The following is a 72,089-nucleotide window of genomic DNA, read 5'->3' as shown; positions in this document are numbered from 1 at the left end:
TCTGCCTGCGACACTGTAGGACCGCGAGCGACGGTTAGAAAATACAGCCTGTGGTAAGCCTCGTGGCGTAACAGAAGACTTATTCGCATCGTGCCATTTCAAATCTTAAAAATTTGTCGCACTCTTGATGAAGTAGATTGCCAGTGCGAAAATTTTGTTCAGTTTGAATCCACTTGTTTATAGCTCGTAAAAGTACCGCAGGAAGTTCGTGCATTTTGATTCGCTGTGTTAAATGAGACCAATTGCAAAATCCGTCTGCCCCCAATGAAATATCAATAGTGGAAAATAATTTACAAGCGAAACAGTAAACCTTATCTTTAGATTTAGAATAACCATAATAAGAATAATTACCCATCTTCATGTTGTCCTTTGTCCATTCGTCAGTATTCTTGTAAAATATGTAGCAGAAAAGCTCCTGTTATTTTCGTTCTTAGGGAAGTCAAATTGAGTAACTTGTACAGAACTATGCCGAACTACTAAATATACTGTTTGTTGTGTTCTGTCAATTGGCCACGTGCTAGGATCTTCAATGTCGAAATTTCTGTTTTCTTCTTTTTGTTCTTCAATTTCCATAATTTCAATTTTCTTGATGAGTTTCACAATCGCTCTTTTTTCTATTGTTTCCATTTTTGTCCAATTCAGTTTTGTTGGTATCTTCTTCATTTTCCTTCACGGGTGTATTCAACTCTTGAAGACTGGTTCGGGATGCGATGGAGAACGGACGTGTTGGCGGGTCGCTCCCGCTAGGCAGGTGTTTGAAAATGTACGATGATGTATGCGTGTGAGAATGCAAGCAAAATTGCTATGGGGTACGGTGAATCACAAGGGGGTGTGAGTGGAATAGTATTGAGTTGATATTGGACTGTATGTATATGAAGGCAATGAGGATTATGATCGTTTGAGTGCAATTAAAGTGAGAGAAACATGATGTGTGGCAGTCAATAGTGGCATGATGAGTCCTAGGTGAATAACTGTTAAATTAACTTAAGTACAGCAGTTTAGGGCAAAAATGTTTGAAAAAGTAACGACTCATTAGTAATTGTGTTTATGATGGAAAGCGGTGAATAAGTAAGAAGAAGAGTAATATTGTAGTATCGTCGAAATTAAGATATAAATTTTTTCCCGATTACTTACAATTTATTAATAGTGAATTAAATATACAAATATAAATTGGACAGAAAACGATGTTTCTTTAACTGAAACTAAATGCGATACTCGTATCTATATCTTTACAGTTATAACTTTAACTTGTAAGTATAACTTTACAGTTATTTGGCAACTCTCCTCACAACGAATCTAACTCTCTCTCTCTCTCTCTCTCCCTCTCTCTCTCTCTCTCTCTCTCTCTCTCTCTCTCTCTCTCTCTGACAACTCGATCAACTCTGACTCTCGCAACACAGTCACTTTTCGACTCCCATACTCTGACCTCTCGGTCGTCCCTCCTTGAAACACGAAACCGTCCGTCTGCTCTAACGTTGTTTGTTCTTTTTCTCATATCTCTGTAAGAACTAGGTGACTTTAGTCACATAGGCGCCCTTAAATGTAAACGAACAACAGAAAGACGACGTACACAGTTTTTTTCTAATTTCAACCGATCTCTAATTCAAATTACTTTAAGATATTACAATACTGATACTGATCCCTTCAGTGGATTCTGCTACCGCTTCCAGCAGCGGTTCTAAGCACAGGTTGAATAATAAAGGTGATAAAGGGTCGCCTTTCTTAACTCCCCTGAGGATTTCAATCTCGATCCCAGTTCCATTTTTAGCTTTTATTTTAGTCTTGGAACACTTGTACATATTTAAAATAAGATTGATATCAGGGGTCGAGATTCCATTCCTAGCCAGACACGGTTTAATCGCTGAGTAGGGCACCGTGTCGAATGCTTTGGAGATGTCAACTATGGCGTAGACATCTCCTTGATCTCGTTTGCTTTGTTTCAGAGCTGCATTGAACGATTCCACGTTTATTTTATATCCATTTTCAGATGTAAAGCCCTTTTGCCTTAAATTCTGCACGATGCCCCTTCTTAATCTCCTTCGAGAGTTGAAGAGAAAATTCTTGCTAGAATAGGACCTACTCCGGGTAATGAGAGGTATAACAAAGAATATTAAACAGCAAAGCTAGCACATTAGGCAGACCCGGAATTAACAAATGTTTCTTTTCCAAACCATCCAGACCTGCAGCTGTTTTATTTCTTACCTTCCTTATTCTCTCATTAACTTCCTCAGCGATTATCGAAGGAAAATAGACCTCCATAAGACCTCCTGAAGTACATCCCTGTGGTACAAGGGTGTGGCGGATGAAAAGAGAGTTTTGCATTTCGTCCCGGGACTACCGGTGGACTCGTCAGTAAGGCTATGCCCGGTAGTCCCTGCCTTAGACGTAGAGGGAGTCTCGCTAGGTGCGGTATTTGTATCAATCGTCCGTATATTCGACCGCTAGCGAGATAGACAGACTCGTTGTCGTCGTAGCCCTCTAGTGTTGGCGGTTGGTACCCGCGGATCGCCCGGGAGGTGTTGCGCAGCGTTGATGCCTCGACCTGTCGGCGTCCTATTGATGCCGATCCGCCACAAGGGGATCTGATGGGCCCATTTTACCCCATAAATCTTTACATAGCGTCTCTATCTCCCTTGCTTCAGGATGTTGTCTGGCAGGAGCTAAATAAGCCAAATCATCGGTAACTACTATGTCACCTAACTTCCTAGGACATTGCTTGAACATGTCCTGGCAACGTGCGTATAGATAGCGCCGCCTCTGATTCCTCTCTATTTTCTTATTTTTATTTTGTCATTTTTCAATTCTATCGCACGTTTTACGATTAGGGATCCTGTTTTCCTCATTCTTGTTCCTTTTTAATAGCGCTCTTTACAGACACGTGCCGACATATTCATCTATTTTGGCCGCTAAAATCGTATGATTTTCATTGAAATCGTCCCACAACTTTTTCAACTCTTTGTAGACCTTTTGTGTTGAAGGTGGGACTTCGGAAGCCTTCTCTATTTCTGCTTTCAGACAACGCCGCCATTCGCTAATTGAGTCCCTTTCTAGCTCCTCAATAACACTCCATGCTGGCGCATTGGCCGAATCAAGGGGATCGCGCCCTCCCTCTGTCTCTTGAATAACCTTCTTAGAGCTTGCTTCCTCACCACTCATTTTAACCGTTTGCCTCTTTTCTTGATTTGTTCCTCAATCTTACTGATTTCAACATTAGGAAATCTATGATTCTTATACAATTCGTTGAGCTCTTTCAGGAGATTGACCTCTTCTGCCGTCCAAATTCTTGTACTAGGGGGGTCCGCTCCCCTTCTTTTTTCGTTTCTGACAGCAGAGTGAGCATATCGTTCATAAGTGGGTAACCCTCTTTGGATGCCGAAGCTCATGGGGCAAGTTTCACATTTATATGATCCTTCATTTATCGAGCTGATGCCTTTACACTTTGGCACATGACACCTTGCCTCATGAAGCTTCATAAAACACCGTTGGCAATTGACGCATTCCCATTGTATTCGGGCATCTACATGATGAAAGCTAAGGTGTCCGTCCAGGTCTGCTCGTGTCATAAGAAGAGGTGAACTTCCTTCTTCTCGCAGACCGGACACGCAACCCTGTCTGCCATCAGCGGCACCATAATTTTCAAAGTCATGTCCGTGAATATAGCCGGGTTTTCAGCCATGGTCCCCTCCGAAGCGGATAAATCCGCCACAGCGCTTCCGCGACCGATAAACACTGCATCCGGGGGACTATTCCCCACGCTGATGCGGCGGGCATGTTACCGGCGATACCACTGGGAGGTAGGAGTGCGACTTGGGTACCCCTGAGTACCCATGACCCGCCAAGGCCCCGCAACACACCGTTTAATATCGGCATTCTGCTTATGAACTTATGGACTACTCCTATGAAACTCCAATGGGGTCCCATACTTCCGAAGTACCCCCTCGTAAGGATTAAAATTTTAGGTTAACTTTAAAATTGACGTAGTCAATAGTAAAGCCACCATTAATAAATAAATAAATAATTATTTCATTTTAAATTTATATGTACAATTAGAAAATAAATAAATAAATTAAATTAAATAAATAAATAAAAGTAAATAAATAAATAAATTAATTAAATTAAATAAATAATGAATGCTTTTATTCATCTAAAAATATGTTGCACATCTCCACGGAGCTTCTCAGTACGTTTAAAATCATTGTTTTTATATCCTTATTTGGAATCCCCATCATTTTCAAGTTATTTATAGTTTCAAACGTTACAGCTCCTCTGTTACGAAGCACCACCGGCAGAACGGCTCCTTCATCGACGCCATATCTTTTCTTTAATTCTTTAAGACAAAACGAGTACTTGTCGACCTTTTCTTTGGCTGCCTTTTGGAGATAATCTCTATTCTCGTAGCGGACGTTCCTCGTTTTTCACCACGAGATCCGGTTTAAATAGATTCTCCCTAATTTTAATAGTAGGCTCAACAAATACTTCGTTCTTGTCCTGAAGCTTTTTGACGAGGAGAGTTTTTACCTCGTCATGCCTTTTAATTCTTAAGCCCTTTGTATACTGGCATAGCCGCAAAATGTGCCCTAGGGTCTCGGGCTGGGCATGACACCTCCTGCACACTATGTTGATCTTTTTGTCAGCTCTTGCTAGAGCTACTCTAGTGCCAAAGGTATTTGTTCTCAACCTAATAGCGTCGATAAAGCGAGACGGCTTCAACAGGTGGTACTCTTTGAACCACACGTTGCCAAGTTTTTCCCTTGCGAAGTCAGCCACCCCGTAGCCTTGACTCCGCAAGTCGGCCCATTGTTTTATATGCTCGTTTTTCAGTCTCCTCTTGGCCTTTTCGATGTCCGCAAAAGTGGCGGGCCAATTAATCCTCAGGGAGTTGGCGATTGTTTATTCGACCATTACGCGGGGAGACGTAATCGCGAGGAGAGACGTCAACGGGAGTCGTAAATTCCCGTTACGATTATAACAATCGACACCACGAATTGATCGATCCCCTGATTTCCGTTGAGATAATAGGGGTGATTGAGTTTGTATAACACTGTGATTCACAGAATTATAAATAATATATTTCCAACACTTAGATTACACTGTTGAGCATAGATAAATAGATAATCACTTATCGCACGAAGATAAGATAGATATGTACGTTAGAGCAGGGCTTAGACTGCCATGTTAGGCGTTAGCTTTAGACTTAGTAGTTGACTTTTCCAGCGATGTAGAAGAAGAGAAGTTGAGTGACGATGCTGTGTCGGAGGAAAGCTAGTGATGGGTGTGTCTAGCGCACGGGACCATCGGATTTGTTCATGCCATTTTAGGTCAGGAAGTGAGGGCAGTATACATTGCCTCGGATTGGACAAACGAAGGTTGGTGGACTAGGAAGGGTCTTAACCGCCCTCGATAGAAGTTGCTAGTAGGAAGCATCGTACGTGAGAAAAACTAACTTTCCCGTGTCAAGCCGTAGTAAACAATAGTCTTTAGAAACTGATTTAAAAAGGGCATTTGTTGGGTCTGAAGGACCTTAGCAGGCAAGTTACTCGGACTATGACGGGTGCTTAAGGCTATTGAGGGTACGCCGTACGGAAAAGCGGACATCTGTGTCCGTCTGGCCCGCGGTGTGTGACCTGGGCCAGGCAGAGAGTCGCCCAGTGTAACAGCGATCTTTTTGAGTTTTAATTCTGTGCTCTCGTTAATTAAACTAGATGCTGCTGGATCTAGTGAATTTTTCATATTTATTCCATTCTTAAGGGTACCGCGTTTCGCAAGATGTTCGAACCTCGGTAACCCTAGTCCACCATTATTTTTGGGCGTGTAAAAGAACCCAACCTCCGTAGAAGGTGTTAAATGTAAAATTGCTTTGGCCTCCTGCCTGACTTCATTGTCCAAAATTTTAAAACTCCCTCGCTAGGTAGATTAATCAATAAGTTATATATGTAGCGAGGGAATATATATTTAAGCAGAAGCTCCATTTTCTGGCCTGGTTTTAACAATTGTTTTCTCACTCTTTTGATAGTACATAATATTTCTGGTATAATAATGCCGCACTGTAGGCCTCTCCATGGTCCAATTTTTGCGCCGAGATACCTGAAGGCTTCCTCGGGTGCGGGTATCCTTTTATTATTAATTTCTATCTCTGGATCCCTCACATTCCAGGTGTCCTTCATTGAGACCACCTGGAATGTTTGGCTTTTTTCTCCAGAGATACCATAGTCATCCCAAGGCCCTCCAGGTATTCCTGGAACATTGATAGTTGTTTCTGAGCATCTTTACTATTTTTGCCCAATAGGGCAATGTCATCAGCAAAGGCCAAAATGGGGATCTTATTATTCTAGCTTATATTGATCCTATCGGTGGATTCTTCTACCGCTTCCAGCAGCGGTTCTATGCACAGATTAAACAATATAGGAGACAAGGGGTCGCCTTGTTTAATACCTCTGAGGATTTTAATATCGACCATGTTGCCATTTCTGGCTTTTATTCTTGTATAGGTACCTTTGTATATATTTTGGATAAGATTGATTATAGGCATCGAAATTCCTTTCCTAGCCAGACACGGTTTAATCGCTGAGTGGGACACCGAGGGGGTTACTCTTTTCGTCGATGAGATCGCGAGAGAGAATGACTTTCCCGTCCCGATGATGCCACAGAGGAAAACTATAATGGGGTGTGTCTAAAGACACGAGATCATCGGATTCGTCGAGAAAAGCCTTCGTTCAGAAAGTAAGGGAAATTGGCGTTGCTGCTAATTGCTCTATCTCCATATCGGAGATTAGAAAAAGATGCTAGCAGCCCTCGAGGGAAAGTCAGTTCCTAGTGGGAGACGTCATTCGTTGAAAAATAGCTCTCCTCTATCTTCTCGTAGTTGGGACAAAGACTGTTTGTTTAGAGGACTTCAGTTAGCTAAATCTTAAGATTTATAACGGACTCTCAGGCTAACTGAACATGTACTGCGGAGACACATCGACATCTGGCAATAATCTTGCTCGAAGAATAGAGTCTGCGTGTGGCGAGCCACGGGACAGAAACCGTTGGGATGTTTACTGTCGCGTGCCACCACAAACATTTCTTTTAAGAAGAGCTACAGAATTACTCCATACCTTTGTCAGACAAAGCGTTCATCCCGTGACCGCGGCTACGTTCGGCGACTGGCTGTCGCCTCGAGCCCAAGCTCATTAACACAAATCTCAAACAAATACAATCGGATCGAATGACGAGAATTGTTTAATTACGCCTAAGATGGAATCTAGATTACGGTGTTAGGGGATTTTCCCGAAGTTCCAAAACGAAGGCTCATCTCCGACATACTTATATATGGAACTGCCCCTGACTAGCGACTGAACAAACGAGGGGAGGAAGGTCGATCCCAGGGCTACATCTCGCTCGGGTAAAGCGACCGGCGATCAATCACATTCAGCGAATTTTGAAATTCATCCAAGACTCTGCCTCAGTTTACTTTGGAAGATATAGTGAAAAAAGCTTCATCTGCTTCAGAAGCTGCTCGGAAAAAATTCAATGATTACAGGGCAGTTTTATCGGAAACCCAAGAAAAAGTGTTAGTAAATTACATACTAATCTCAGAAGAAACATTATTTGGCGTCACTTTGACGGATCGACAACTCTTAGCTCCTCAAATATCAGAAAAAATAACATTTCGCATAACTTTAATACAGAGAAGAGGAAGCAAAACTGGACGTACGCTTCCCTTTAGAAGCATATAACATTATCATTAAAAGCATCCTAGAAGACATTCGTTAGTCGTGCAATTGGCTTCAACGCATTGTTGCAGGGCAGCTCTTACATACATTACACATTCAATTTTAAGATTAATACTTAAAAACAGTTTTATTATTCCGAAGCTTATTATTATTATACTACGGACTTTTACATAAGTATCTGTTGGAACTTGAGCTCATTTAGGTAGTACAGGCCATGTGCAAGCAGGAAACGAGGAAAATGGACTATGAGAGAATGTGATCAATTCCGACAAGTCTGCGAAAAACATGCAACCAGCTCGACTTATATGTAATAGTTTCAATTTACTAAATATATTATATGTATTATATTATATATTATATATGTATAAATTATATTATATATGTCGGGTTTCACGCTGAAACGAGCGTGCATTACATTTGGCGTGTAAAATGGAGTAAAATGAGCGCCTAAACGTCGAAATATCTCAAAAGGGAGGGAAATGACGGTTAGTTTTCGTGAAAATCGACGAAATCATCGCGATTTGCGAGCTGCTCGGCTTGTTTCGACGCTGAAACGGGCGAGCATTACAGTTGGCGTGTAAAACGCAGTGAAATGAGCGCTTAGACGTCGAAATATCTCAAACGGGAAGGAAATGACGTCTAGTTCTCGTCAAAATAGACGAAATCATCGCGACTTGCGAGCTGTTCGGCTTGTTTCGACGCTGAAACGGGCGTGCATTACAGTTGGCGTGTAAGACGGAGTGAAAAGGGCGCTTAAACGTCGAAATATCTCCAGCGGGATAGAAATGACGGCTAATTTTCGTCAAAATCGAAGTAATCATCGCGATTTGCAAGTTGTTGGGCTTGTTTCGTCGCTGAAACTGGTGAGCATTACATTTGGCGTGTAAGACGGAGTGAAAAGAGCGCTTAAACGTCGTAATATCTCCAGCCGGATAGAAATAACGGCTATTTTTCGTTAAAATCGACGAAATCATCGCGATTTGCAAGTTGTTGGGCCTGCTTCGTCGCTGATACTGGTGTGCATTACATTTGCACTGTACGAGGGAGTGAAAAGAGAGCTTAAACGTCGAAATATCTCCAGAGGGATGGAAATAACGGCTATTTTTCGTCAAAATCGACGAAATCATCGCGATTTGCGAGCTGTTGCGATTGTTTCGACGCTGAAACTGTTGTGCCTTGTATTTGGCGTGTAAGACGGAGTGAAAAGAGCGCTTAAACGTCGAAATATCTCCAGCGGGATGGAAATGACGGCTATTTTTCGTCAAAATTGACGAAATCATCGCGATTTGCGAGCTGTTGCGATTGTTTCGACGCTGATACGGTCGTGCCTTGCATTTGGCGTGTAAGAGGGAGTGAAAAGAGCGCTTAAACGTCGAAATATCTCCAGCGGGAAGGAATTGACGGCTATTTTTCGTCAAAATCGACGAAATCATCGCGATTTGCGAGCTGTTGGGATTGTTTCGACTGTGACGACCCGCGCTCCGCATGCGCCGTGACAAGAACAAGAAAACCACTCTATACAAAACGCGCGAATAAGGATTTGAATGCACAAACGAACACACGGCACTACGAAACGAAAGGAAGGATTAACAAAACGAGGGCGACTAATGGATCCAACCAATAAACAAAATACATATACACACAATTCTAAATAAACCAGCAAATAAGAATAACTACAACAAGGGGAAATAATTGAAACGCCAGGAATACATGTATATATAAATATATTTTAATCAATCATCTTGGAGAGTTACATATAAGTATAAACATATATGCCAAACATGTAATAACCTAGTAAATATTAGAGACAGTACTTCCAATACTATGCAACAAATACAATATTATCAATTTATGAAATATAAGTATATATGAAGTCAAAAACTAATAGTCTAACGAATACATAAAACATACAATATTGTATTATTAAAGAAATAAAGGTTACATTGTCAGAAACATATATATATGTGTGCGCATTCTATCAAACAGTAATCTAAGATACCTACTTAAAACTAGCCTACATTCCGGTAAAGAGTTATAAAATAAGAACTACAGTACGAAACATGCATGTCTATATATAAACATATATAAATTATATTCTAAACTAAACTACTATTAATGTGTGCGCATTCTACATTACTAAATCAAATTAGTAATCTAAGCTAGCCTACATTCCGGTAAAGAATTATAAAATAAGAACTACATTACGAAACATGCATGTCTCTATACAAACATATAAAAAAAATCTATATTCTAAACTACTACTAATATATGCGCATTCTACATTATTAATTCAAATCAATAATTTAAGATACATACTTAAAACTAGCCTACATTTCCGGTAAAGAGTTATAAAATAAGAACTACATTACGAAACATGCATGTCTCTATACAAACATATAATCTATATTCTAATGTATGTGCATTCTACAATCTAAGATACATACTTAAAACTAGCCTACATGCCGGTAAAGCATTATAAAATAAGAATTACATTATGAAACATGCATGTCTCTATATAAACATATAAATAATCTATTTTTCTAAACCAGAACTACTATTAATAATCTACAAAAGAAATAGAACACACAACGCAACACTTGGGACTAAGCGACAACCTGTCGATAGCCCAAACGCTCAAAACAATTAACACCGCAACAACTTGAGGAATTGCATACAGAAATTCTATCATCAAACACAAATATGTAAACACACATTAAACGCACAATAATCTAGAAACAAAACCTTCAATACTATGTTGTCACAATACAAGATATATATGTATATATGAAATCAAATGATTGACACATAACCTCAAATACACAACACTATATCACTAAAGAATCTGAATGAAAATCACTTTGCCAGAAATATATACATATATACGTGTGCGTGTGCGTGTTCTATCTTATTAAGAGAAATTAATATAAAATAAATAATTAACATTTCATTTCGTATGAACACTATATGGGCAAGAGAGTTATGCATATAAATACGTATATATATATATATATATATATATATATATATATATATATATATATATATGTGTGTGTGTGTGTGTGAGTGCATATGTTTTATATTATCGAATACTCTATAAAATAAACTACTCGAAACAATAAATAACGCAATCGAAGAATCACAAAACATTAGCCATACTGAAGTGACACACAACATAAACATGTATATATATACGTATATTCACACGAGTTATACTATTGTCACTTTAAAACAATATTAATAAATAAATGTTCTAATTGCGGTAGAATAAGGAAAAACGAGCGACAGACGAAAAATTACTTCGATATCAAACAAAACTAAAGACCCGTCACTAGAAACTTTACTGATTACATTTATGAGCGGCCATGTTGGATTTACACGCGTCATGGCGACAGGAATATTAGGGATTAATGGTAGTCAGGCGCGAGAAACAAATCAAGAAAACACATTGTTAACACTTTTCTTTAATAAATTTTATGCGCAACTACAAATGTAAAAATATATATATATATAATTAATTAAAAAGGGGGCAATATAAAATTAAAAAAAAATAATAACAAACGTAAAATAGATAACCTAACACTATCACATTTAAAATATATATATATGTCGGAGATGAAAGGAAAGCCGAAGCCCTTCCTTGGAAATTTTGGGAACATCCTCTAGTACCTTAGCCTAGATTTTATTATAGTTGTAATTGTTTAAGATTTGTAATAAGCGAGATTGGGTTCGAGGTGACAATCGGTCGCTGAACGTAGCCACGGTCACGGGATGGATGTTTTATCTAACGGAGGTCTGGAGTGGTTGTATGTGTTTTCCGAGAAGTGTGGTTGTGGCGGCATGCGGCCTCGAGAGCGGGCCGAGCCACGTGTGATGTTGCCTCGGAGGTGCCGATGCAATGGGACATACATTGTATTTAGTAACCAAAACTCCAGGCAGAAACTGCCTAGCAACGGCGTTTGGAACTCTCTCGATGCTTCCAACGAGTGTGCCTAGCAACGGCGTTTGGAACCTTCTCGATGCTTCCAAACGGGGATAGAAAACAAAATGCAATCGTACAGGGAGAAAAATCTCCACGAGGCTGGCATTCTTGCGATTGCCTTGGAGAGTGATACATCGAGCGTTTTCGACGATCGCATTTGCGTCTAAGTTAGTTTCGCTTAGTAAGGAGTTATCCCGGTGACCGTGGATTCGTTTGAACTCAAACATTGCTAATAGTATTATTTAATTTAATTATTCGTAGATCGTATTATTCATTAGGCTTAGTGTTTGTTAGACTTATTATTAGTTGTACTTATTATTTGTTAAGCTTAGTGATAGACCTGTATATACGTGTAAATAAAATCTCGGCTTTGTGAAACGATGGCTAGTCCACATGAAGAGTCGTCGCGCGCCCACAATTCGAATCCTGATCCGACATCAGAAGTGGGATCAGAACCGTTTAAAGTGCTACAAGAGCAAATGGACCTTATGCGCGAGTTAATTCAGACGCTAGCGCACAAACCGGGGGAGCAACGACCGAGTACGGAATCTAAGGATGCAACGTTACCACGTTTTGACCCCGAAGGCGCGGGCGCCGATCCATCCGCGTGGTGCTCTCATGCTGATCTGATTTTGAAAGACCACCCGATGCAAGAGAGTGCGTTACTTTCGAGGACCAATTTCATGATGAAATGAGGATTCTCCCTTACAACGATCAGCCGACATTTTCGCCAAGAAATTCACTAACGGAACCTGAAGCTAAACGCAGCAGGCTATCAGTTCCTCGGATTAAGTGCTACCGCTGTGGTGCTCACGGACATAGGAGAACGGAGTGTCGCCTGCAAACACAAACGGGGAAGGAGCAGGATATACGAAACCCGAAGGAAAAACGACCAGCCGCATCGTCGAAGGTGACCTGCTTCAAATGCCACGAGGAGGGACATATCGCGCCTAATTGCCCATCATCGCGGAAAAGAAACTACGATTCCATTGACGAACGCCGGATCGACTCCTGTGTAGTAGAAGCTCCGGCTGGTAGATTAAGCCATCTGGGTGAGTCGTATCCATTTTACTTTGATTCTGGGGCCGAGTGTTCGTTAATCAAAGAGTCCCTAGCCTCGAAATTTTCGGGTAAAAGAATAACCGATGTGGTAGTGATGCGGGGGATCGGGAATACTTGTGTTAAGAGTACACTTCAGATTTTGTCCACTGTTCGTATTAACGATCTTACATTGGAGATAGTTTTTCATGTCCTTGCTGACGATTACCTAAAATACGACATCATGATTGGTCGCGAGATTTTGAGCCAGGGATTCGACGTAAATATCGCGCAAGATAGCCTTGTTATTTGTAAAACAAAGGTCGTTAACGCTTGTGGTAAAGTCGCGGAAGATGCGGTCAACATTAACGAGGTTGACACTGATGTGATCGGTAACTATAAAGATCGATTAATCTCTGTTCTCGAAAAATTTAAAGAATCGTTCATTACGGGTTTCCCGCGTACTCGCGTCAGTACGGGCCAGTTGGAAATACGGCTAATCGATCCCAACGTCACCGTGGCATACGGTGCATATGGACATAACGGGCAAGCTGAGTGGCAAGAATGACTCGAAAGAGTATGTCGTCGTCTTGATCGATGCCTTTACGAAATTCGTGCACTTATATCACACACGCAAATTGGATTCGCTCAGCGTTATCCAGGCACTTAAGTCCGCCGTGTTTTTGTTCGGTAGTCCCTGTCGGATAATAGCAGATCAGGGTAGATGTTTCACGGGCCGGGAATTTCAAGAATTCTGTGCAAGCAAACAAATCAAAGTTCATTTGATCGCGACCGGTGCAAGTAGGGCCAATGGGCAAGTAGAACGTGTTATGAGCACGTTAAAAAATATGTTCACAACGGTAGAAACGACCGGGCGTTCATGGCAAGACGCGATCGGGGAGATGCAATTGGCTTTGAACTGCACCATCAACCGCGTAACCAAATCGAGTCCTTTAGAGTTATTGATTGGTAGAGCAGCAAGACCGTATGACTTATTACTACCTGATAACATCGAGGAAAAAGAAATAGATATCTCTAGTGTAAGACAACAGGCAATAAAAGAGATGGAAACTAGTGCTAGGTATGACAAAGAGAGATTCGATAAAACCAAAGCTAAAGTAGTTAGGTTTAATCCTGGTGATCTGGTACTACGCCAAAATGAAGAAAGGAACCAGACAAAATTGGATCCAAAATTCAGGGGTCCGTTTGTGATATCGGAGGGCCTGGGAGGAGACCGATATACCTTGAAAACACTGGATGGGAAAAGGTCATACAAGTACAGTCATGACAGGTTAAGGAAAATGCCGGATAGTCGCATTCCTGCGGAGTTGGATGTCTGTTGTGATGACGAGAACAGTGACCATGGCGATGTGAGTACCCCGATCCCAGAGGATCGTAGAATTATATGAGCCCAGGTGCGGCCATGGGACGGAGTTCAGTGCGGTCAGGCACTGGGAGTGACGATGTCACGAAGCTGGGAGCCGGTTTAGTACCGACAGCGACGATGTCACGAAGCTGGGAGCCGGTTTAGTACCGACAGCGACGATGTCACGAAGCTGGGAGCCGGTTTAGTACCGACAGCGACGATGTCACGAAGCTGGGAGCCGGTTTAGTACCGACAGCGACGATGTCACGAAGCTGGGAGCCGGTTTAGTACCGACAGCGACGATGTCACGAAGCTGGGAGCCGGTTTAGTACCGACAGCGACAATGCCACGAAGCTGGGAGCCGGTTTAGTACCGACAGCGACGATGTCACGAAGCTGGGAGCCGGTTTAGTACCGACAGCGACAATGCCACGAGGTTGGAGCTGGTTTAGTACCGATAGCGACAATGTCACGAGGTTGGAGCTGGTCTAGTACCGACAGCGACAATGTCACGGATTTGGAGCTGGTCTAGTACCGACAGCGACGATGTCACGAAGCTGGAGCTGGTCTAGTACCGACAGTGACAATGTCACGAGGCTGGAGGCGGTCTAGTGTTGACAGCGATCGTGTTACGAAGCTGGTTATGTAACGAACTTTGAGAGTATGTGCGATTCGAAGGATGAGACCCATTTGGGTGTGAAATCGAGAATGGTCCGTCATGTCATTACGACCCGACTGAAAGCACGCAGAATGCAACTGGCACTTTGAATGCTAATCACAATGACACTAATCTTGTTTCCTTTTGTTTTGTTGACGAAGGTACACCCGAGGACGTGTGATAGTCAGGATGGCCGTGTCGGAGATGAAAGGAAAGCCGAAGCCCTTCCTTGGAAATTTTGGGAACATCCTCTAGTACCTTAGCCTAGATTTTATTATAGTTGTAATTGTTTAAGATTTGTAATAAGCGAGATTGGGTTCGAGGTGACAATCGGTCGCTGAACGTAGCCACGGTCACGGGATGGATGTTTTATCTAACGGAGGTCTGGAGTGGTTGTATGTGTTTTCCGAGAAGTGTGGTTGTGGCGGCATGCGGCCTCGAGAGCGGGCCGAGCCACGTGTGATGTTGCCTCGGAGGTGCCGATGCAATGGGACATACATTGTATTTAGTAACCAAAACTCCAGGCAGAAACTGCCTAGCAACGGCGTTTGGAACTCTCTCGATGCTTCCAACGAGTGTGCCTAGCAACGGCGTTTGGAACCTTCTCGATGCTTCCAAACGGGGATAGAAAACAAAATGCAATCGTACAGGGAGAAAAATCTCCACGAGGCTGGCATTCTTGCGATTGCCTTGGAGAGTGATACATCGAGCGTTTTCGACGATCGCATTTGCGTCTAAGTTAGTTTCGCTTAGTAAAGAGTTATCCCGGTGACCGTGGATTCGTTTGAACTCAAACATTGCTAATAGTATTATTTAATTTAATTATTCGTAGATCGTATTATTCATTAGGCTTAGTGTTTGTTAGTCTTATTATTAGTTGTACTTATTATTTGTTAAGCTTAGTGATAGACCTGTATATACGTGTAAATAAAATCTCGGCTTTGTGAAACGATGGCTAGTCCACATGAAGAGTCGTCGCGCGCCCACAATTCGAATCCTGATCCGACATATATATTGAACACAAAACAAAATATATCAAAAAATTAATAATAATAAGGAACATCAAACAGCGAACCAACGAAATTGAAGCAGCTACACTAAATCAAAATCGAAGCAAGGAGCTCCGGGATAAAGTTCGCTGAACTCACGCATACACCAATACATACACGCATACAGGGGAAATTCCCTTTCTCCCAGAAGCATGGTGACGAAGATGTGCCTCCAAAACCTCTTCGGGAATTTCATTCGCAAAACGAACTTTCACGCAACGATCGGTATCAACGATTTCAACCAGAGGGGGTTCCCTCTCCAATACGACGGTCTCTGCATCGAAGAAATTCTCGTCGAAAGTAACCGAATCGTCAAAGCCGAATTTCGACACGGCCTCGGCACCAATGTTGAATAGTTCCTCCAACCACTCTGATACTCGTGGTTTATCACAGGGCCGCATGCGTTTGATGGATCCTCCCGAGTCGCCCATGGGTTCTTCGGAATCCCTCTTTCGCTTGGGCTGAGAACAACACGGTATATTCTAAATAAAACGAAACAGAACGAATCAAGCAGACTAAAAACAAGACTAAATACGTACCAGGGAAGTCTGGAAAGGAATCTCTGATGGAAATGCCTCCGCAAACATTGTCCGAACGTCGATCACCGAAGCCCAGGGGAACAACAAAAAGGGAAAAAACATTAAGATCACAAAACAACCATAATATGGGAATATCCAAACTTACGAAAAATAACTCAACGAAGGAGGTTCTTGTTGTGGGAGAGCAGCGGAGTTGCGCGTGTTGCCCGAGCAAACATTGAAATGATAATGATGCTGCAGCCACCAGCCCTTCCACGCGCCGAAGAAACACCGGTAATTCCCACGGTACAGCACGTGGAAGTTTCTCGCGGAACGGACTAGATCAGCGTGGAATGCTTCAAATCTCCTAGACGCTAGCTCAGCAGAAACACAGGACTGATAGAAACTAAGTCGAAATACGGAATTTACATTTTGTCACGTACGATTCCAAGAAGCCCAAACTGCAACATCCCCATTCCCACGGAAGCGTACCCCCAGCGGACCACCACCCCGTGGGGGATGGCATTATAAATAAGCGTAGCAACATAGCGCAGCGTTCATTAGTTTGTTCATAATTCTTGCGATCGTTTGTTATTACGGCTCATTATTCTTTGCGTTCATCACTGCGTTTAGAAATTTTGTATTGTATTTTGCGTTTCGGGGTCTTTAGTTTTTCGGTAAAGAAAAGAGAGTCGCGACTAAGTAAAAAGAAAATTTTATCTTTGAAGTCCTCATTTCATCGTTTAGACAAAAACGCGCATTGTAATTGCGGTATTAATCCAGTTAGTAAATTGCTCAGTCTGTATTAAAATAGATAAATAAAGTAAGAGTTGATAATAAACTATATTCGAGTTCAAATAATAAACCCAACAAAAACTACGACGACCACCGGAGCGGCTGAGGTAATGGCACCAGACAGCACCTACTCCTCAAGGTAAGAAAATTAATTTTGAAAATTTCCTTCTTCTCTGATAATCTCGTTGCCCTCGAGAATTGAATTAGAACTTCTTGTCATTGATCTCGTTTTATTTTCGTGAACGGTTTTGAAGATAGAATCATTGTTTAAACTTTAAACAAAGGAGTTGTCCGCTGTGTCGGCTTGTGCGAACGGTGTTTTCAGCTACTGAAACATCCGCTGATCTTCGCATTCCTCCTCCCACTGTTGGTAAAATATTACCCGTCTTTGGGCAAGACTTGCGAAATCACACGAGTTCCACGCAGAGAGGATCGTTAGAATCATCCTCGATTATTAAACTCAAAAGGCAAGAAAATCGTGGTAACAGAATCCATCGTAGTAAATGAATTGAGTTTCGGTTCTAACGGCAAACAACTACAGCGAAATTAAAAGAGAAGAAGAAGTCAAACGTAAAAATAAATGTAATATCGTGATGTAATATGTTTACAAAAAGTGGACAATAGAGATGTTAATCAGACAGAAAAGACGATTGTGGCTTAACTTGAACTATTCATACCAAACGTACAGAAAACAGCGCAATCCACACTCTCTCTCGGCAACGCCACTCGCAAACTCCGTCTCCGCTCGACTCGCACTCGGCTCCTCGACTCGCACTCTGTTTCTCGACTCGCACACTCTGTCCGTTGTCCCATTCTATTGTCCTTTTCCTAGGCCCACCGCACACGTGGTCTACAGACGCTCGTAGCCAGGGTCACGTAGGTCTTTTCCACGAAACTATGCACTTGAAAAGACCGATGACACATTGATGGGTCCGACGGCGCCTCGGCTCTCGCGACACTGTTCATAGTTCGCCCGATATTTCCCTTTTCCTTTCGTCCACGATACTACATTCGGCCATCCTGCAATAACATCTGCCCTCAGATGTTGCCTTCTATCTCGCTGTCATCAGATGCGTCACTTTCGGCGTTTAGGACCCAAGGTTTCATAAAATCGAGGTGTGTGCGGGTCCTTCCTTCGGTAGTGCTTCGCACGCTTTCTTCTTTTCTTGTAATTTCGCAGGTTCCCTTCTAGCTTACCTATGTTTCGTTCGGTTAGGCTACAGTCAAGGCAGTTGGATACCACGTGTTCGACCTTTTCGCGTAACCCCTTGAACCAGAAGTCCTTCTTGACCATAGCTTCTGTTTTGGTAACCTCGAAATGCCCACGCTCGTGCGCTTGCCCGACTACTTGAGCCCGCATCGCCTTCGATACTACTATTAGCACATCGTCCTTACACTCCTTATACAACATATTGTTTCTTACTACCTGCCCATCGGCCTGACTGCACGTTGCGGCGTCCAAAATCCTACAGACTTCAATGTCCTTGTTCTGAGCCCTTCTCAACCGTGCAATCAGCCCGTCTTCACTCTCCGTTACATACATAGTGCTCGGCAGGGGGTTCCTACTCGGAGCATCTACATGCTGCATACTTTTCCCCGGCCGATGACACACCTGATACTTAATCTCGCCTAGTAACAAGGCCCATCTAGCCACACGCACACACAAATCTTTCTTTCTAACTACACCTATCGGACTCGCATACTCCGAGTCTGACGATTTGATGACACCCTCGTTTGTCCACGCTTCCATCAAATCATCTTCTTCCTTTCTTTCCGACGGCGCCAGTTTTCGCGGTCTTCGCGCTATCGGCTTGTCGCTTTCCAAAACTACTTTTGCGGTTATTCCGACGTCTCGCTTCTTCTCCGGCCTATACCCCCTAACGATATCTCGAATCGCTTCACGATAATGCGGTTCCTGCACGTGTGTTAGGTCTGTTTCGTCGGTCTGTTCTACTACGTTAATTCTAAACACATCCGACACGTCTTTGTTAGTCTGTTCGTCAAGCCGCACGAAAGTCACTTCGCCCCGTTTAACCCGTAACTCTACCTGATCCAGAAAATCAGTGCCTAACAACAGGCCGTGCTTCGTCAATATTTTGTTTGAGACAACGTGCAAAGTGATTGGCAGTTTACACCCGTCAACCGTCATTACCTTAGTGAATTCACCCCAGGTCTCATTGCCAGCGGAACCAAAACCGTCGAACTTAAACTTGCATTTACCTAGCGGTGGTGACCCTAACCTCGCATACTCGTCTGATCGAATGAACGTGAGATCACTACCCGTATCCACTAGTGCCACAAACCTACATTCATCTATCGCCACTTCTTTCACATACTTCCCCTTTTCGGATTTTGACACTACGCAAGTCTCTTTCGGTCGTGCCGTACACCTCGCTGCAATATGTCCAAATCCGCTGCACTTGAAACACCTAACACCTTCTCCCCTCTCCGGACACTTAACACTTAGATGATCCTCACTATCGCAAATGAAGCATCTTCTTTTCTTCATTGCGTCTACAGATTGACTGGGCTTCCCGTTCTTCTGGGTTTTAGCCGGCTTCACAATCGACTTTGCTCTGCGACTCTTCTGCTCTTCGTACATCACTAACCTCTTCCTCAACTCTTTGATTGACGTAGCGCCGTACAATACAGCCTTATTGTTCTCGTCGTCTATTATTCCATCCACTATGTATTCCACCTTTGCTTCCTCCTCCATGTCCACATGGCTGGCTATTTCGAGCATGCGGTACATGTAAGCCAAACATGCTTCATCACTCTCCTTTTTTGTTTCTTCAAGTTTCTGATGAACTTGCCTACTGTTGACTTTCCTCGAAAATTCTTTCACTAGCCCCCTCTTCAACTCATGCCAAGTCCTGGCATGACACTCGAAGCTCGCAAATATTTTCGCTGATCCCTTCAGCAGCTTCCTTGCGTAGACTGCCTTCTGCCCATCCGACCACATGCACGTATCAGCGACTTCCTCGAACGACTCGAACCATCGTTCGACATTTTCACCTCTGTTGCCACTAAACGACTCTAATGCATCTTCGACGTCTCTAAAACTCAGTGTCGAACCAACACATGCCCTTCGACAACATTCGTCACGGTCCTGATGCACCCTTCGCGTATCTCTCTTGTATCCTCTTGCGTTTTTCTTGTCATCTTCATCCTCACTTTCGTCGTCGCTTTCTTCTTCCGACGATATGTCATTACCATCCATGGCCGCTCGTAGCCGTGCGCGTAATTCTACTTTTCTTCCCGTCGTTTTTAAACCCAAACTAGCGAGGCGCTCCTTCAACTCCTTCGTATTCATTTTCTCAACATCCTCACCTTCGTTACAATCACGCTCAGCTCTCTGTACATTTTCTAAATCTCGTTGACCGGTTAGCTCTTCACCGCCCGTCGATCCCTTACGATACGATTGTCCAGCCCTACACGCCCGATTCAGCCTTGCAATCAGCACTGACCTCGCACCCGATATAGGGAGGTTCATTCGCGCGAGCTTATTCCTCAGCTCCTCCAGCGTCGAACCCTCTTCACCCGACAATCGTTCGTCCCCGACGTTTGCCATTTTTCACACTACACAAACTTAAACAGTCAACGATATCGTCTTTTACCGCACCGCGTACCGGTAAATTCACAACTAGCTCGAATAGCTCTGTTAAACCGTTTCGTTTTCTGTCTTGTCCAATCCCGGACGAGCCCCCCAAAAAATGTAATATCGTGATGTAATATGTTTACAAAAAGTGGACAATAGAGATGTTAATCAGACAGAAAAGACGATTGTGGCTTAACTTGAACTATTCATACCAAACGTACAGAAAACAGCGCAATCCACACTCTCTCTCGGCAACGCCACTCGCAAACTCCGTCTCCGCTCGACTCGCACTCGGCTCCTCGACTCGCACTCTGTTTCTCGACTCGCACACTCTGTCCGTTGTCCCATTCTATTGTCCTTTTCCTAGGCCCACCGCACACGTGGTCTGCAGACGCTCGTAGCCAGGGTCACGTAGGTCTTTTCCACGAAACTATGCACTTGAAAAGACCGATGACACATTGATGGGTCCGACGGCGCCTCGGCTCTCGCGACACTGTTCATAGTTCGCCCGATATTTCCCAGGCCTTTCGTCCACGATACTACATAAATTTATATAAAGCAACGAAAAATCTCACGTTCCTATCCAATCCAGCAACACTAAAATATATATTTCGAGCTAATAAAATATACATATATATGTCGGAGATGAAAGGAAAGCCGAAGCCCTTCCTTGGAAATTTTGGGAACATCCTCTAGTACCTTAGCCTAGATTTTATTATAGTTGTAATTGCTTAAGATTTGTAATAAGCGAGATTGGGTTCGAGGTGACAATCGGTCGCTGAACGTAGCCACGGTCACGGGATGGATGTTTTATCTAACGGAGGTCTGGAGTGGTTGTATGTGTTTTCCGAGAAATGTGGTTGTGGCGGCATGCGGCCTCGAGAGCGGGCCGAGCCACGTGTGATGTTGCCTCGGAGGTGCCGATGCAATGGGACATACATTGTATTTAGTAATCAAAACTCCAGGCGGAAACTGCCTAGCAACGGCGTTTGGAACTTTCTCGATGCTTCCAACGAGTGTGCCTAGCAACGGCGTTTGGAACTTTCTCGATGCTTCCAACGAGTGTGCCTAGCAACGGCGTTTGGAACCTTCTCGATGCTTCCAAACGGGTATAGAAAACAAAATGCAATCGTACAGGGAGAAAAATCTCCACGAGGCTGGCATTCTTGCGATTGCCTTGGAGAGTGATACATCGAGCGTTTTCGACGATCGCATTTGCGTCTAAGTTAGTTTCGCTTAGTAAGGAGTTATCCCGGTGACCGTGGATTCGTTTGAACTCAAACATTGCTAATAGTATTATTTAATTTAATTATTCGTAGATCGTATTATTCATTAGGATTAGTGTTTGTTAGACTTATTATTAGTTGTACTTATTATTTGTTAAGCTTAGTGATAGACCTGTATATACGTGTAAATAAAATCTCGGCTTTGTGAAACGATGGCTAGTCCACATGAAGAGTCGTCGCGCGCCCAAAATTCGAATCCTGAGCCGACATATATAATAACCTAAGCAATTCTACGTCGAAATAAAAATCCGTTCAACGAGGAAAAATATTTATTGTACCCAGCTTTAATCCTCTCCCGTGCTAGTATCCCTGCGCATAGCAGGTTAGCCGAAAAGTGAAATTCATTTACCAGTTGCATTAAGCGTCAGTTAACGCTACCCATTAAACGTAAAAGAAAATAATAAAAGTAAAATATTTTGAAATAGTCCTTAGACTATTTCTGGTGGCAGTAACTACCGTATTAATTAGAAATCTAAATCAGTATTAAATACACAGAAATATCATTTCAATTTATTTCCCTTCAGATTAAATTCAAACCCAAATTATAAAAAAAAATTTTTTTTCAGTAAAATTTAACTTTAGATTTGATCGATTTCAATAAACCAGTACGTAACAGATTAGTTTAGATATAATTTTGGTGGCAGCGGTGGGATCCGCTTCACGGAGGATTAAAGTTGGTTTAAACGGTTCGATACGCTCCATAGAACATTAAAGTTGTCACGCTTGTCAATAAAATATATATTTAAGAAACAATGGCGATTGTAGTGGAATCGTTGGACGAAGAAATGGTTTTGACATTGTCGGAAAAGCTTAAAGCATGGGATGCGAACTTTCGCGATGTGAGTGCAAAACTCGCCGAATTACAAAGCGGCTTATTCGAACTTAAAACAAAACAAGAACCTAAAACACCCGTATCGCCGCCGACAACGCAACAAGAAACGGTCCAGACGAGTGTACATACCCAGCCAATTGAGCTAAAAGACGCGATCGAATCGGTGCCAGTGTTTGACGGACATCGACCATCGGTATTCCACTTTTTAAGAGCTTGTGAGCGCGCGCGAAATATGTGTTACGACCGTTCGCGGAGAGACGCGGTCGCGAGGAAAACGCGTCAGCGAGAGGCGTAAATTCTCGCTACGATTCGGTGAATCGACGCCGCGAAGTAGTCGTTCCCCTGTTTCGGTTAAGATAACAGAGGTGGTTAAATGAATATGACACAGTAGAGTAAGTTATATTTCACCGTTTATTCCACAACTTATAACGAAGGCAGTTACGCTGGTGCGTATGTACGAGATGAGTGAGTGACTGATCTACGGGTGTGTATACCCGGTGGAAGGATGTTGACCGTTCGAAGGATGTAAAATCAGTACTGTCTTGGGAGACGATGCTGTCTCGGAGGAAATCTAAGGATGGGTGTGTCTAGCGCACGGGACCATCGGATTTGTTGGTGCCGATGTTATTTAGGAGAGTGAGGGAATAGGCTTCGTTTTTAATTGGTTAAACGAAGGGTCTGAACCGCCCTCGAGAGAAAGTGGTTAGTGGCAGGAAAGTTGCGGCGTACGTGAGAAAAACCAACTTTCCCTTGTCCAGCCGTGGTAGACAATAGTCTTTAGAATTCCTCGGAACCAGATGTTTGTTTTGTTCGAAGGACCTTCTCTAGGAAATCTATGAGATTTATGGAAGGTACTTGCAACTATGGAGGATACGCTGCGAGTATCCGGTGACATCTGATTGCCATATTGCCCGCGGTGTGTGGCCTGGGCTAGGTAGAGTGTTACGCGACGTAACAATATGATTCCCAGATATCAAGAACCTCAATTAGTAAAATTATTAGTAAATAAGCTTCGTGGACACGCGTTCCTCGCCATCGAAGACACGGAATTAATGAGTTTAAATGATTTCGGAAACAAATTAAAGGATTTATTCGGCCCAAAGAAATCTCTTAACGAATATAAAGGAGAATTAGGAACGATATTTCAACGACCCGGGGAAGACATATTAGATTATATGGATCGCGTTAGAAATCTTAGATTGGCAATAATGGACGGAGAAAGAGGCGACTACGGCATCATATCTCCCGACATCCAAGATACTATAGATTGGGAAACGAGAGAAGCTTTCGTTAAAGGACTTCCGAACGAGGTATATGTACGAGTAAAAATAGCAGGGTACCATACTTTAGAAGATGCGTATCGTCAAGCCGTTAAAGCAACACACGAATTGAGACAAATAACCGACAGAACGCGACCCCATCGACCGACACCCTCGAACTATTACAGACGCGATAACGCATGTCCCTCGAACACTAATAACAATATCAGAAACAACCGCCAAGATCGAAGATCAGTACCTCCATCGCAGAATTTTCCGAATACTAATAGACAAAATATCATGTGTAACTATTGTAAAAAACCCGGACATTTAGTGAAGGACTGTTACAAATTTAAAGCCCGAGTAGACGCCGGATTAATCGTACCCTACGCTTCGAGACCGTCGGGAAACCAAACACGTCCTTCGGGAGAATGGGGCGAGCCACGAGGGAACGATACGCCGAATCGCCCGAGAGTACAAGCGGCAATCAGACGACCGGCGCCGACGGCAACAAACAGGACGAGGGCAGCCACCCACGCGAGATCAACTCCACCACCCATAACGAGAGACGGAGCGAACGCAATGCCGACTATAAGATCGAACGAACAGCCACTAAATACTGTGGGGGAGTCATCCCACAACCAAACAAGGCCACAGACAGAGAATCCAGAATCTCAAGACAAAAGGGAAAGAGCGAAGCACAAGCAACCGGCGAAGGAAAATCATCAAGAGTTGAATTCAGATTCGGAAGGCGACCTCTCCGAATTATTTCAGTAAAATTTAACGATTCTCCAACGACCCCAACTGCACGAATAGTTTCCCCAAATCTAAAAACCAAGACGAGTTTATTGTTAGACTCTGGATCGGAAATCAATATTATCAAGAAACCTGCTTTACCCGATTCAGCCATCATCGACGAGAAAGAATCAATTGAAGTGCGAGGAATTACGGCAACGAGCCTGGTCTCCCTAGGGCAGACGGTAATACAGGTCGCGGGCCATCCGGTTATTTTTCACGTAGTCGATGATTCATTACTAATCGATCAAGACGGAATCTTAGGATCCGAATTTTTTGCAGGTTGTAAAGCTCGTTTAGATTATGAAGAAAAACATATCAAATGGGGAAATATTTATATTCCCTTCGACACTAAGGAGAAAATAATTATACCGAAGCGAAGTTCAATAACGTGTTCAATTAATATCGCTAATCCAGAGATAAAAGAGGGATTTATTCCAAGAATCGAGCCGAGCAAGGGAATCTATTTCGGAAATGCAGTTGTGAGGAATCATAAAGGAAAAGGCTATATAAGAGTAATAAATACTACTTCAAGAGATTACGAATTTACAACACCGACGATGGTAATTAAGGAATTTGAAAATCCCTCCCCGCTTCCTAGGACAGCGTGTAATACAGTTTTAAAATCGAAGGAAAGTAGATACGAAAAAATAAATGAGTTACTACGACTCGAACACTTGAACGAAGAAGAAAAGGAAAATGTAAAAAAATTGATTCGTAACAATCAAGATAGATTTCATATTCCAGGAGATACATTGGAGGCAACTGAAGTTCTGGAACATAGAATAATTACCACAGATAATATACCAATTAATACCAAACAGTATCGATATCCGCCAATACATCGAGAAGAGATAAATCGACAGATTCAAGAATTGCTAGATACGGACGTAGTGGAACCATCAATATCTCCATATAACTCCCCGTTATGGATTGTGCCCAAAAAACCCGATTCGCAAGGAAATAAACGCTGGAGATTAGTTATCGATTATAGAAAATTGAACGATAAAACGATTGGCGATGCCTTCCCATTACCCAACATCACAGAAATATTGGATCAATTAGGAAGTGCAAAATATTTTTCCACGTTTGACTTAGCATCAGGCTTTCACCAGATCCGTATGTCGCAAGAGGACGCCCACAAAACGGCATTTTCGACACCATACGGACATTTTCAATTCAAAAGAATGCCCTTTGGATTAAAAAATGCCCCAGCAACATTTCAACGTTTAATGAACTCGGTATTATCGGGTCTGCAAGGAATAGAACTATTCGTCTATCTGGATGACATAGTGATTTATTCCAGATCTCTCCAGGAACACGAAATTAAATTTAATAAATTAATGGAAAGACCGAGGACAGCCAAATTACGATTACAACCCGATAAGTGTGAATTTTTACGGCATGAGGTGAATTATTTGGGACATATAATTAGTGAGGATGGCGTGAAACCCGATCCAAAAAAGGTCGAAGCCGTATCAAAATTTCCACGACCAAAGAAGGCGAAAAATATCAAACAATTTCTGGGACTAGCAGGATATTACAGAAGATTTATACCCGATTTCTCCAAGGTCGCGAAACCATTGACACAACTATTAAAGAAAGATACTCCCTTCAAATGGACGGAAAATCAAGAAGATGCATTCAATAATTTAAAAACAGCGTTAATGACGAAACCCATTCTACAATATCCAGACTTTTCTAAACCTTTTAACCTTACCACAGACGCATCAGGATATGCAATAAGCGGTGTACTGAGTCAAGGGCCAATCGGAAAGGATTTGCCGATTGCGTATGCCTCAAGACTATTAAATTCCGCCGAACAAAACTACTCTACTGTCACGGTGGTCGTGAGAACGCAACGAAAGGATGGTTATGCCTCACATACCTTGGTCAGCAAAATGATGGCTAAGCAGTAATAGAAACCCTATGTGACCGGCATCCAGCGATAGCCCCTCCACAGGAGCCGGGTCCTTGATATAAAAAAGTACCTCTCGAGTCGTTGTAAGAACATTCTTTTCTGTGCTGTTTGACCATTCTGTATCGTTACTCTGTCAGTGTTCAATAAATTTTCTAATAACAATCAAAATTTAAGTACGAATTTCTCACCTTGCGTGCGGAACGTGAAATTACCCCGAATCGACGTGACACTACCATAGAAAAGGAGTGTCTGGCAATTGTTTACAGCGCAATGCACTTCCGACCGTATCTTTACGGAAGAAAGTTTACTATCGTAACCGATCATAAACCTTTAGTGTGGATGCATTCTATCAAAGATCCTACTTCTAGAATTTGGAAATGGAAATTAAAATTATCGGACTTTGAATTTGATATTGTATACAAAGAAGGCAGAGCGAACGCAAACGCAGACGCATTATCTAGGAACCCTCCAGAAGTTTGTTTACCAATCAGAAAGAGAGAGGAAGTCTCACCGATTCGCTATCCTGTCCCAAAAAGATTCGAAATAGACACGTCAACGGAAGACTCTCCCGTATTCGAAGCCAAACCACGCGTCTTGCCTCAACCCAGTGATTCCAAAAACCAAGGAAAGGGTTTTACCCGAAAACATTTTACAATAGAAGAAACCCCCATAAAATATTTAGACCAAGCACTAACAGAAATCAATGTAAGTACAGACAGAGAAATAACCAATCGAGAAAAGGAAGACACGGACACGACAAGCGAAAAAGAAACCTCCACTGTAGTTCCAGAACTAATTCAACAACAAGAAAAGGACACGAGACCTACGATAATTGCGGAACTAAAAATTTCGGAAACCCGAGACTCAATTGCAAGAGTAAGTGACCATAAAGTAGTATTTATAGATATACACGGCAAACCGATAGATAAAGGAGCCTTAGAAATGAAGGAAACGGGAAAATTGCCTCGTTATGAAGATTTAATGTTAGAAAAAGCAAGATTGAATTACGATTCCGGAAAATACATTGTATCCCTACCGATAAAGGAAAATAGAAATATTCCAATAACACCAGACAATTTATTAAACTCGCTAAGATCTCTATTAGACGTAGTAAATGAAAAACAGTTAACTTCGTTTAGCATTAGCAAAGGAAACTTGGAGGAAATACCCTGGCGATATACAATCAGAAAATTAAAGGAAATATTTATGGAAAAAACCTTATCCATCACCATTTGCACTGGAGAAGTAATTACTCCACCTGTGGAAGCGCGGAACAACATAATACGAGAAAAACATGAATCAAGCGTAGCAGGACACAAAGGAATTACCAAAACTTATCAAAGAATACGACAACACTACTATTGGGAAAATATGAAAAAGGAAATTCAAGATTACGTAAGAACATGTAAGGAATGTCAATTAAAGAAACTCACAAGAATAAAAGCAAAACAACCAATGGTACTTACAGACACACCAGGTAAAGCATTCGATAAAATTAGTATGGATATTGTAGGACCATTACCAAAAACTCAAAAGGGAAATGAATATATATTAACCATCCAAGATTTATTAACAAAATACTCAATCGGGATTCCACTAGGAGGAATCTCTTCAGCCGAGATAGCGGACGCTTTTGTAAAGCGATTTATTTGTCGTTTCGGATCACCGAGAGCTATTCTCACTGATCAAGGAACGAACTTTACATCCTCACTAATGAAGAAAGTAGCAAAGAGATTCCGCATCAAACAATATACCACGACGGCATATCATCCACAAAGTAACGGTTCAATTGAAAGATCTCACCACGTACTGATTGAATATCTCAAATTATACATTGAAAATTCCAGAAATTGGGACGAATGGGTAGAATTAGCTATGTTTTCCTATAATACCTCTGTACACGAAGAAACGAAATTCTCCCCGCACGAATTAGTTTTTGGACATCTAGCCAGAGAACCTACTGGTGAAGTAATAATTGAAGAGAACATGGAACCAACATACGCAGAATATCTCGAAGACCTGTTCGATAAAATTAACACCGTACAACGAATGGCAAGAGAAAATTTGATAAAATTCAAACTAAGATCAAAGGAATATTACGACCGACGAATCAACCCCCAGGATTTTAAAATAGGAGATTCGGTATATTTACTAAAAGAACCCAGCAAGGGAAAATTCTCCGATCAATATACTGGACCATATAAAGTGCTAGAAATCTTGCAGAATCAAAACGTCAAGATTGAAGTAAAAGGGATTCCGCGAACGGTGCACTTAAACAAGCTAAAACTAGCGCATAACCGAAATAAGCAATGAATAAAGTGATTTCAGTGGGCAACGTAGTGCAGTAGTGTATGTTGTAGTGCTGTTCGTCGATACAGATATCGAACACCTAAAAGAGAAAAGGAAAAATTATTATATGTACTCTAATTATTGTTTGAATATAAAACGTGTTGATTCAATAAATAATTAAAAGAGTGAAAGTGAAAGTTACCTTGCGAACAAGTGATCAACAAACAAGAAAGTGTACGTGTAAGTATAGGTTATGGATCGTTGTTCGCGGAACATAATGTATGACAGCTACCTAAAATAAGTGAATAAATTAGTCTCAATTGTCTCAGTACAAAATACAAGGTTACTAAGTGTTATAACTATATTATGGATAAATCAAAAGGAAGTGTGACATTGTTCGTCGAATAATACAGATAGCGAAAACCTAAAAGAAAAAAAAGGAAAATTATCAGGTGTACTCCAATTATTGTTTGAATATACAACGTGTTGATTCAATAAAAATTAAAAGTTGAATTAAAATTGAAAGTGAAAGTTACCTTGTGAACAAGTAATCATCATACGAGAAGGTTTACGTGCAAAATAGGTTATGGATCTCGGTTTGCGAAACACCATGTACAACAGCCAGCTGAAAAATAAATGAACAAATTAACTTCAACTGCCTTAATGCAAAATACAACAGTACTAAATGTTATAACAATACTATGGAAGCATGGCACTGTTCGTCGAACAACACAGATGGCGGAAACCTGAAAAGAAAAAGAAGTTTATTACAAATGCTCCGATTACTGTTTGAATGTAAAACGTGTTAGTTCAACGAATAACTAAAACAGTGGAAGTGCAACTTACCTCGTGAACAATTAATCACCATACAAGGAAGTGTACATGCATGAATGTCGCAGATTAACAAGAAGAAATAAAATAGCTGATAAGTGTAGAAAGTGGTTAGAAAATAATTAAGATAGATTAATTGAAAGTAAAAGGATATCTTATTATGTATTAATCTACGTAGTATTGTTATATTATTATATCTAACATGTAGAAGTGGATTTTGTAATACACAATAGCGGTCGCACACACAATGCATTATACACATATTAAACTAAATAAACTAAACAGTACCTTTATGGCCACAGATATAAGACGATTGAAGACAACCGTAGTAGGTATCCAAGGCATATCGAAGAATCAGATGATGTTGTGGGAATGATCTAGGTAAGTGATGCAGCATCGAAAAAGTAGAATCTGAAGAATTACAGACAATATTAATCTAACAAGTAGATTTTAATCACTAATAAGGGAACTAACTCATATCATACACAAAATAATAGCAAATAGCAAGTACATGCAATAATAAATTAATAGGGAAAATAAGAAAGGTTAATAAACACAGGAATAGGTTAGAAATTAATCAAGATAGACTAACTAAATATTAACAACATGACTGAACTCGGTGCAAAGGAATAAAGTTACGTTACACAAAATATCTGGTAACGCAATACACACAAAAAAAAGAAAAAAAAACATTAACTAAATTAAACGAGATTTATATAAATGCGAGTCACGTATAATCAAAACAATGACTATCGAAATTCGAAAACAACGCAAACCATGCTATCGCATTAAGGTAGCACACGGTATTGACACACACAATATCATGAAACACAAACAATATTACAGAAACACTACAAAATAAATTATAATGATTAATAAATTAACTATTTCAACAACACGCAACTGTTGACATTAAACAAACGATACACGCAAGCGACCATATTGAAAATTCGTCGCGCGCACCCCAACACAAATAATAGCCAGTACAATGTAATACAGCATTGCAATAGCAATGCTAGGTACAAAAAAAAAATATAATAAAAAAAAAAGAAAAAAAGAGAGATAAGGAAAACATATATAATAAACAACAACTAACATAACCATAACATATTATATATTATACCACATACAGGGATACAGTATTTGTACAAAGGGATAGGTCCGAACAAAACTTATAAAAAATTATAAAATATATATGTCGGAGATGAAAGGAAAGCCGAAGCCCTTCCTTGGAAATTTTGGGAACATCCTCTAGTACCTTAGCCTAGATTTTATTATAGTTGTAATTGTTTAAGATTTGTAATAAGCGAGATTGGGTTCGAGGTGACAATCGGTCGCTGAACGTAGCCACGGTCACGGGATGGATGTTTTATCTAACGGAGGTCTGGAGTGGTTGTATGTGTTTTCCGAGAAATGTGGTTGTGGCGGCATGCGGCCTCGAGAGCGGGCCGAGCCACGTGTGATGTTGCCTCGGAGGTGCCGATGCAATGGGACATACATTGTATTTAGTAATCAAAACTCCAGGCGGAAACTGCCTAGCAACGGCGTTTGGAACTTTCTCGATGCTTCCAACGAGTGTGCCTAGCAACGGCGTTTGGAACTTTCTCGATGCTTCCAACGAGTGTGCCTAGCAACGGCGTTTGGAACCTTCTCGATGCTTCCAAACGGGTATAGAAAACAAAATGCAATCGTACAGGGAGAAAAATCTCCACGAGGCTGGCATTCTTGCGATTGCCTTGGAGAGTGATACATCGAGCGTTTTCGACGATCGCATTTGCGTCTAAGTTAGTTTCGCTTAGTAAGGAGTTATCCCGGTGACCGTGGATTCGTTTGAACTCAAACATTGCTAATAGTATTATTTAATTTAATTATTCGTAGATCGTATTATTCATTAGGATTAGTGTTTGTTAGACTTATTATTAGTTGTACTTATTATTTGTTAAGCTTAGTGATAGACCTGTATATACGTGTAAATAAAATCTCGGCTTTGTGAAACGATGGCTAGTCCACATGAAGAGTCGTCGCGCGCCCAAAATTCGAATCCTGAGCCGACATATATATTAACTGTTTTTGTATGTATGTACAGAACAGGTGGCGAGTTCATCAACCCTAACATAGAGGACTCAGACGGGCTCGTACCCGCATTCGATCTGGAAGCGACGGAGGATGTTCAGTCTTGCCTCTATGTACGGTTGATACGTTCCGTCTATCATTTAGATAACGGTCATCTTTGTCAAGACTGTTTCGATAACTTAGATCCAGACGACCAGGACCTATGTGACGACCCACCCACTCATTTCATATGCGGAGTATCTGCAAGAACACGAATATCATACTGTCGTATGTGTGATATAAACCTAGCGGACCTGCAACCCGCTATATCATGCCTCCAATGCATGATCGTTTACATTAATCTAACTCACCTTGAAAGAAACTTTTTAGTTCAAGGAATAGCAATCCGCGCCGTAGAACTATAAAGGACTTGTATGCTACGCACAAGACCAAATACTGATGCTATCCACCTGTAAACAAATGACATTTATAATTATGCATATAACTTTCACTTAATGTTTACCAATATATAAAAACACGCATGTTGTAAAGTAGGCGATATCTATTGATAATCCAAGTGACTCGTAAAATAAGTCGTCATATTTACCATTACACGCACATATATATATGTCGGGTTTACATTAGAATTAGGGTTAGGGGCGGAATCTTCGTTTGGGTTACACGTTGTCGTTATGCAATGGAGAAGACATTGACTAGTGCAAATACGATTATTATAGAACCGGACAAGTAACCACGGTAGTTAGGTGCTCAAGAAACTAATGACAATGATCCTAGGTTCAATAACGAATCCGCGGTCGACGGGATGATAGATGAACGTACTCACAAAATCTAAGTCGGACGCGTAATATTCACTGGTTGTAAAGAGTTACTCCTTTCATCAATGAGATCGCGAGAAAGAATGTCTTTCCCGTCCCGATCATGCCACAGAGGAAAACTATAATGGGGTGTGTCTAAGGACACGAGATCATCGGATTCGTCGAGAAAAGCCTTCGTTCAGAAAGTAAGGGAAATTGGCGTTGCTGCTAATTGGTCAATCTCCATATCGGTGGTTAGAAAAAGATGCTAGCCGCCCTCGAGGGAAAGTTGCTAGTGGGAGACGCCGCTCGTTGAAAAATATGTCTCCCCTATCTTCCCGTAGTTGGGACAAAGACTGTTTGTCTGTTTGAAGGACTTTAGTTAACTAAACCTTAAGATTTATAACGGGCCCTCGAGCTAGCCGAACATGTACTGCGGAGACGCATCGACATCTGGCAATCATCTTACTCGAAGAATAGGGTCTGCGTGTGGCGAGCTATGGGACAGAGACCGTTGGAATGTTTACTGTCGAGTGTTACAACTATTTCCTTTTTAAGGAGAGCTATAGAATTATTCCATGCCTCTGTTAGACAAAGCGTTCATCCCGTGACCGCGGCTACGTTCGGCGAATGACTGTCGCCTCGAGCCCAAGCTCATTATCACAATTCTCGAACAATTACAATCGGATTGAATAACTACAATTGTTCAATTACAGCTATAGTAGATTCTAGGTTACAATGTTGCGGGATTATCCAAAATTCCAAAGGCTCCGGTGTTCTTTCATCTCCGACATATATATATTCAAAGACAAGCCATAATTGTAATATTTATTCCTATAGATAATATATACTTATATATTTATAACGATAAAACAAATCTCATCTATATTACTTACCAATATGTATATAATTATAACCCAGGTAGCATTCATGGTATTTATTTTCACTAATAACAAGTACATAAAACCTAAAATAAAACAAGGTTATAACAATAACAAAAAAAAAAAAGGAAAAAGAAAAAACATATAAATATAAAATTTTTCTTATATATATATATATTAATAATAATAAAAGGTTATTCTTATTTCTAATAAACTCGAGAGTAAGAAACAATTTAATAAATTGTTAATAGGAAGATGAATCGCCTAGTCATCGTACTCACCCTCATCAAAATAACATACGGCTTGGTAGGATATGACTGCAATGGCAACCACCTCAACATCACCACTATCTCTTTAAACTCCATCGGGGACTGCAGCATACAGCCTACAATGACTGAAACGCAAGATATTTATATACAACTACTTCAACTCTCAGAATTTGAATTTACCAACGTAAGGCAATGCATAACGGATTCGCAGAATACCTCCATGAAACAACCGCCCAACAATGTGCAAGGATGCACCAAGACGGCATGTTTTCGCTCGGACCACAAAACCTTATAGTTGGCCTAAAGGATAATGCAACAGAAACAAGGTCGCTTGTCCTAGCCGGCAAGCTAACAGACGACGGCAACTGCCAGGGAACACAGTATGTAGACCCATACGGAAGCTGGGAAAAGGTCGTCGTGCAAGCAACAGTAAGGATAAGTTTAAAATCAGCAGTTGTGCCAGTACGGATCGAGGCAAACAAAATTCTACTGAAATCAGGAACGGTATGTACCTTTAGCGAAGGGAACTGTCTAGACGCTGAAGACGGATACACTTATTGGCAACCACAACCACCCTCACCATGCAAATTTGATCAGTACGATGTGCTATATGAAGGAATTGCTACAAAGATCCAAGAAATAAAAACCAACAGAGAATCAGCACAACCAGTTTACGCACTAACAACGCAGGAAGTAACATTTGCACTGACTAAAACCGGAGAACAGCCACTGTGTGGATATACCCTACTATCCACCGAACATCCCAAATTGTTCCTGTTAGAAACAACAAGAGGAAATACGTTCATCTCCAAAAGAAAGACAGCAGTCGAAAACTTGGACATATTCGCATACGTCAACTCAAAATTCATTTACGTAGAGAAACATATTAAACGACAAATGACAACATTGTACCATGATATATTGACACAAAGATGTACCACGCAGAAGAAACTAATAGAGAATGCTTTAAGCTTAGCAATCTTACTGCCCGATGAATTTGCATATACCATAACGAAAACCCCAGGACACATGGCCCTGATCGCAGGAGAAGCAGTCCACATAGTCAAATGCATTCCGGTACAAGTAAAGGTACGACATACAACAGAATGTTACTCGGAGCTACCCGTTTGGCAAGGGAATCGCACCGCATTTTTAACGCCAAAAACACACATTCTAACGCAACACGGAAACCACAGAGAATGTAGCGCGGTATTACCTACACTATACAATATCGACGGACTCTGGCACAAATTCGTACCAAAACCCATGGAAACAATTGCACCACAGGAACTCCGCCCGGATGTACGTCAAACGTGGCAATATTCAGCACCATCGTCGTTGGCCACGAGCGGAATATACACCCAAAAGGACCTTGATGCACTTCGGGACCACGTCATGTTCCCGGCAGAAAAATCTGCAGTTTTGAACACATTGGCCAGAGGAGCAACAGGAAAAACAATCGTCCCTGGAACAGTAAACATTCTGGGAATGATGGACGAAAACACATTAACGACAATAGCAAAAAATACCATATCAAGCTTATGGATTGGTTTCGTGGAATTTGGAACCGTCAGTGCAGCAATATTTGGAATACTTGTAATATTTAAACTAATCAAGACGATAATAGATATAGCCATACATGGATACCAGTTACGTGAAACTTACGGATGTGGAATCGCCCTATTAGGAGCAATATGCGGCTCAGTTACCCACCTGCTACTATACCTCAAAAGAAAACGAAATATCGATGATCAAACAGCACAACCTCAAGGGATATCGATAACACCGGTAGTCACTCAACAACCAACGCCATCTACATCCGCCTTGAGCGAACTCAGAGACACCATCAGTCAAATTCCCTTTGGAAATTTGAACTCCAAGGGCGGGGGTGTCACGTCCCGCGCTCCGCACGCGCCGTAACGAGAACAAGAAAACTATCCCATGCAAAACGCGCGAATAAAGATTTGAATGCACAAACGAACACACGGCGCTACGAAACTAAAGGAAGGATTAACAAGGCGAGGGCAACTAATAAATCCAATCAGTATAAAAAAAAATAATAAATGAAACCAGCTAACGGATTGAACGAGTTACGAACCAAACAAATAAACCGGGAAATAAGAATAACTACAAAAGGGGAAATAATTGAAACACCAGATATACATGTATATATAAATATATTTTAATCAATCAACTTGGAGAGTTACATATAAATATAAACATATATGCTAGACATGTAATAAACTAGTAAATATTAGAGTTAATGCTTATAATACTATGCAACAAATACAATATTATCAATTTATGAAATATAAGTATATACGAAGTTAAGACTTAATAATCAAACGAATACATAAAACATACAATATTGTATTATTAAAGAAATAAAAGTTACATTGTCAGAAACATATATATATGTGTGCGCATTCTATTAAACAGATACATACTTAAAACTAGCCTACGTTGCGGTAAAGAATTATAAAATAAGAACTACATTACGAAACATGCATGTCTATATATATACATATATAAATTATATTAATGTATGCTCTTTCTACATTATTGATTCAAATCGACAATCTAAGATACATACTTAAAACTAGCCTACGTTCCGGTAAAGAATTATAAAATAAGAACTACATTACGAAACATGCATGTCTATATATAAATATACAAATCATATTCTAAACTAAACTACTATTAATGTATGCTCTTTCTACATTATTGATTCAAATCGACAATCTAAGATACATACTTAAAACTAGCCTACGTTCCGGTAAAGAGTTATAAAATAAGAACTACATTACGAAACATGCATGTCTCTATACAAACATATAAATAATCTATTTTTCTAAACTACTACTAATCTATGTGCATTCTACAATCTAAGATACATACTTAAAACTAGCCTACATGCCGGTAAAACATTATAAAATAAGAATTTGATTATGAAACATGCATGTCTCTATATAAACATATAAATAATCTATTTTTCTAAACTAAAACTACTATTAATAATCTACAAAAGAAATAGAACACACAACGCAACACTTGGGACTAAGCGACAACCTGTCGATAGCCCAAACGCTCAAAACAATTAACACCGCAACAACTTGAGGAATTGCATACAGAAATTCTATCATCAAACACAAATATGTAAACACACATTAAACGCACAATAATCTAGAAACAAAACCTTCAATACTATGTTGTCACAATACAAGATATATATGTATATATGAAATCAAATGATTGACACATAACCTCAAATACACAACACTATATCACTAAAGAATCTGAATGAAAATCACTTTGCCAGAAATATATACATATATACGTGTGCGTGTGCGTGTTCTATCTTATTAAGAGAAATTAATATAAAATAAATAATTAACATTTCATTTCGTATGAACACTATATGGGCAAGAGAGTTATGCATATAAATACGTATATATATATATATATATATATATATGTGTGTGTGTGTGAGTGCATATGTTTTATATTATCGAATACTCTATAAAATAAACTACTCGAAACAATAAATAACGCAATCGAAGAATCACAAAACATTAGCCATACCGAAGTGACACACAACATAAACATGTATATATATACGTATATTCACACGAGTTATACTATTGTCACTTTAAAACAATATTAATAAATAAATGTTCTAATTGCGGTAGAATAAGGAAAAACGAGCGACAGACGAAAAATTACTTCGATATCAAACAAAACTAAAGACCCGTCACTAAAACTTTACTGATGACATTTATGAGCAGCCATGTTGGATTTATACGCGTCATGGCGACAGGAATATTAGGGATTAATGGAAGTCAGGCGCGAGAAACAAATCATGAAAACACATTGTTAACACTTTTCTTTAATAAATTTTGTGCGCAACTACAAATGTATAAAAAAAATATATATATATATATAAAAGGGGGGCAATATAAAAATAAAAAAATAATATATATAATAAATAATAACAAACGTAAATAACCTAACACTATCAGATTTAAAATATATATATATTGAACACAAAACAAAATATATCAAAAATTAATAACAATAAGGAACATCAAACAGCGAACCAACGAAATTGAAGCAGCTACACTAAATCAAAATCGAAACAAGGAGCTCCGGGATAAAGTTCGCTGAACTCACGCATACACCAATACATACACGCATACAGGGGAAATTCCCTTTCTCCCAGAAGCATGGTGACGAAGATGTGCCTCCAAAACCTCTTCGGGAATTTCATTCGCAAAACGAACTTTCACGCAACGATCGGTATCAACGATTTCAACCAGAGGGGGTTCCCTCTCCAATACGACGGTCTCTGCATCGAAGAAATTCTCGTCGAAAGTAACCGAATCGTCAAAGCCGAATTTCGACACGGCCTCGGCACCAATGTTGAATAGTTCCTCCAACCACTCTGATACTCGTGGTTTATCACAGGGCCGCATGCGTTTGATGGATCCTCCCGAGTCGCCCATGGGTTCTTCGGAATCCCTCTTTCGCTTGGGCTGAGAACAACACAGTATATTCTAAATAAAACGAAACAGAACGAATCAAGCAGACTAAAAACAAGACTAAATACGTACCAGGGAAGTCTGGAAAGGAATCTCTGATGGAAATGCCTCCGCAAACATTGTCCGAACGTCGATCACCGAAGCCCAGGGGAACAACAAAAAGGGAAAAAACATTAAGATCACAAAACAACCATAATATGGGAATATCCAAACTTACGAAAAATAACTCAACGAAGGAGGTCCTTGTTGTGGGAGAGCAGCGGAGTTGCGCGTGTTGCCCGAGCAAACATTGAAATGATAATGATGCTGCAGCCACCAGCCCTTCCACGCGCCGAAGAAACACCGGTAATTCCCACGGTACAGCACGTGGAAGTTTCTCGCGGAACGGACTAGATCAGCGTGGAATGCTTCAAATCTCCTAGACGCTAGCTCAGCGGAAACACAGGACTGATAGAAACTAAGTCGAAATACGGAATTTACATTTTGTCACGTACGATTCCAAGAAGCCCAAACTGCAACATCCCGATTCCCACGGAAGCGTACCCCCAGCGGACCACCACCCCGTGGGGGATGGCATTATAAATAAGCGTAGCAACATAGCGCAGCGTTCATTAGTTTGTTCATAATTCTTGCGATCGTTTGTTATTACGGCTCATTATTCTTTGCGTTCATCACTGCGTTTAGAAATTTTGTATTGTATTTTGCGTTTCGGGGTCTTTAGTTTTTCGGTAAAGAAAAGAGAGTCGCGACTAAGGAGAAAGAAAATTTTATCTTTGAAGTCCTCATTTCATCGTTTAGACACAAACGCGCATTGTAATTGCGGTATTAATCCAGTTAGTAAATTGCTCAGTCTGTATTAAAATAGATAAATAAAGTAAGAGTTGATAATAAACTATATTCGAGTTCAAATAATAAACCCAACAAAAACTACGACGACAACCGGAGCGGCTGAGGTAATGGCACCAGACAGCACCTACTCCTCAAGGTAAGAAAATTAATTTTGAAAATTTCCTTCTTCTCTGATAATCTCGTTGCCCTCGAGAATTGAATTAGAACTTCCTGTCATTGATCTCGTTTTATTTTCGTGAACGGTTTTGAAGATAGAATCATTGTTTAAACTTTAAACAAAGGAGTTGTCCGCTGTGTCGGCTTGTGCGAACGGTGTTTTCAGCTACTGAAACATCCGCTGATCTTCGCATTCCTCCTCCCACTGTTGGTAAAATATTACCCGTCTTTGGGCAAGGCTTGCGAAATCACACGAGTTCCACGCAGAGAGGATCGTTAGAATCATCCTCGATTATTAAACTCAAAAGGCAAGAAAATCGTGGTAACAGAATCCATCGTAGTAAATGAATTGAGTTTCGGTTCTAACGGCAAACTACTACAGCGAAATTAAAAGAGAAGAAGAAGTCAAACGTAAAAATAAATTTATATAAAACAACGAAAAATCTTACGTTCCTATCCAATCCAGCAACGCTAAAATATAAATATCCAGCTAATAAAATATACATACAATAACCTAAGCAATTCTACGTCGAAATAAAAATCCGTTCAACGAGGAAAAATATTCATTGTACCCAACTTTAATCCTCTCCCATGCTAGTATCCCTGCGCATAGCAGGTTAGCCGAAAAGAGAAATTCATTTACCAGTTGCATTAAGCGTCAGTTAACGCTACCCATTAAACGTAAAAGAAAATAATAAAAGTAAAATATTTTGAAATAGTCCTCAGACTATTTCTGGTGGCAGCAACTACCGTATTAATTTGAAATCTAAATCAGTATTAAATACACAGAAATATCATTTCAAATTATTTCCCTTCAGATTAAATACAAATTCAAACTATAAAAAAAAATTTTCAGTAAAATTTAAACTTAAGATTTGATCGATTTAAACAAACAAATTAACACGTAACAATCTCCAACGGGAAGGAAATGGCGGCTATTTTTCGTCAAAATCGACGAAATCATCGCGGCTTGCGAGCAATTTTCCTTGATTCCAAGCTTAAACGGTAGTGCATTACATTTGCAGTGTAAAACGGAGTGAAATGAGCGCTTAAACGTCGAAATATCTCCAACGGGAAGGAAATGACGGCTATTTTTCGTCAAAATCGACGAAATCATCGCGATTTGCGAGCTAGTTTGCTTGTTGGACGCTTAAACGGTAGTGCATTACATTTGTAGTGTAAAACGGAGTGAAATGAGCTCTCAAACTTCGAAATATCTCCAACGGGAAGGAAATGGCGGCTATTTTTCGTCAAAATCTACTAAATCATCGCGATTTGCGAGCTATTTTGCTTGCTTCGACGCTTGAACGGTAGTGCATTACATTTGCAGTGTAAAACGGAGTGAAATGAGCGCTTAAACGTCGAAATATCGCCAACGGAAAGGAAATGACGGCTATTTTTCGTCAAAATCTACTAAATCATAGCGATTTGCGAGATATTTTGCTTGTCTCGACGCTTAAATGGTTGTGCATTGCATTAACACTGTGAAATGGAGTTCAACGACTGCTTAAACGTCGAAATATCTCCAACGGGAAGGAAATGACGGCTATTTTTCGTCAAAATAAACGAAATATTCGCGATTTGCGAGATATTTTGCTTGTTTCGACGCTTAAATGGTTGTGCATTGCATTAGCACTGTGAAATGGAGTTCAACGAGCGCTTAAACGTCGAAATATCTCCAACGGGAAGGAAATGACGGCTATTTTTCGTCAAAATAAACGAAATCTTCGCGATTTGCGAGATATTTTGCTTGTTTCGACTCTTAAATGGTTGTGCATTGCATTAGCACTGTGAAATGGAGTTCATCGAGCGCTTAAACGTCGAAATATCTCCAACGGGAAGGAAATGACGGCTATTTTTCGTCAAAATAAACGAAATCTTCGCGATTTGCGAGATATTTTCCTCGTTTCGACGCTTAAATGGTTGTGCATTGCATTAGCACTGTGAAATGGAGTTCAACGAGCGCTTAAACGACGAAATATCTCCAACGGGAAGGAAATGACGGCTATTTTTCGTCAAAATAAACGAAATCTTCGCGATTTGCGAGATATTTTGCTTGTTTCGACGCTTAAATGGTTGTGCATTGCATTAGCACTGTGAAATGGAGTTCAACGAGCGCTTAAACGTCGAAATATCTCCAAAGGGAAGGTAATGACGGCTATTTTTCGTCAAAATAAACGAAATCTTCGCGATTTGCGAGATATTTTGCTTGTTTCGACGCTTAAATGGTTGTGCATTGCATTAGCACTGTGAAATGGAGTTCAACGAGCGCTTAAACGTCGAAATATCTCCAACGGGAAGGAAATGACGGCTATTTTTCGTCAAAATCGACGAAATCATCGCGGCTTGCGAGCTATTTTGCTTGATTCGAAGCTTAAACGGTAGTGCATTACATTTGCAGTGTAAAACGGAGTGAAATGAGCGCTTAAACGTCGAAATAACTCCAACGGGAAGGGAATGACGGCTATTTCTCGTCAAAATCGACGAAATCTTCGCGATTAGCGAGATATTTTGCTTGTTTCGACGCTTAAATGGCTATGCATTGCATTAGCACTGTGAAATGGAGATCAGCGAGCGCTTAAACGTCGAAATATCTCCAACGGGAAGGAAATGACGGCTATTTTTCGTCAAAGTCGACGAAATCTTCGCGATTAGCGAGATATTTTGCTTGTTTCGACGCTTAAATGGTTGTGCATTGCATTAGCACTGTGAAATGGAGTTCAACGAGCGCTTAAACGCCGAAATATCTCCAACGGGAAGGAAATGTCGGCTATTTTTCGTCAAAATAAATGAAATCTTCGCGATTTGCGAGATATTTTGCTTGTTTCGACGCTTAAATGGTTGTGCATTGCATTATCACTGTGAAATGGAGTTCATCGAGCGCTTAAACGTCGAAATATCTCCAACGGGAAGGAAATGACGGCTATTTTTCGTCAAAATAAACGAAATATTCGCGATTTGCGAGATATTTTGCTTGTTTCGACGCTTAAATGGTTGTGCATTGCATTAGCACTGTGAAATGGAGTTCAAGGAGCGCTTAAACGTCGAAATATCTCCAACGGGAAGGAAATGACGGCTATTTTTCGTCAAAATAAACGAAATCTTCGCGATTTGCGAGATATTTTGCTTGTTTCGACTCTTATATGGTTGTGCATTGCATTAGCACTGTGAAATGGAGTTCATCGAGCGCTTAAACGTCGAAATATCTCCAACGGGAAGGAAATGACGGCTATTTTTCGTCAAATTAAACGAAATCTTCGCGATTTGCGAGATATTTTCCTCGTTTCGACGCTTAAATGGTTGTGCATTGCATTAGCACTGTGAAATGGAGTTCAACGAGCGCTTAAACGTCGAAATATCTCCAACGGGAAGGAAATGACGGCTATTTTTCGTCAAAATAAACGAAATCTTCGCGATTTGCGAGATATTTTGCTTGTTTCGACGCTTAAATGGTTGTGCATTGCATTAGCACTGTGAAATGGAGTTCAACGAGCGCTTAAACGTCGAAATATCTCCAAAGGGAAGGTAATGACGGTTATTTTTCGTCAAAATAAACGAAATCTTCGCGATTTGCGAGATATTTTGCTTGTTTCGACGCTTAAATGGTTGTGCATTGCATTAGCACTGTGAAATGGAGTTCAACGAGCGCTTAAACGTCGAAATATCTCCAACGGGAAGGAAATGACGGCTATTTTTCGTCAAAATCGACGAAATCATCGCGGCTTGCGAGCTATTTTGCTTGATTCGAAGCTTAAACGGTAGTGCATTACATTTGCAGTGTAAAACGGAGTGAAATGAGCGCTTAAACGTCGAAATAACTCCAACGGGAAGGGAATGACGGCTATTTCTCGTCAAAATCGACGAAATCTTCGCGATTAGCGAGATATTTTGCTTGTTTCGACGCTTAAATGGCTGTGCATTGCATTAGCACTGTGAAATGGAGATCAGCGAGCGCTTAAACGTCGAAATATCTCCAACGGGAAGGAAATGACGGCTATTTTTCGTCAAAGTCGACGAAATCTTCGCGATTAGCGAGATATTTTGCTTGTTTCGACGCTTAAATGGTTGTGCATTGCATTAGCACTGTGAAATGGAGTTCAACGAGCGCTCAAACGTCGAAATATCTCCAACGGGAAGGAAGTTACGGCCATTTATCGTCCAAAAAATCGAAATTTTCGCGATTTGCGAGATATTTTGCTTGTTTCGACGCTTAAATGGTTGTGCATTGCATTAGCACTGTGAAATGGAGTTCAACGAGCGCTTAAACGTCGAAATATCTCCAACGGGAAGGAAATGACGGCTATTTTTCGTCAAAATATACGAAATCTTCGCGATTAGCGAGATATTTTGCTTGTTTCGACGCTTAAATGGTTGTGCATTGCATTAGCACTGTGAAATGGAGTTCAACGAGCGCTTAAACGTCGAAATATCTCCAACGGGAAGGAAATGACGGCTAGTTTTCGTCAAAATCGACGAAATCATCGCGATTTGCGACCTGTTTCGCTTGTTTCGACGCTTAAACGGTAATGCATTACATTTGCAGTGTAAAATGGAGTGAAATGAGCGCTTAAACGTCGAAATATCTCCATCGGGAAGGAAATGACAGATAGTTTTCGTTAAAATCGACGAAATCATCGCGATTTGCGAGCTGTTGGGCTTCTTTCGACGCTGAAACGGTCATGCATTACATTTGCAGTGCAAAATGGAGTGAAATGAGCGCTTAAACGTCGAAATATCTCCAACGGGAAGGAAATGACGGCTAGTTGTCGTCAAAATCGAAGAAATCATCGCGATTTGCGACCTGTTTCGCTTGTTTCGACGCTTAAACGGTAATGCATTACATTTGCAGTGTAAAATGGAGTGAAATGAGCGCTTAAACGTCGAAATATCTCCATCGGGAAGGAAATGACAGATAGTTTTCGTTAAAATCGACGAAATCATCGCGATTTGCGAGCTGTTGGGCTTCTTTCGACGCTGCAACGGTCATGCATTACATTTGCAGTGCAAAATGGAGTGAAATGAGCGCTTAAACGTCGTAATATCTCCAACGGGAAGGAAATGACTTCCAGTTTTCGTCAAAATCAACGAAATCATCGCGATTTGCCAGCTATTTTGCTTGCTTCGACGTATAAACGGGAGTGCATTACATTTGCAGTGTAAAATGGAGTGAAATGTGCGCTTAAACGCCGATATATTTCCAACGGGAAGGAATGACTTCCAGTTTCGGTCAAAATCGACGAAATCATCGCGTTTTGCGAGCTATTTTGCTTGCTTCGACGTTTAAACGGGAGTGCATTACATTTGCAGTGTAAAATGGAGTGAAATGAGCGCTTAAACGTCGAAGTATCTCCAACGGGAAGGAAATGACGGCTAGTTTTCGTCAAAATCGACGAAATCATCGCGATTTGCGACCAGTTTCGCTTGTTTCGACGCTTAAACGGGAGTGCATTACATTTGCAGTGTAAAATGGAGTGAAATGAGCTCTTAAACGTCGGAATATCACCAACGGGAAGGAAATGACGGCTACTTTTCGCCAAAATCTACGAAATCATCGCGATTTGCGAGCTATTTTGCTTGCTTCGATGCTTAAACGGTAATGCATTACATTTGCAGTGTGAAATGGAATTCAACGAGCGCTGAAACGTCGAAATATATCCAATGGGAAGGAAATGACAGATAGTTTTCGTTAAAATCGATGAAATCATCGCGATTAGCGAGCTGTTGGGCTTCTTTCGACGCTGAAACGGTCATGCATTACATTTGCAGTGCAAAATGGAGTGAAATGAGCGCTTAAACGTCGAAATATCTCCAACGGGAAGGGAATGACGGCTACATTTCGTCAAAATCGACGAAAACATCGCGATTTGCGAGCTATTTTGCTTGTTTCTACGCTTAAACGGGAGTGCATTACATTTGCAGTGTAATGTGGAGTGAAATGAGCGCTTAAACGTCGAAGTATCTCCAACGGGAAGGAAATGACGGCTACATTTCGTCAAAATCGACGAAAACATCGCGATTTGCGAGCTGTTGGGCTTCTTTCGACGCTGAAATGGTCATGCATTACATTTGCAGTGTAAAATGAAGTTCAACGAACGCTTAAACGCCGATATATCTCCAACGGGAAGGAATGACTTCCAGTTTTCGTCAAAATCGACGAAATCATCGCGATTTGCGAGCTATTTTGCTTGCTTCAACGTTTAAACGGGAGTGCATTACATTTGCAGTGTAAAGTGGAGTGAAATGAGCGCTTAAACGTCGAAGTATCTCCAACGGGAAGGAAATGACGGCTACATTTCGTCAATATCGACGAAAACATCGCGATTTGCGAGCTATTTTGCTTGTTTCTACGCTTAAACGGTAGAACATTACATTTGCAGTGTAAAATGAAGTTCAACGAGCGCTTAAACGTCGAAATATCTCCATCGGGAAGGAAATGACAGATAGTTTTCGTTAAAATCGACGAAATCATCGCGATTTGCGAGCTGTTGGGCTTCTTTCGACGCTGGAATGGTCATGCATTACATTTGCAGTGCAAAATGGAGTGAAATGAGCGCTTAAACGTCGAGATATTTCCAACGGGAAGGAAATGACGGCTAGCTTTCCTTATAATCGACGAAAACATCGCGATTTGCATGCTGTTGGCCTTGTTTCGACACTTAAGCGGTAGAACATTACATTTGCAGTGTAAAATGGAGTTCAACGAGCGCATAAACGCCGATATATCCCCAACGGGAAGGAAATGACAGATAGTTTTCGTTAAAATCGACGAAATCATCGCGATTTGCGAGCTGTTGGACTTCTTTCGACGCTGAAACGGTAATGCATTGCATTTGCAGTGTAAAATGGAGTGAAATGAATGCTTAAACGTCGACATATCTCCATCGTGATGCAAATGACGGCTACTTTACGTCAAAATCGACGAAATCATCGCGATTTGCGACCTGTTTCGCTTGTTTCGACGCTTAAACGGGAGTGCATTGCGTTTGCAGTGTAAAATGGAGTGAAATGAGCTCTTAAACGTCGAAATATCACCAACGGGAAGGAAATGACGGCTACCTTTCGTCAAAATCGACGAAATCATCGCGATTTGTGAGATCTTTTGCTTGTTTCGACGCTTAAACGGTAGTGCATTACATTTGCAGTGTAAAATGGAGTGAAATGAACGCTTAAACGTCGACATATCTCCATCGTGATGCAAATGACGGCTACTTTACGTCAAAATCGACGAAATCATCGCGATTTGCGACCTGTTTCGCTTGTTTCGACGCTTAAACGGGAGTGCATTACATTTGCATTGCAAAATGGAGTGAAATGAGTGCTTAAACGTCGAAATATCTCCAACGGGAAGGAATAACTTCCAGTTTTCGTCAAAATCGACGGAAACATCGCGATTTGCGAGCTGTCGGTCTTGTTTCGACGCTGAAACGGGCGTGCATTGCATTTGGCGTGTAAAATGGTGTGACATGAGCGCTTAAACGTCGAGATATTTCCAACGGGAAGGAAATGAAGGCTAGCTTTCGTTATAATCGACGAAAACATCGCGATTTGTGAGCTATTTTGCTTGTTTCGACGCTTAAACGGGTGTGCATTGCATTTGCAGTGTAAAATGGAGTGAAATGAGTTCTTAAACGTCGAAATATCACCAACGGGAAGGAAATGACGGCTACTTTTCGCCAAAATCGACAAAATCATCGCGATTTGCGAGCTATTTTTCTTGTTTCGACGCTTAAACGGTATTGCATTACACTTGCAGTGTGAAATGGTGTGAAACGAGCGCTTAAACGTCGAAATATCTTCAACGGGAAGGAAATGACAGTTAGTTTTCGTCAAAATCGACGGAAACATCGCGATTTGCGAGCTGTCGGGCTTCTTTCGACGCTGAAACGTTCATGCATTACATTTGTAGTGTAAAATGGAGTGAAATGAGCGCTTAAACGTCGAAGTACCTCCAACGGGAAGGAAATGACGGCTAGTTTTCGTCAAAATCGACGAAATCATCGCGATTTGCGACCTGTTTCGCTTGTTTCGACGCTTAAACGGGAGTGCATTGCTTTTGCAGTGTAAAATGGAGTGAAATGAGCGCTTAAACGTCGAAATATCTCCAACGGGATGGAAATGACGGCTAGTTTTCGTCTAAATCGACGAAATCATCGCGATTTGTGAGCTATTTTGCTTGTTTCGACGCTTAAAGGGCAGTGCATTACATTTGCAGTGTAAAATGGAGAGAAATGAGCGCTTAGACGTCGAAATATCTCCAACGGGAAGGAAATGACGGCTAGCTTTCGTTATAATCGACGAAAACGTCGCGATTTGCAAGCTGTTGGCCTTGTTTCGACGCTGAAACGGACGTGCATTACATTTGGCGTGTAAAATGTAGTGTTGGCACGTCCCGCGCTACGTTCCGAAAAACGGAAAACCGCAATATACAAATAACGCGAGTGAGAATTCGAATATCCAAAACGAACGCACGATACAACGAAAATGGAAATTATTTAATAAAAGATTAATTAAATGCGGTCATATATAGAGAATTAGTATACGAGGGCAATAAAGTGAAAATATGTACTCTAACGAAGTAGTAAATATAAAGAGTACAACATAACCCATAATTTCATAATTCGACTAAGGATAAACTATGAAGAACCAATTAACCAAAATTGACTCGCAAATTAATTAATAAATCACGACGTAATACTATATTCAATCAAGATAACCTACAATTCGACAATTTAATCAAATCTCGTAATAACTTTATGAATAATTCAAAGGAAAGGAAAAAGGAATGGAACGATAGGAATACACACCTTTATAACAAATAGGAAATATCAAGCAATTTAATATACAGCAAATATGGACATACAAAACCACAATAAACAAAATATATCTTATATACAACTAGATATAAAATATATAAAACACCTAGGCATATTAACACACTTCAATAAACCAGGCACTATTGTCAGAATTCACACATGAAACGTCAAGATTAAAGTAAAAGGGATTCCACGAACAATACACTCGAACAAGTTAAAACTAACACAATCGAAACAGACCACAAGAACGATTTCAAGAGACAATGGAGTACGGTAGTATATGGAACAACACTGTTTGTCGAATACTGCAGATAGTGGTAACCTAAAAGGAAAAAGGAAAATTACTATGCGTGCTCTAACTATTACTTAAATATAAAATGTGTAATTCAATAAAATAATTACAAAACAGTGGAAGTGAAAAGTACCTCGTGAACAATTACTCATCGTAGAAGGAAGTGTATGTGCGAAGACAGGTTATGTGTCCATATCCGTAGAACATAATCTACGACAGCCAACTGAAACAAATGTAGGAATTAACTTTAATTGTTTCGATGCAAAACATAATACTACTAAATGTTTATAACAATATTGTGCCTAAACCAAAGGAAGTGTGACACTGTTTATCGAATCATGCAGATAGTAGAAACGTAAAAGAAAAAGGAAAATTACTATGTGTGTGTTCTAACCATCATTTAAATACACAACATGTAAATTCAATAAAATAATTAAAAGCAGTGAAAGTTAAAAGCACCTAGTGCGCAATTAATCATTGTAGAAGGAAGTGTACATGCAGGAATTTCGCAGAAACAAGTTGTGGACCCACTCCATAGAACATAGTATACGACTGTCAGCAGAAACGAATGAATGAACTAACCTCAATTGCCTTAATATATATGGAAGAGAATAATACTATTAAAGACTTCCAATAATATTTCAATTAAACTAAAAGAAGCACGATAACAATCAATAATTGATGCTCGACAACAGACTTACAGTTGGCCAATCGAAAATAAAACCGCGAAAATCAAGAAAATTAATGACATTATAACGAAATAACTCAGCGTTGACACAGTGGTCTTTAATAAGAAGAAATAAAATCAATTAATAAGCGCAGGAAGAGTTAAGAAATAACTAAGATAGGTTAAGTGAGTGACAACGATAATTTACTACTCACATCGAAGAAGTTTATACAAGGGTCAACGCAGTGATGAGAAACCAACTACCAAATTGGAGTAAATGTGTACGAAGAATCGAAGTTGATACTACTGGAATCGTCAAGAAGACGTGATAAAATTGGAAAGTCAAAAATTAGTGACATTATAACAAACGATTCAACACTGACGGAATGGTCTTAGCAAACAAGAAAAGAAACAACCAATCATCGTAGAAGGAAGTGTGCATGCAAGAACTCCACGAGAATTGGCTACGGATCCAACTTTGCAAAACATAATATACGATGGTATGAAGATATCGAAGGTAATAAATACCGAGGTAACCAATTATAACCTAAAAAGGGGAAGAATGTTGTAAACCATCTTGGAATAGAAATTGATAATAATAAGAAGCTCGTTACTCACATTGGAAGATATACATTAAAGCCGACGCAGTTACAAGAAGCCTACTATCAAACTTAAGTGAATACTTATGGAATACTGAATCAGACACCACCGAAACAGTCAAGACGGCAACAGGGAACTGGATAATCAAGGAAAAATTTGTGACGCCATAACAAATAATCCAACGTTGACGAAGCGGTCTTAGCGAACAAGATAGTGGACAGACTATTTTACTATACCGATATTTACAAATTATAGTGTTTTATATAATCTATATATATACTTACAATTCTAGGATAAGTAAAAGTAGTCTTGATAAGTGTTAGACATGTAACGAAGAACCAGAAGATACCAAACGCGTTCCAAGTAAAGGACTCAGCGTTGAAGGATTAGAATTGTAGAACCTATAAAAAATAAAGATTTTAACTAGCAATGTATAGATTAGCTCCAAAATTCTATGTAAAGGCGGCAGATTACACGCACAAGGTAACGACAACTTCGTAACAAAGAAACAGAAAATAGCCAATAATATAGGAATAGGTTAGGAATTAATCACGACCGATTAACCGAGTGTCAACGACAAACGCGATTAAGATAAGAAATTGTTATACTGTACTAAGTTAATATAGCATAATTGTATTAATTCTGGCATAGAGAAATAAGGTTATGTTATGCACTAGAACTGGTAATAACACACTATGCACATATTAGTATTAAATTAATTAAGCGAACACTCTATAAAAATAAAAAAATTAACAATAACACAATCCACATGTTATTATATTAAAGTAACACATAGTATATATACACATTATAATGATTACACAAACAATACTATTGTCATTTAAAAATTCTAACTGCGCTAAAATAGAGGAAAATAAGCGACGGACGAATAATTATTTCAATATTAAACAAATTAAGGACGCGTCACTACACTTTTACTAGAGACATTCACTAGCGGCCATCTTGGATTGTTACGATAGCTCTTACACGTGCGCATCGGAATACATGTAATAATTACACACATTAAATAAATGCAAAATAATATTATTCCCACTGCAATTATACGTCAACTATTAAAATAAAGTCATAAATAATTAACGGATAAATAATAGATTTCACATTAATAAAATGTCACTATATACTACGAACATTCACAGGCCGCCATTTTGGATAATCAACACGTGCATATAGTAACCTTTATGCGTTACAAAATAAATCATATTTTCAATAAATGATAATAAAAATGGAAGATCGTAACAAAGAAAGAATAAATAATGATCAATACAACGTAACGCAAGAATACTGGAAATTGATAGAAACCATCCGTGAGAAACAAACCATGAAATAATATATTAAGCTTACTATTATAAAAAAAAATGATATTTTATTGAAAGAAACAGGAAATAACGCATAAGAAGACTCGGCAAATACTAAGTTGCCACGCGCCTTGAACGATTCACTGGCATCAGCAAGGAAGTTACCAGATACATCGCAGATGCAACTTCAGCAAGGACAAGTTGGCACGCGCCTTGCACGTTCCACTGGCATCAGTAGGGAGGTTCTGGGAAACATCGCAAACGCAACATTAGCAAAACACGAGCTAATACGATACCTACATATTATCACGCACCTTGCATGTCCTTAACACCCAACGAAATATGAGAAATTAAGAAGACGAAACTTCAGCAGCATCTACGTGTCTCAAGGATATGAGAAATTAGAAATAGCGTAAACAAGATAATCAAGAAGACGAAACTTCAGCAACCCGCGAAAGTAGGCAGTTACAATATTCCTAATTTGTCACGTAGCAATGCTGTGATTCCCATAGAGGTGGTCCATCACGTGACAATTAGGAAAATTATAAATAAGCGGGAATAACATAGAGTAGCAGAGTCCTTATTCAAAATTCAGACCATTCACATCGTCACTCTGCCCGTCGAAATCAAATATTAAAAAAGTTAAATAGTTTCAAGAGTCTTCATCCAAAATTCAAATCGTTCACATCGTCGCTCTGTCCGTCGAAACCGAATATTAAAAATGGTTTCAAAAAATCATCATTCGAATTAAGCATTCGTATTGTCACTTCATCTGCGGAATCAAAGTTAATTGTCAAAATTCGACACATCACCAAGCCATACATACCGCCGATCGACTTTACATCTAATCAAGGTAGGAAATTTGAAATTGTATATCCTCTTCTCTTTTAACTTGCAGTCGAACAAAGTTGTCTCTGAACAAAAGCACCCGTCGGCAGCCATAGTTGACAGATAAAACTATCAAGCACACAATTTACGTAGATTTCATCCGAATGTCTTGAATTCACGATATAAAATTGAAATAAACGCTCAAGATTTAATAAATTGTCTGTAATAAAACAACTTTACAAAATTTCGATCTATTTCGTTTACAATTGTTCGCTGTATCAACCAGTGATTACGGTGTTTTCAACGCAGAGAACATCTATGGTTTTTCGGTTTCCTCTTTCCATCGTTAGCAGATTGCTCATCCTTGGGCGAGGCCTACGAAGCCACACTGATTGTCCACAGTGAACCCAGTTGCCAATTAAAATAATCATTTTTCGCTTACGACTCCACTAGTTGCCAAGAACGACTTATATTTTCTAAATTGTTAAATCTAACTGATTATTCGCTGTGTTAAACCTGTGTTAACGGTGTTTTCAATTATCGAAAACACTTATCGATTTTCGCATTCCTCCTCCCATCGTTGGCAAATATCGCCCGTCTTTGGGCAAGGCTTGCGAAATCGCACAAGTCGCACACAGAGAGTGATATTCATTTCACCTTGATCATATCAGATGACAAAAACAAAAAAAGAATCGAAAAGATAAAAGTCACCTCAGCAAGAAGCGAGCCGATCGTTGGTACAAACGATTAATTGCTGCAGAAGTTAAAAGGGAAGAAAAGAGGCGCAGAGAAGAGTTAGAATTAAATCACGAAGATTCTGTACCGAGTTTTTCGCCCTCGAGTTCACTTATTCCCGAACATTGCGAGACGCATTCCTTCCGTTCTCGATTACCATCGCCTACATCATACGATAGCGTTTGTCATAAATCGTATTATGTTAATCGCCCGAACGAGTAAAAATTAGCTTTCGCCATTAATCCTATCGACACAAATAAATCTTACCCTACTAAACATTCGTAAAACTTATCCGATTAGAAGTTCGAGTATTTACTATATCTACATATATATATTTTTTGTACACCACCATATACTATTTCTATATTCGTATCCGACGATACTTATAACCGACATTGTAACACCTTTAATCGACAAAAATCGAATAAATTATAACATATTTACATCAATATAACTCAATCGGACAAAATAAATATGTCGGAGATGAAAGGAAAACCGGAGCCTTCCCTTTGCAATTTTGAGGAAACCTTCTAATGCTTTAGCTTAGATTTTATCATAACTGTAATTAAGCAATTGTCATTTGTAATTGTTTGACATTTGTGAAAGCGAAAGTGGGTTTGAGGTGACAACTGGTCGCTGAACGTAGCCACGGTCACGGGATAAACGTATTGCCTGACGAAGGTGTGGATCGGTTGTATTGTTCTCCCTAGAAATCACATAGAATTGTACTTTGGAGATGTCGATATAATGGGACACACGTTGTATTAGGAATCAAACTCCAGACAGAAACCGCCTAGCAACGGCGTTTGGATCTTTCTCGGTGCTTCCAAAGAGTATACAACAAACTTTTGGCAGAAACTGCCTAGCAACAACGATTGGAACCTTCTCGATGCCTCCAGCGAGCATATAACAATCAAATGCAGTCGTATAGCGAAAAAGATTTTCATCAGATATTCATTCGTGTGATCGCCTTGGAAAGTGATTCATCGAGCATTTTACCGAGTGTCTCAGCAATCGTATTTTTGTGTTTAAAATTATTCTACGCATAGCAAAGAGTTATCCCGTTGACCGTGGATTCGTTTGAACCTCGGAACATTGTTAATATTGTTAATTAAATTTATTATTCGTAAAACCTATCAATCGTTAATCTCATTATACGTTAAATTTATTATTCGTAAGACATATTATTCGTTCCTCTTATTATTCGTTAAACTTATTATTCTTTAATCTAATCATTAGTTAACCTTACCGTTTGTTAACCTTATCATTTATTAAACTCATTATTCATAATAGTTTGTAAAATCTTGTATATTCGCGTAAATATAATCTCTGTTTCGTAAAACAATGGCTAATTCAAACAAAGAATCGTTACGCGCCTTAAATTCTAATGATAACCCGACATGTATGTGTATATGTCGGAGATGAAAGAACACCGGAGCCTTTGGAATTTTGGATAATCCCGCAACATTGTAACCTAGAGTCTACTATAGCTGTAATTGAACAATTGTAGTTATTCAATCCGATTGTAATTGTTCGAGAGTTGTGATAGTGAGCTTGGGCTCGAGGCGACAGTCAGTCGCCGAACGTAGCCGCGGTCACGGGATGAACGCTTTGTTTAACAAAGGTATGGAGTAATTCTATAGCTTTCCTTAAAAGAAATATTCGTGGCGACACGCGACAGTAAACATTCCAACGGTTTCTGTCCCGTGGCTCGCCACACGCAGACCCAATTCTTCGAGTAAGATGATTGCCAGATGTCGATGCCTCTCCGCAGTACATGTTCAGCTAGCCCGAGGGCCCGTTATAAATCTTAAGGTTTAGTTAACTAAAGTTCTTCAAACAGACAAACAGTCTTTGTCCCAACTACGGGAAGGTAGGGGAGACATATTTTTCAACGAGCGGCGTCTCCCACTAGCAACTTTCCCTCGAGGGCGGCTAGCATCTTTTTCTAACCACCGATATGGAGATTGACCAATTAGCAGCAACGCCAATTTCCCTTACTTTCTGAACGAAGGCTTTTCTCGACGAATCCGATAATCTCGTGTCCTTAGACACACCCCATTATAGTTTTCCTCTGTGGCATCATCGGGACGGGAAAGACATTCTCGCTCGCGATCTCATTGATGAAAGGAGTAACTCTTTACGATCAGTGAATATTACGCGTCCGACTTAGATTTTGTGAGTACGTTCATCTATCATCCCGTCGACCGCGGATTCGTTATTGAACCTAGGATCATTGTCATTAGTTTCTCGAGTACCTAACTACCGCGGTTACTTGTCCGGTTCTATAATAATCGTATTTGCACTAGTCAATGTCTTCTCTATTGCATAACGACAACGTGCAACCCAAACGAAGATTCGTTTCACGCCCCTAACCCTAATTCTAATGTAAACCCGACATCAGAAGTGGGATCAGTGCCGGTTATAACAGTGCAAGAGCTTACGACCATCGTGCGCGAGTTAATTCCGTCGCTAGTGCAAAAATCGAGTGTGGAACCTAACAATTTTTCGACTCCGCTGCATGGTGCGCAGCTACCAATCTGATTATGGAGGAAGATCCTTTACAAAGCAGTGCCCTGAATATAATTTCAATACCGAGTGTCGAATCGACTTCTACGTAGTGGAGGCGTTAACTGGTAGATCAAGCCATCCGCGTGAGTCGTTTCCATTTTACCCCGATTTCGGAGCCGAGTGTTCGCTAATTAAAGAATCCGTAGTCTTGAGAATCTCTGGCAAAAGAACGATTGATATAGTAGTAATGCGAAGAATAAGAAATATTGGTACTAAACGTTTCGCTCAAATCTTGTCCATTGCAGGTGTCGGTGGTTAGAGATAAACTTTTCATGTTCTCGCTGATAGTTATTTAACAATACGATATCGCGATTGCTCGTTAAATTTTAAGCCAAGATTTTGACGTAATATTACACAAAATAGCCTCGCTATGTGTAAAACAAAAATAATTAATGCCTATAATAAAACCGCTGAAAACGAGATCGATGTCAATGAAGTTGACAATGAGGTACGTGGTAGTGATAAAAGTTGATTAATCTTTCTTTTCGAAAATTCAGAGATTCATCCGTTACGGGTTCCCTACGTACTCGTACAAAAAATACAGGCCAGTTAGAAGTACAATTAATTGATCCTAACATCGCCGTACAAGGAGTCCTAATAGACTTCGCGAGCGCAGAATAGTACGTGATAGAACAAGCGACTTAATTACAGCCAAAAATCATAAAGCCTAGTAATTCACCGTTCGCGAGCCCTGTGTTACTCGTGAAGACGAACAATGGTTCAGATAGATGATAGGTAGATTTTCGAGAACTAAATAAATATACGGTCGCGGATCGGTATCCTTTACCCCTCATTGCGGATCAAGTAGCGAGATTGCAAAAGCGAGATATTTTATTATTCTGGACATGGCCGGTGGGTTTCTCCAAATCCCTATTCATCCTAATTCTAGGAAGTATACAGCATTGATTACCCTCGATGAACAATTTGGATAATAAGTTGTTGTTTTCTTCGAATTCTTTTGTGCCTTTGTTCGATCCATTCGATGTCCTTTATTTGCATAGCATAAGTGCGTGCGCGTTCAATGTTTCTTCCGGAAGTCATTTTCGAGACGGCGATACTATGCTGACCCTGTCGAAAATGGGGATTCTTATACTTTCGGACAACCCTAATAATTGTGCAGCTCATACTTGTCTAAATATTCTAATATTTATGTTCTTCCTTGCTACAATTTTGTAAACCATCAAAGCGTTTACTACGGAAATCCTCAGGAGTAGTCGCGTGCCAAGTCTTCTGTAGCATTTGACCCTTTTTAATTGTGGTGACATAGGAAATCATTTGGTCGGAGTGATCTGTACTACACTTTCCTTCATTGTATTCAGCAGCGGCTGCTGATTTCGATGTTGCGAACAGGCGAAACGAGAGATCATTCTTGAGATTCCTTTGAAAACACGTGTAACAGTCAACGTGCCATTCGTACGTTGTCGTCTATTTGGATGATGTCCTAATTATTGCCGACTCAGTAGATCAAGCTCTAAAAGTATTGCACACCGTACTAGATACCCTTGTAAAAGCCGGATTCTCCTTTAACTTTTCAAAATGTTCTTTTCTAAAGGCATCGGTACTCTATTTGGAATATGTAATTTACGACGGAGAAGTTCGTCCCAATCCGGGTAAAATGCACGCCTTGAGTTCTTTACCTGCGTCAACGACCGTCACACAGCTCAGGCAGTTCATAGGTTTAGCCCTTTATTTCCGAAAATTCGTCCCTAAATTTTCACGGGTAATGAAACCCTTGTATGCGCTTACTTCCGATAATAAAAACATGACTTGGACAGATAGGCATGGAAAAATAAGGCAAAAGGTAATTTCCGCCCTGACCGACGCGCCGGTGTTAATGGTATTTGTCCCGAACTACCCGATAGAACTTCGTATCGACGCTAGTTCGGATGGATATGAGGTTATTTTAATGCACAAGATTTAAGGTAAAAATAGAGTAATAGAATATTACAGTATAAGAAGTAGCCCTGCGGAATCTAGGTACCACTCTTACGAACTAGAAATGTTAGCAGTTGTGAACGCCGTCAAGCATTTCCGTCATTATCTCCACGGACGAGAATTTCTTGTCGTCTCCGATTGTAATCCTTTGAAGGCATCCAGTAGTAAGGTAAATTTAAATGACAGGGTTTACAGGTGGTGGGCTTACTTACAAACTTTTACTTTTGACATTCTGTACCGGGAGGGTAAACGAATGGCCCACGTAAATTTTGTCTCGCGAAATCCCGTAGACTTGAATCACCTTACGATTAACGGAGTCATAGGGAAGGAAATCAATCTGACCGAAATCTCCGAAGACTAGCTATTAGTGGAATAACGTCGCGACTCCCAAATTTCTGGGATCGTCAATAAATTACAGAACGAAGAGCTCGCGGAAGACGTCGCGAATACGTATGAATTACGGCCCGGTACCCTTCATCGTAATATACAGCGAAAAGGCAGAACTCTCTGCTTGTCCATTGTCCCCAGAGGTTCTAGATGATCTGTTATTAACCATGTGCAACAGTCAATTATGCACTTAGGTTGGGATAAAACGCTTGAGAAACTGTGCGAGTGTTACTGGTTCGAAGGAATGGCGGAGTATGTTCGCCAATTCGTAGAGAACTGTCACGCTTGTCAAGTTTCGAAGGCCAGTTCAGGTAAAATACGAGCTGAATTACATCCTATACCTAAGACCAGCATACCTTGGCATACAGTTCACGTGGACATAACGGGCAAACTAAGCGGTAAGAACGATTCGAAGGAATACATCATTGTGTTGGTCGACGCCTTCACCAAGTTCGTATACTTGCACCATACCCGTAAGATAGACTCCATTAACACCATTAAAGCGCTTAAGTCCGCTATATTTTTATTCGGCAGTCCTTGCCGGATAATAGCGGATCAGGGAAGATGTTTTACGGGCAAAGAATTTCGAGACTTTTGTCAAGATAAACACATTAAACTCCATTTAATAGCGACCGGAGCTAGTAGGGCCAACGGACAGGTAGAGCGTATTATGGGTACGCTAAGAAACATGTTCACAACAATAGAAACCACCGTGCGGTCCTGGCAAGACGGGATCGGGGAAATACAACTGGCTTTAAATTGCACTACCAACCGCGTGACTAAGTCGAGCCCATTATAACTACTAATCGGTAAAACAGCAAGACCCTACGGTTTATCCCTACCCGACAATATCGAAGAAAGAGAAGTAAATATCTCCCATGTAAGACAGCAGGCGATAAAGAATATAGAAGCAAGCGCCAAATACGATAAGGATAGGTTCGACGAAAACAAAGCTAAAGTAGTTAGGTTCAACCTTGGTGATTTCGTGTTACGCAAAAACGAGGAAAGAAACCAGACGAAGTTAGATCCGAAATTCAGGGGTCCATTCGAGATAGCAGAGATTTTGGAAGAAGACAGATATACTCTAAATACCTTAGACGGCAAACGATCATATACGGACAGACATGACAGGCTGAGAAAAATGCAAGAAGGTTGCGTCCCTGTTGAGATAGACGTCTGCGGTGATGACAACGGCGGTGATAATAACGATGCAAGTACACTGACCTCCGAGGATAACTAACACCGCGTTGTGGTCGTAGTAATACACCCAGTGGCGTTCTGCGCTTTCTGTTGTAACCCGTTTAGTGGTTTTCTGCGCTTTCTGTTGTAACCCGTTTAGTGGTTTTCTGCGCTTTCTGTTGTAACCGATTTAGTGGGTCTGCGCTTTCTGTTGTAACCTGTTTAGTGGGTTTCTGCGCTTTCTGTTGTAACCCGTTTAGTGGGTTTCTGCGCTTTCTGTTGTAACCCGTTTAGTGGGTTTCTGCGCTTTCTGTTGTAACCCGTTTAGTGGTTTTCTGCGCTTTCTGTTGTAACCCGTTCAGTGGTTTTCTGCGCTTTCTGTTGTAACCCGTTCAGTGGTTTTCTGCGCTTTCTGTTGTAACCCGTTTAGTGGTTTTCTGCGCTTTCTGTTGTAACCCGTTTAGTGGGTTTCTGCGCTTTCTGTTGTACGCCCAGTGTGGCGCTCTGCGCTTTCTGTAACGCGCCCAACGTGACAATATGATCCAACGAACTGAGATTCATCAGTGTCCGAAATCGAAAATGATCTGTTGTGTCATTATGGTCTGACTGGCGACTCACAGAACGCACCTAACAGTTTGAATACAAATTATAACATTACAAATTCTTATTCTCTTTTATTTTTCTGTTGTCAAACCTCCGAACGAAACTTTGTTATTGCACTGGACCCTTGACTTACTTAGACATTTAGTTAAATTGTAAATAATGTCAGTTGCATCGAATCTAATGTAAGAAAACACGATATTTTAGTTACACACGAGGACGAGTGATAGTCAGGATGGCCGTGTCGGAGATGAAAGAACACCGGAGCCTTTGGAACTTTGGGGATAACCCCGCAACATTGTAACCCAAAGTCTACTATAGCAGTAATTAAACAATTGTAGTTATTCAATCCGATTGTAATTGTTCGACATTGGTGATAGTGAGCTCTGGCTCGAGGCGACAATCTGTCGCCCAACGTAGCCGCGGTCAAGGGATGAACGCTTTGTCTAACAAAGGTATGGAGTAATTCTATAGCTCTTCTTAAGAGAAATATTTGTGGCGGCACGCGGCAGTAAACATTCCAACGGGTTCTGTCCCGCGGCTCGCCACACGCAAATCCTATTCTTCGAGCAAGATGATTGCCAGATGTCGATGCGTCTCCGGAGCACCTGTTCAGCTAGCTTGAGGACCCGTCATAAATCTTAGAATTTAATTGACTAAAGTCCTTCAAACAAACTGTCTTTGTCCCAGCTACGGGAAGATAGGAGAGACCTGAGGCGGATGATAAGAGAGAGAGAGTTGTGCGTTTCGTCCCGGGACTACCGGTGGATTCGTCAGTAAGGCTATGCCCGGTAGTCCCTGCCTTAGACGTAGAGGGAGTCTCGCTAGGTGCGGTATTTGTATCAATCGCTCGTATATTCGACCGCTAGCGAGTCAGACAGACTCGTTGTCGTCGTAGCCCTCTAGTGTTGGCGGTTGGTACCCGCGGATCGCCCGGGAGTTGTTGCGCCGCGTTGATGCCTCGTCCTGTCAGCGTCCTGTTGATACCGATCCGCCACAGACCTATTTTTCAACGAACGGCGTTTCCCACTAGCAACTTTCCCTCGAGGGCGGCTAGCATCTTCTTCTAACCACCGATATGGAGACTGACCAATTAGCAGCAACGCCAATTTCCCTTACTTTCTGAACGAAGGCTTTTCTCGACGAATCCGATGATCTCGTGTCCTTAGACACACCCCAATATAGTTTTTCTCTGTGGCATCGTCGGGACGGGAAAGGCATTCTCTCGCGCGATCTCATCGATTAAAGAGTAACATCTTCGCCATCAGTGGTTATTTCACGTTTTACTAACAAAGAATCAGTCTTAGACTTTGTGAGTACGTTCTTTTGTCATCCCGTTGGCCGCGGATTCGTTATTGAGCCTGAGACCATCGTCACTAGTGTCGCGAGTGCCAAACCGCCGTGATCAATAGTCAAGACTGTAATAATTCGGTCATTGCAATAAACTACACCTATGTGTATCGTACCAGTGGCTAATTCTCGTGAAGATTCATTTGACGCCCATAACCCTACTCCCAGTACTAATCCGACATATATATGTCGGAGATGAAAGGAAAACCGGAGCCTTCCCTTTGCAATTTTGAGAAAGTCTTCTAATGCTTTAGCCTAGATTTTATTATAGCTGTAATTAAGCAATTGTCATTTGTAATTGATTGATATTTGTGAAAGCGAAAGTGGGTTCGAGGTGACAACTGATCGCCGAACGTAGCCACGGTCACGGGATAAACGTTTTGCCTGACGAAGGTGTGGATCGGTTGTATTGTTCTCCCTAGAAATCACATAGAATTGTACTTTGGAGATGTCGATATAATGGGACACACGTTGTATTAGGAATCAAACTCCAGACCGAAACTGCCTAGCAACGGCGTTTGGATCTTTCTCGATGCTTCCAAAGAATATATAACAAACTTTTGACAGAAACTGCCTAGCAACGACGATTGGAACCTTCTCGGTGCCTCCAGCGGGCATATAACAAACAAATGCAGTCGTATAGCGAAAAAGATTTTCATCAGATATTCATTCGTGTGATCGCCTTGGAAAGTGATTCATCGGGCAATTTACCGAGTGTCTCAGCAATCGTATTTTTGTGTTTAAAATTATTCTACGCATAGTAAAGAGTTATCCCGTTGGCCGTGGATTCGTTTGAACCCCGGAACATTGTTAATAGCGTTAATTAAATTCATTATTCGTAAAACCTATCAATCGTTAACCTCATTATTCTTTAAATTTATTATTCGTAAGACATATTATTCGTTCCTCTTATTATTCGTTAAACTTATTATTCTTTAATCTAATCATTAGTTAAACTTATTGTTTGTTAATCTTATCATTCATTAAACTCATTATTCATAATATTATGTAAAATCTTGTATATTCGCGTAAATATAATCTCTGTTTCGTAAAACAATGGCTAATTCAAACGAAGAATCGTTACGCGCCTGAAATTGTAAAGATAACCCGACATATATATTTATATTTGTATTTGATAATGTAGTTACACATAGGATTTATTCAAATTTCAAAAATGTTAATTAATCTTAATAATGTGTCTTCATAATTCGTTTCTCACGGCTGGTTTTTATTAATTTCTAATATTCTTGTTACCATATAATAATGTGTTATATTGTATTAATTATTATTTATTCTTTCCTAGTTACGATCTTCCATTTGTATTAAATATTTACTTTTTTTATTGAAAATATAGTTTATTTTGTAACGCATAAAAGTTACTACACGTGTTGATTATCCAAAATGGCGGCCTGTGAATGTTCGTAGTATATAGTGACATTTTATTAATGTGAAATCTATTATTTATCCGTTAATTATTTGTGACTTTATTTTAATAGTTGACGTATAATTGCAGTGGGAATGATATTATTTTGCATTTATTTAATGTGTATAATTGTTGCATGTATTCCGATGCGCACGTGTAAGAGCTATCATAACAATCCAAGATGGCCGCTCGTGAATGTCTCTAGTAAAAGTGTAGTGACGCGTCCTTAATTTGTTTAATACTGATATAATTATTCGTCTGTCGCTTATTTTCCTCTATTTTAGCGCAGTTAGAATTTTTAAATGACAATAGTATTGTTTGTGTAATCATTATAATGTGTATATATACTATGTGTTACTTTAATATAATAACATGTGGATTGTGTTATTGTTAATTTTTATAATTTATCAATAGCACTGTTTTATTGTTGTGTTTTGAGCAGTTTATTTTTATAGAGTGTTCGCTTAATTAATTTAATACTAATATGTGCATAGTGTGTTATTACCAGTTCTAGTGCATAACATAACCTTATTTCTCTATGCCAGAATTAATACAATTATGCTATATTAACTTAGTACAGTATAACAATTTCTTATCTTAATCGCGTTTGTCGTTGACACTCGGTTAATCGGTCGTGATTAATTCCTAACCTATTCCTATATTATTGGCTATTTTCTGTTTCTTTGTTACGAAGTTGTCGTTACCTTGTGCGTGTAATCTGCCGCCTTTACATAGAATTTTGGAGCTAATCTATACATTGCTAGTTAAAATCTTTATTTTTTATAGGTTCTACAATTCTAATCCTTCAACGCTGAGTCCTTTACTTGGAACGCGTTTGGTATCTTCTGGTTCTTCGTTACATGTCTAACACTTATCAAGACTACTTTTACTTATCCTAGAATTGTAAGTATATATATAGATTATATAAAACACTATAATTTGTAAATATCGGTATAGTAAAATAGTCTGTCCACTATCTTGTTCGCTAAGACCGCTTCGTCAACGTTGGATTATTTGTTATGGCGTCACAAATTTTTCCTTGATTATCCAGTTCCCTGTTGCCGTCTTGACTGTTTCGGTGGTGTCTGATTCAGTATTCCATAAGTATTCACTTAAGTTTGATAGTAGGCTTCTTGTAACTGCGTCGGCTTTAATGTATATCTTCCAATGTGAGTAACGAGCTTCTTATTATTATCAATTTCTATTCCAAGATGGTTTACAACATTCTTCCCCTTTTTAGGTTATAATTGGTTACCTCGGTATTTATTACCTTCGATATCTTCATACCATCGTATATTATGTTTTGCAAAGTTGGATCCGTAGCCAATTCTCGTGGAGTTCTTGCATGCACACTTCCTTCTACGATGATTGGTTGTTTCTTTTCTTGTTTGCTAAGACCATTCCGTCAGTGTTGAATCGTTTGTTATAATGTCACTAATTTTTGACTTTCCAATTTTATCACGTCTTCTTGACGATTCCAGTAGTATCAACTTCGATTCTTCGTACACATTTACTCCAATTTGGTAGTTGGTTTCTCATCACTGCGTTGACCCTTGTATAAACTTCTTCGATGTGAGTAGTAAATTATCGTTGTCACTCACTTAACCTATCTTAGTTATTTCTTAACTCTTCCTGCGCTTATTAATTGATTTTATTTCTTCTTATTAAAGACCACTGTGTCAACGCTGAGTTATTTCGTTATAATGTCATTAATTTTCTTGATTTTCGCGGTTTTATTTTCGATTGGCCAACTGTAAGTCTGTTGTCGAGCATCAATTATTGATTGTTATCGTGCTTCTTTTAGTTTAATTGAAATATTATTGGAAGTCTTTAATAGTATTATTCTCTTCCATATATATTAAGGCAATTGAGGTTAGTTCATTCATTCGTTTCTGCTGACAGTCGTATACTATGTTCTATGGAGTGGGTCCACAACTTGTTTCTGCGAAATTCCTGCATGTACACTTCCTTCTACAATGATTAATTGCGCACTAGGTGCTTTTAACTTTCACTGCTTTTAATTATTTTATTGAATTTACATGTTGTGTATTTAAATGATGGTTAGAACACACACATAGTAATTTTCCTTTTTCTTTTACGTTTCTACTATCTGCATGATTCGATAAACAGTGTCACACTTCCTTTGGTTTAGGCACAATATTGTTATAAACATTTAGTAGTATTATGTTTTGCATCGAAACAATTAAAGTTAATTCCTACATTTGTTTCAGTTGGCTGTCGTAGATTATGTTCTACGGATATGGACACATAACCTGTCTTCGCACATACACTTCCTTCTACGATGAGTAATTGTTCACGAGGTACTTTTCACTTCCACTGTTTTGTAATTATTTTATTGAATTACACATTTTATATTTAAGTAATAGTTAGAGCACGCATAGTAATTTTCCTTTTTCCTTTTAGGTTACCACTATCTGCAGTATTCGACAAACAGTGTTGTTCCATATACTACCGTACTCCATTGTCTCTTGAAATCGTTCTTGTGGTCTGTTTCGATTGTGTTAGTTTTAACTTGTTCGAGTGTATTGTTCGTGGAATCCCTTTTACTTTAATCTTGACGTTTCATGTGTGAATTCTGACAATAGTGCCTGGTTTATTGAAGTGTGTTAATATGCCTAGGTGTTTTATATATTTTATATCTAGTTGTATATAAGATATATTTTGTTTATTGTGGTTTTGTATGTCCATATTTGCTGTATATTAAATTGCTTGATATTTCCTATTTGTTATAAAGGTGTGTATTCCTATCGTTCCATTCCTTTTTCCTTTCCTTTGAATTATTCATAAAGTTATTACGAGATTTGATTAAATTGTCGAATTGTAGGTTATCTTGATTGAATATAGTATTACGTCGTGATTTATTAATTAATTTGCGAGTCAATTTTGGTTAATTGGTTCTTCATAGTTTATCCTTAGTCGAATTATGAAATTATGGGTTATGTTGTACTCTTTATATTTACTACTTCGTTAGAGTACATATTTTCACTTTATTGCCCTCGTATACTAATTCTCTATATATGACCGCATTTAATTAATCTTTTATTAAATAATTTCCATTTTCGTTGTATCGTGCGTTCGTTTTGGATATTCGAATTCTCACTCGCGTTATTTGTATATTGCGGTTTTCCGTTTTTTCGTTACGGCACGTGCGTAGCGTGGGACGTGACAACACATCGAGCATTTTCGTCAATCGTATTTTGCGCCTAAGATTATTTTACACTTAGTAAAGAGTTATCTCGTTGACCGTGGATTCGTTTGAGCCCAAAAAGCATTGTTAATAGTTTTCATTAAATCTATTATTCGTAAATCATATTATTCATTAATTTTACTATTCGTTAAGCATATTATTCATTAGACTTGTTATCTGTTAAACCTAATTATTCGTACAATTTATTATTCACTAGCTTCATTGTTCATCAAACTTATTATTCATTAGACTTATTATTTGTTAAGCTTTGTGATAGTCTTGTATATACGTGTAAATATAATCTCTGCTTTGTGAAACGATGGCTAGTCCACGCGAAGAGTTGTCACGCGCCCAAAATTCCGATCTTAACCCGATATGTATGTCGGAGAAACGTTGAGGATGGGGTTGGGAGCGATAGATGATTCTTCATTGAAATTAGCCATCGTTGCGGTATAGTAACAGTACGGTTTATTAACACAAGTATGGGTAACACAGGTTCGACAATCAAACACGGCGATTAAGCGCTTGCGGTACTAGTGACAATGATCTCAGGTTCGATAACGAATCCGCGGTCAACGGGATGATAGATGAACGTTCTCACGAAATCTAAGTCTGAATAATTGCTGATTGTAAAGACGTTACTCTTTAGTCGAGATCGCAAGAAAGAACACCTTTCCCGTCCCGATGATGCCACGGAGGAAAACTATCACGGGGTGTGTCTAAGGACACGAGATCATCGGATTCGTCGAGAAAAGCCTTCGTTCAGAAAGTAAGGGAAATTGGCGTTGCTGCTAATTGGTCAATCTCCATATCGGTGGTTAGAAAAAGATGCTAGCCGCCCTCGAGATAAAGTTGATAGTGGGAGACGTTGTTCGTTGGAAAAATAGGTCTCCTCTATCTTCTCGTAGTTGGGACAAAGACTGTTTGTTTGAAGGACTTAAGATTTATCACAGGCCCTCAGGCTAGTTGAACATGAACTGCGGAGACGCATCGACATCTGGCAATCATCTTACTCGAAGAATAGGGTCTGCGTCTGGCAAGCCACGGGAGAGAGACCGTTGGAATGTTTACTGTCGCGTGCCGCTAGAAATATTTCTTTTAAGGAGAGCTATAGACTTACTCCATACCTTTGTTAGACAAAGCGTTCATCCCTTGACCGCAGCTACGTTCGGCAACTGGCTGTCGCCTCGAGCCCAAGCTCATTATCACAAATCTCGAACTAATACAATCGGATCGAAGGACGACAATTGTTCAATTATGCCTATGATAGAATCTAGGTATTAAGGGATTTCCCCGAAGTTCCAAAGGGGAGGCTTCGATGTCCTTTCATCTCCGACATATATATGACTACATTTAATTAATCTTTTATTAAAAAATTTCCATTTTCGTTGTATCGTCCGTTCGTTTTGGATATTCGAATTGTCACTCGCGTCATTTGTATATTGCGGTTTTCCGTTTTTTCGATACGGCACGTGCGTAGCGCGGAACGTGACATTTGATAATGTAGTTACACATAGGATTTATTCAATTTTTAAAAATGTTAATTAATCTTAATAATGTATTTTCATGATTTGTTTTTCACGGCAGGTTTCTATTAATTTCTAATATACCTATTACCATATAATAATGTGTTATATTGTATTAATTATTATTTATTCTTTCCTCGTTACGATGTTCTATTTGTATTAAATATTTACTTTTTTCATCGAAAATATAATTTATTTTGTAACACATAAAAGTTTCTATACGTGTTGATTATCCAAAATGGCCGCCAGTGAATGTCCCCAGTATATGGTGACTTTTATTGATGTCGAATCTATTATTTATTTGTTAATCATTCGTGACTTATTGTAGTATTTGACGTATTGAAGTGGGAATAATATTATTTTGCATTTATTTGATGTGTATAATTATTGCATGTATTCCGATGCGCACGTGTAAAAGCTATGACAATCTAAGATGGCTGCTCGCGAATGTCTCCAGTAAAAGCATAGTGATGGATCTTTAATTTCTTTAAAATCGAAATAATCCGCAAACCGGATGACGTGCGCTTTATTTGGTAGCAAATGTGGTGTTTAACGCGCATCGAACTGTCGACATTTCCAATGGAAACAGAGATACGTGCAATTGAATATTTCAGGCAGAATCTCCAAAATGGCAATTGCGCTGGATTAGACAGGACATAGAGTTGACATTGCGCAATCCGGCTGATGTGCGCTGTATTTGGCAGCAAATGTTGGGTATAACGCGCTTGGAATTGTCGGGATATCGCCAATAGCAGTGTAGATATGTTCAATAGAATATCGAATCCTGAATATGCAGTACTGCAACAACATTGCATTTGTCCTCGATCCGAGGTGACATAATGAAAACAGGAGCTGGTGCGCTGTAGTTGGCCGCAAATGTGGAGAATAACGTGCATCGAATGTTCGACATATCTCCAATGGAAACGGAGATACGTTTAATTGAATACTTGAGCGTAAATATGCTAAACTGCAATTACAATGGATTTGATAGGACACAGAGTTGTTCGATCACTCGCGGAGAGACGCGATCGCGGAGAAGCGCATCAACAGGAGTCGTAAATTCCCGTTACGATTGTTCAATCGACGCCGCGAGATGATCGATCCCCTACTACGATTAGGCTAATAGAAGTGGTTAATTGAAGGGTACACTGATGTAACGAGGTTCCAGTTGTGGTTTATTATGACACTGAGTATACACGGTGAGTTGAGTTAAATGAATCGGTTGTGATGTTTGACTCGGCCCGAATGTACAACGTAAGGATCAGGTCAGAGGATGAGAGCGCGAAAGCTTGGGAACGAATGGTTGACGAAACTGATTACGGATGAGTGCGATCTGAAACTTCGCGGTGTTGTGACGACTGACTGTAGTCGACTGACTTGAGTGGATCCTTGATGACGACTGACTTGAACTGATGATTGATCGAGACTCCCTTCGTTCTTATGTTTTTCCGAAGGAAAGCTTGATGTGGGTGTGCCCTTTGAACGAAGAACGCGGATTCGTTATTCACACCTTCGTCAATGAAGTGAGGGTAAACGTCCGCGATGCCGATTGGATAGACCCATGCGAATACAGAAGGAGACGAGGAAGTCTCCCACCAACGTGGGTCGGGGGTGATTTCATTCCTGGGAAAAACCCGTCGTTTTCGGTGGACATGTGTTGGGTTTCCCCAGTCTACCTACTTTTTCCGTGTTTTTTAAGAGCCTAATAAAATCAAGGACTTTTCCTAAATCCGGACATAAACCGAAAATACTTCTAGACAAATAGATTGCTTGGCAACATGTGGAAGCAATTAAGCTAGAAGTTGATGTTTTATGAAGGGTTCTTGAGTTTATTGAGGGTCGGTAAGCAGGTAGGTGGGCCGCTGGCTGCCAGGTAGAGTTGGCTGGGGTGCAAATGCTCCACGCGACCTAACAGAGCTGACATTGCGCAAACCGGCTGATATGCACTGTATATGTCAGCCACTGTGTGGTATAACGCGCATCGAATTGTCGACGCATCTCCAATGGAAAGGAAGATACGTTTAATTGAATTTTGAAGTCTGCGTATGCAGTACAGCAATAATATTGGATTTGACCTCGACTCGAGTTGACATAATGTAATGAGGAGCAGGTGCGCTGTATTTGGCAGCAACTGTGGAGTATAATGCACTTAGAATTGTTGACGTATCCCCAATGGTAACAGAGATACGTTCAATTGAATACTTAAGCCTAAATATGCTAAACGGCAATTACATGTCAACTCTGGTTGACATTGCGCAAACCTGTTGATGTGCGCTGTATTTGGCTGCATATATGGCGTATAGCGCGCGTCGACTTGTCGAGATATCACCAATAGCAGCGGAGATATGTTTAATTGAATACTTAAGCCTCAATATACTAAACGGCAATTACACAGGATTGGGCAGGGACCAGGCTTGACATAGCGAAAACCGGCTTGTGCGCTCTGTATTTGGCAGGAAATTTGGAGTTGAACGCGTATCGAATTGTCTTGGTACCACCAATAGCAGCGGGGTACGTTAATTTGAATACTGAAGGTAAATATGCAAAATTGGAATTACAAAGGATTTGGCAGGGTCCGAGGTTGACATAACGAAAACCGGCTAAAGCGCGCTGTATCTGGCAGCAGGATTTGACGGGACACAGAGTTGACATTGCGCAAACCGGTTGATGTGTGCTGTATTAGAGCAGCATATGTGGAGTGGAGCGCGCATCGAATTGTCGACATATTACCAATAGCAGCGGAGATACGTCCAAATGGATTTTAAAGCCTGAATATGTAGAACTTCAATAACATTGAGTGTGATCTCGATCCGAGTTGACATAATGTAAACAGCAGCACGTGCGCTGTATTTGGCAGCCAATGTGGGGTATAACGCGCATCGAACTATCGATATTTCTCCAATGGAAACGGAGATACGTTCAATTGAATATTTAAGGTAGCATCTGCAAAATTGCAACTGCGCCGGAAATGACAGGATACAGACTTGACTTAGGGCTAACCGTGTGATGTGCTCTGCATTTGGCAGCAAATGAGGAGTATGACGCGCATCGAATTATAGACATATCTCCAATGGAAACGGAGAAACGTTCTAATGAATATTTAGGGTAGAATCTGCAAAATTGCAACTGCGCTGGATGTGACAGGACATAGCGCATACCGAACGATGTGCGCCGTATTTGGCAGCAAATGTGGAGTAGAACGCGCAACGTACTGCCGAGATATCAGCAATAGCAGTGTGGATACATTCAATTGAATATTGAAGCCGGAATATGCAGTACTGGAAAAACATTGGATTTGACCTCGACCCGAGTTATCATAATGTAAACAGCAGCATATGTGCTGTATTTGGCAGCAAATTTGGCGTATAACGCGCATCGAGTGATCGACATATCACCCATAGCTGCGGAGATACCTTCAATTGAATATCGATGACCGTATATGCAGAACTGTCATAACCTTGGATTTATCCTCGACCAGAGTTGACATTGTGTAAGCAGGAGTATGTGCGCTGTATTGGGCAGCAAGTGTGGAGAGTGTAACGTGCATCGAAATATCGTTATATCTCCAATAGTAGTGTTGATTCGTTCAATTGAATATTGAAGCCTGAATATGCAGTACCGCAATAACATTAGATTTGACCTCAACTCGAGTTGACATACAGCATACAGGAGCATGTGCGCTGTGTTGGGCAGCAAATGTGGAGTATAACGCGCGTCGAATTGTCGACATATCTAAAATGGAAACGGAGATACGTTCAATTGAATATTTAAGGTAGAATCTGCAAAATTGCAATTGCGCTGGATTTTGCAGGGCACAGAGTTGATGTCACGTAATAAATGACGAGGTAATATATATGTCGAGTCAGAGTCCGAGTCTGGGCCCGAGTCGTCCTCGTGGCGAGGGCTTGGGACAGGTAATGATTCTTCACTGAAGCTATCCATCTTTTTTCTACACCACTGACGTGACTTTTATTGACACACACAAAGATGTTACAAAGTTGACGCAAAGTCACGATGATCACACACTCGCGACACTAGTGACAATGGTCTTAGGTTCGCTAACGAATCCGTACGTACTCGCAGAATCTAAGTCGGATTCTTTGTTAATATTCACTGACCGTAAGGCGTTAATGTTTTCGTCGATGAGATCGCAAGAGAGAGAGAGAGAGAGAGAGAGAGAGAATGGCTTTCCGTCGCGGCGACACCTCAGAGGAAAACTATGATGGGGTGTGTCTAAGGGCACCAGATCATCGGATTCGTCGGAGATAGCCTACGTTCGGAAAGTAAGGGAAATTGACGTTGCTGCTAATTGGTGAATCTCCATATCGGTAGTTAAAAAAGGATGCTAGTCGCCCTCGAGGGAAAGTTGCGGGGGGGGGGAGACGTCGTTTGTGGAAAAATAGATCTCTCCTGTCTTCCCGTAGCTGGGACAAAGACTGTTTGTCTGTTTGAAGGACTTTAGGTAACTAGATCTTAGTGTTTATAACGGCCCTCGGGCTAGCTGATCACGTACTGCGGAGACGCGTCGGCATCTGGTAACCATCATACCCGAAGAATAGGATCTGCGTGTGGCGAGCCACGGGATAGAAACCGTTGGAATGTTTACTGTCACGTGCCGCTACAAATATTTCTTTTAAGGAGAGCTATAGAATTACTCAATGCCTTTGTTAGACGGAGAGTTCGTCCCGTTGACCGCGGCTACGTTCGGCGACTGATCGTCGCCTTGAGCCCAAGAATCATTGTCACATATCTCAATCAAATACAATTGGGTAGAATGACGGCAAATTGTTTAATTACAACTGTGGATTTTAGTTACAATGTTTTTATGGATTTTCCCGAGGTTTCGGAGGGAAGGCACCGGTGTCCTCTTATCTCCGACATATATATGTAGCGGCACGCGAGCAGGACAATTCAAATCCTGTTGTTGTTTTGTTTCGGAGTATCATGACCGTTAGGTCACTGGTATTGCAAGGAGTAATGAACTCCGAGCAAAACAATGTCGCCGCTACTTTCAACCGTCAAACGCAGTCGAGTTCAAATTTTCCGACTGTCCCCCGACCAGTATAAATAAATTGTTCTGCTCGGAGTTCATTACTCCTTGCAATACCTGTGACCTAACCGTCTTGATACTCCGAAACAAAACAACAACAGGATTTGAATTTGTCCTGCTC

General features: G+C 40.2%; 2 protein-coding genes and 3 long non-coding RNA genes across 13 annotated transcripts; 1 reads left to right on the top strand and 4 right to left on the bottom strand.

Moving 5' to 3' along the window:
* Window positions 1-15,795: 15,795 nt before the first annotated feature.
* Window positions 15,796-17,017, bottom strand: LOC117206214. The gene is made up of 2 exons (XM_033445344.1): window positions 16,344-17,017; window positions 15,796-16,265 (listed from the first exon to the last, which is right to left on the bottom strand). Exons 1-2 carry the CDS (start codon window positions 16,443-16,445, stop codon window positions 15,900-15,902), a joined length of 468 nt encoding a protein of 155 aa, XP_033301235.1. The 5' UTR covers window positions 16,446-17,017; the 3' UTR covers window positions 15,796-15,899.
* A 14,942-nt stretch (window positions 17,018-31,959) lies between these two features.
* LOC117206215 lies at window positions 31,960-33,727 on the bottom strand. The gene is made up of 3 exons (XR_004487363.1): window positions 33,692-33,727; window positions 32,352-32,450; window positions 31,960-32,241 (listed from the first exon to the last, which is right to left on the bottom strand). It is a non-coding gene; the product is annotated as an uncharacterized LOC117206215 (long non-coding RNA).
* Window positions 33,728-37,957: 4,230 nt separating this feature from the next.
* Window positions 37,958-39,236, bottom strand: LOC117206213. The gene is made up of 3 exons (XM_033445342.1): window positions 38,701-39,236; window positions 38,556-38,627; window positions 37,958-38,477 (listed from the first exon to the last, which is right to left on the bottom strand). Exons 2-3 carry the CDS (start codon window positions 38,601-38,603, stop codon window positions 38,112-38,114), a joined length of 414 nt encoding a protein of 137 aa, XP_033301233.1. The 5' UTR covers window positions 38,604-38,627; window positions 38,701-39,236; the 3' UTR covers window positions 37,958-38,111.
* An 8,921-nt stretch (window positions 39,237-48,157) lies between these two features.
* On the bottom strand, window positions 48,158-51,384 carry LOC117206212. 7 transcript variants are annotated; one of them, XR_004487359.1, is made up of 4 exons: window positions 51,342-51,384; window positions 50,145-50,261; window positions 48,727-48,816; window positions 48,158-48,623 (listed from the first exon to the last, which is right to left on the bottom strand). It is a non-coding gene; the product is annotated as an uncharacterized LOC117206212 (long non-coding RNA). The 7 variants fall into 7 exon arrangements; XR_004487360.1 differs by lacking the exon at window positions 51,342-51,384 and adding an exon at window positions 51,010-51,078; XR_004487357.1 differs by lacking the exon at window positions 51,342-51,384 and adding an exon at window positions 50,794-50,812.
* Window positions 51,385-62,250: 10,866 nt separating this feature from the next.
* LOC117206211 lies at window positions 62,251-65,074 on the top strand. Of its 3 annotated transcripts, none has more exons than XR_004487355.1 (4): window positions 62,251-62,506; window positions 62,971-63,087; window positions 64,416-64,505; window positions 64,609-65,074. It is a non-coding gene; the product is annotated as an uncharacterized LOC117206211 (long non-coding RNA). The 3 variants fall into 3 exon arrangements; XR_004487354.1 differs by having other exon boundaries at window positions 62,251-62,891; XR_004487353.1 differs by having other exon boundaries at window positions 62,258-63,087.
* The last annotated feature ends 7,015 nt before the right edge of the window (window positions 65,075-72,089 follow it).

Source organism: Bombus bifarius, unplaced genomic scaffold (genome assembly GCF_011952205.1).
Source record: "Bombus bifarius isolate JDL3187 unplaced genomic scaffold, Bbif_JDL3187 scf7180000007998, whole genome shotgun sequence".
NCBI lineage: Eukaryota > Metazoa > Arthropoda > Insecta > Hymenoptera > Apidae > Bombus > Bombus bifarius.
This window is presented reverse-complemented; position numbering and strand designations above follow the sequence as displayed.

What these genes read in the sequence shown, in the direction of transcription:
- LOC117206214 (XM_033445344.1), bottom strand. Translation starts at nt 16,445, where the DNA reads ATGTTTTTTCCCTTTTTGTTGTTCCCCTGGGCTTCGGTGATCGACGTT. An exon ending in TTCCTTTCCAGACTTCCCTG is followed by an intron (nt 16,266 to 16,343) that starts GTACGTATTTAG and finishes TGTTGTTCTCAG; the next exon opens with CCCAAGCGAAAGAGGGATTC.
- LOC117206213 (XM_033445342.1), bottom strand. Translation starts at nt 38,603, where the DNA reads ATGTTTGCGGAGGCATTTCCATCAGAGATTCCTTTCCAGACTTCCCTG. An exon ending in TTCCTTTCCAGACTTCCCTG is followed by an intron (nt 38,478 to 38,555) that starts GTACGTATTTAG and finishes TGTTGTTCTCAG; the next exon opens with CCCAAGCGAAAGAGGGATTC.